The 52,615-nt window shown below is 39.9% G+C and overlaps 2 protein-coding genes across 2 annotated transcripts; both read left to right on the top strand.

Annotated features, from left to right (window-relative positions):
- The first annotated feature begins 7,639 nt into the window (after positions 1–7,639).
- On the top strand, positions 7,640–22,439 carry VNN2 (vanin 2). Its single transcript, XM_008953014.4, has 7 exons — positions 7,640–8,532; positions 8,657–8,787; positions 10,174–10,366; positions 13,461–13,749; positions 14,692–15,065; positions 16,356–16,526; positions 21,730–22,439. The coding sequence occupies exons 1-7, from the start codon at positions 8,320–8,322 to the stop codon at positions 21,919–21,921; spliced, it is 1,563 nt and encodes a 520-aa protein (XP_008951262.4). The 5' UTR covers positions 7,640–8,319; the 3' UTR covers positions 21,922–22,439.
- A 9,709-nt stretch (positions 22,440–32,148) lies between these two features.
- On the top strand, positions 32,149–44,127 carry VNN3P (vascular non-inflammatory molecule 3). The gene is made up of 7 exons (XM_063605081.1): positions 32,149–32,434; positions 32,531–32,661; positions 37,980–38,172; positions 39,901–40,192; positions 41,936–42,309; positions 43,007–43,180; positions 43,860–44,127. The coding sequence occupies exons 1-7, from the start codon at positions 32,222–32,224 to the stop codon at positions 43,986–43,988; spliced, it is 1,506 nt and encodes a 501-aa protein (XP_063461151.1). The 5' UTR covers positions 32,149–32,221; the 3' UTR covers positions 43,989–44,127.
- The last annotated feature ends 8,488 nt before the right edge of the window (positions 44,128–52,615 follow it).

Below are 52,615 nucleotides of genomic sequence, written 5' to 3'. Positions count from 1 at the left end.
TTTACTTATTTGTTTAATGATCAAGATTTAAAACGTCACAGATACCCTCTCTAACCTAGCTGGAAAAGATGTGGATAATAAATTCTTATATAGCCGATCAACTTTCATTAAGTGCAATTAATAATTGAGAAGTATCTCTACACATTCATATCAGAAGGAAATTACCCACAGGGTAGTCCCATGATACTCACCATTTGGGGAGGCTCAGACACAACATATTTACATGGAGAAGCTAAAATGTTATTTAAAGTATTAACGAAGGAAACTAAAGTCTGCATAGCCAATCTTCATTAAGAGCAGCTTGCAACTCCTAAATATTTGCAGTAGTTTCTTTCAGAAAACCTACAGCTGGACTTCTAATCCCAGCTTACTTATAGTTGAGTATTACAAGGGACCACCTAGGAAAGCACGATGTCATAACAAATTTTGACTTGTAGCTCAGTGCAATTTTATCATCAGTACTAAAACAATTCAGAGTGTATTTCATGTTGATGATAGGTCAACAATAGCATGCCAGACACAAAAAGCAGTATATTATATCATTTGTTTTTGTCAGTCAAGACAAAAATTGAATACCGAATCAATCAAGTAACATTATTGTATATTTCAAAAATGACAGCCATGAAATCAGTTATTGCATAAATACAGGTAGGTTTTTTTTTCTTTTAAGAGAATTAAAGCCAGTGTAGATAAATCTTTCATCTGAGAATAGTACTAATACCTTTTCTTCTCCCTATATTTTCAGAACTTTTGGCTATGATTATTTCTTCTATTGTTTTCTGTTCTATCACCATATTTATTGGTTGGCTTTTGTCTCTTTCGTTTTAGTTATCTGATAAAAATGCGAATGGGTTGGTGGTTCGTGTCTTGGTTGTTAGTGAGCTGGGTCCAGCTTGTAGTTCTGGAACACGATTTAGTGAGGGAGACAGGGATGTGAATTAGGAAGTAGGCAATCATCTCATGCAGTAAGACAGCTATGGCATTGGATCGTATGCTTGCTACTGCATCTTCTGGAAAAACAGTATTATTGCAGTAAAGCAACATTATTAATTGGAAAGAACTGCATGGGAAAGGAGGATCTGCCCACAGATTCTTCATTCATATAGCTGTGAGAATTAAGAATTTGTCTTAATAATAAATTTATTAAATTTATCTTTAACATCTTAAATTATCTTAATTTATCTTAAGATCTGCCCACAGCTTCTTCCTTCATATAGCTGTAGGAATTTATCATGACACAGCACTGAAAACTTTGGTGAGATGATTCAGAAGAGTGAGAATTTCCAACTGATATTGTGCATGAATTGATCTTTCCATATAAACAAACTCCATTCAGTAGAACTATGGCATACGACTCACATTTTAAGGTGTTTAAAAAATGCAGACAAATGCCAGACTTCCATTTTTCTGTTTTTGCGTGTAGTCACTGTGGTTAATGTTTTAGCCTACAAGAAACTGAAGAAACAGCTCATAAAGAATTTCTTCCCCTACTGGAGCCTCTACATTCCTGTCCTGTCAGCCTTCCCCAGAGGAAGGATAAGGAGGGTAAAGGAGGTGCTATGATCCTGCCCTGCCTCCATGCCTGGCTGCCACCCAGACAGGGAAAGGAGTAGAGCCATGATTCACTTTTCAGAGAGCTGCCAAGCTGTTTTCTAGAGTGGCTGTACCATCCTACATTCCCAACAGCAATGTGTGAGTAATCCAGTTACACAGCAGGTTGTTTAGCATGTTTTTTAAAAAATAGAATGGTACATGAAATAGGTGGAGTGAAACTTTTTATCAGAAAGAGAATCTGTGGTACAAATGGAGGGAATGCCATCAAGATTAGCAAGTAGAAAGAGAATTTAAGTTCATAATTTTAGGAGAAACCATTCAGATTAGGTTGACCTGGAAGAGAGGAAACTTGAAAGACTTTGTGGAGACAGACAGAACAATGCAAACATAAAGAAGTAGACGCATTGACATTCTTTTAACAAGACAGTAACCAAGGACAGGCTGTTACGTCACCAAGGCCTGGGTAAAAGCTGCCTTGGGCATGGCTCTTGTAATAGGGCCTCCATCTTGTAGGAATGAAGCAATAGTAATAATAGCAAAAATTATTCAGCACGTATCACCATTGTGCAGATAGAGGAAACTGAGGCACAGAGAGGGCACAAAACTTGCTCATAGTCACATAGCTAGGAAGTGGCTCAATCCCAGGCATTCTGGCCCCAGAGTCCATGTCCATGTTAATTATTATTAGATACCACCATGACCCTTATAACTTACAGTGAGAAAAAAGCTCGCCATAACTAGATGCAGGACCATACACAATTTAGTTCTCTCTAATTTGAAGGACAGTCTGGAGTGGGATCTGTGTTACAGTAAAAGAATAATGTGCTAAAGAGAAAGACTATGACACGAATATGAGAGTCGACTTAGGCTTTGTAGGCTAGAGAATCTCCTGATTCTATTGCTGTGGTTCCTCTGCTGAGCTTGGTTCAGTAGAAATTGTGTCAATGCTCCTCGCCTGTGTCATCTGGTCCATACAACTCCTTGAAAGAAAAGCTCAGGAATCAGAATTGCCAGGCTAGAATAAAATAGACACTCCTTCTCCTGGTGTCTGACTGAAGATGCAGCATCCTTGAACCAGCAGCTGCTAGGACTCCTCTCTGTCATCTCAAAGGGTACGGCCCACCCAGAAAGTGAAATCAAAACAGGAAGTCACCAGGGGTGACTGGAGGAGCAGGGGCCTTGGAAAGGAAAGCAGCTGAGATCCAGAGGAGTGGAAGGCTCCCCCTTGACTAAAGCTGTACGTAGTTATCTTGGGCTGCAAACATTATTTTTTCTTTGCTTCCTTGCTCACTGAAAATAAACAAGTGGCATTATTGGTGAATTGCTGTGACATTCTCATATTGCTCAATAAGACATAAACTTTTCTATTTTTAATCTATCTTTTTATTTTTTTCATGTCTGAGATTTCCATGATATTTTCTTACCATACCCTCTCAAACGCATGTCTCTCCAACTGCCTACATAAATCAACGAGTGACTTGGATCCAGTTCCTGTGGATTTATTTCTGTGGTGACAGTCATCCCGACTTTACCAAAAGCTTTTAATTCAATCAAGAGAATTTTGAATTTTTTTAAAAGGACCAGCTGGTGAATGCAAGAAACTTTTGGCAGGGTTAATAGACTGGCATAGTGGGTGGAACTATGAGATTAATATTGTTAATATTTTATTTTAAGGAAGCAGGAGCTGTCGGAAAGTAGGGAAGGATGCTACTAACTCAAAGGGACTTCTGCAACTTCAACCCTAAGTTTCTGAGACAGGAAAACAGACATGTTGGTTGAACCATGTGAAATTACTTTTGCTAGGTCAAAAACAGTGATGATTGGCAATTTCATGTTGCACAAGCATTTCCATCTAGCAGTTCTTTCAGAGAATCCAAGGCTGTGATATATCATTACCTTCTCAGATTTGCTCTGATTTCAGCTGTGTTCATTAGCTATCTGAAGCATTGAACACCCATCCAACTCTAAAGCTGGAAGATTACCTCATCTGAATGAGACCTGGCCCCAAAAGATGGTTAAAGTTCAAGCTGGTTCTCTTCAAGGCAACCTTGCCTTTTACAGGGCCTGACTCAGTCTCGCTAAAGCCATATGTAATACTCCAATGGTGTAGAGACAGAAACGTTTTTCTTTGCCATTAAGTACTTTTTTTGGATACAGCATTGTACTTTTTTGGTATACAGTATTAAGAGAAACAGTTTTAACACTGGAGCCTGACTTTTCTGTTTATTGTTGCTTCTTATTCTTATTTTGACGTGTCACCCTTGCTGCCTGTGAGAATGTCATTGATAATAATACATGATATTTCCCATTCTTTGTTTCTCAGTTCACTTGTCATTTTGCATTCAGGAGAAGGGACAGAACAGGAAGTCCAGCAGCCAGTGTCAGAGCCTGGAGCAGCTCCTCTCCTTCCTGGGGTTGAGTTCCTTGGTTTTCTTGTTTCGCCTTTGTTACCCCACTGCAGTTTTTCTACCACGCTGGGTTTAGCATGAATCAGGAGTTGATGCCCAGGTACTCTGTCAACCCCATTTCATTCCATCAGTTCTTCAGCACGGTCATCCAAATAGACTAGAATTTTAATTGAACAACAGTAGTTCTGTGGGCCTAACAATGAAATAATATTAAGCAGTCAGGATATTATATTACTAAATAGTCACTCACTTTTGTTAATTATTGTCATCTGCATTGTAGTCTTACAGAGGACTTTCACATATCTTTAGGAGATAGAGCAGGTATGATTACCTAAACTTTTAGATGAGAAATAGAGGTCCAAAGAAGTGGTGCAAAGCAGAAACCACACCCCTATGCTTACTCTTGAGAAAGTGGGAAAAAAATGAGGTTTTTAAAATTAAAGACCTAAAACCTAGTCCAATTGAACATTATTCTAACAGATGATCAGATTCACAATTAGAAACAAATATTTGAGCTATTACTGTTTTTCGTTTATTTGTTTGTTTTTTATTTTTGAGACAGAGTCTCACTCTGTCACCCAGGCTGTAGTGCAATGGTGCGATCTCGGCTCACTGCAACCTCCGCCTCCTGGGTTCAAGCAATTCTCCCACCTCAGCCTCCTGAGTAGCTGGGATTACAGGCGTCTGCCACCATGCCCAGCTAGTTTTTGTATTTTTAGTAGAGACTGGGTTTCACTATGTCGGCCAGGCTGAGCTCGAACTCCTGACCTCAAATAATTCGCCCGCCTCGGCCTCCCAAAGTGCAGGGATTACAACCATGAGTCACTGCGCCCACCCAAATACGTTTTTTTTTTATGGTGACTCTTTGACCAAATAATTTTTAATTGATTTTAACTTTTTACCCCTTTAGCTAAGTTCATTAATCCCAAAATGGCAAATTAGGAAGTAGGCTCTTTTAGCAGTGAATTACAATTAATCAATGTTCCCTGTGGCAAAATAACCTTACTTTATTTTATAACTCAGTTAAACTAAAAATTTTAATCTTTACCTGATCAATCATCTTTATGAAAAGTCAACTATTGAAACTGTATGTGCTGAATTTGGTTTTTTACTTCTGAAGATTTAAAACAATATCAATGAACTCTACAGCAAATATTTTCTTTACATCTCAGGGATTTTCCTATATTTAAATTGCTCCTTCATTTACTAACTTCTAATTCTTTTTTGCAATTACCTTTGTTACTCAAATTCTCAGTTTCAGTGAGACAATTTTTAGATGCTGCAAATAAAAAAACAAAGGAGGGAATTTAGTCACCTTGATTTTGTATCAGAAGTGATTTTCCCTTTCCCTGTTAGCCAAACAAAAAATCCAAAACTCTAATCAACATCATTTCTATCTTTTACAGCCAAGGACAGAGAAAAACATCCAGATTTGGGAACACAATAACAGATATGATTGTCCCCACTTCTACTGCCAAAATTTTAAAACTGTTAACTCCTCCTCATCAGCTTACCTGACTACTTAAAAGCAAAAGAGTTAATTAAGTATTACTAATTGGTGATACTAGATCAATGAAGGTAGGTCATGGCCCAAATTGTACTTACAAAGATGGAAGAGCTTAGTTGTTTTTATTAGGCATCAACTGCATCAGAAATTTCATTAGCACTTAGCAAATTTGCCTATGGTCTTCTTAAGGTGATCATTTTGAATTGGGTTCTTTAAAAGACATGAATGACTGGCTGCGGTGACTGACACCTATAATCTCAGCACTTTCGGAAGCCAAGGTGGGTGGATTGCTTGAGCTCGGGAGTTTGAAACAAGCCTGGGCAACATGGTGAAACTTCCTCTCTACAAAAAATAGCTAAAATTAGCCTGACATGTTGGTGCGTACCTGGTGTTCCAGCTACTAGCGAGGCTGAGGTGGAAGGATCACTTGAGCCTGGGAGGTGGAGGCTGAAGTGAGCCATGATCATACCACTGCACTCCAGCCACAGCAATAGAGCAAGACTCTGTCTCAAAACAAAAAAACAAAAAACAAAAAAATCCCAAAAGACACGAGTGTTCAGACACTCAGTTGCAGACATTAAAAGAGAGCACAGACACATGTGCTGTTTTGGGTATAAAGGAAAGACTCTGGAATCAGGAATGAGAAGCGAACATCCTGCTCTGTCGCTCTAGCTGTCTATGCCTCAGATTCCTATCCTGTAATAAGTGGGCATTTGGGTTACATGATTTTTAAACTCTAACAGCACTCATAATCTATTATATACCAATCACCTATGCTAATTTACTAATTATACACTATATAGTATGGTTATATACTAACAGTCTATTATACAATCTGCTAAAAATTCATAAAAATATCTATCCCTTTACATTTTCCACAAAAGGGCTTGACCATTTTTCCTGAATTATTTTTAGTTTTCTGCTCTATAGAGATAAGAAAAGTTACTCCTTTAATAGAAACTTCTATTCAAAGCAGAAAATATGAGCAGATCTTATTTATAGCCCCTAGGCCCCATTCTTAACAAAACATTTATCTCAGTATGAAGGAAAGCACAGAATAAACTTTGTTTATTCGTACCTACTCTTCTATGCTGTTTAAAGCATTTCCCTGACTTTCACCAAAGGGCTGGATAAAAATAAAACAAATCCTTTATTTGGTAGGATTGAGCCTGGGGAAGGGAGAATATGAATGTCCTAAGAAGGCATCTGAGATCACATCCTGTATTTGTTATTATTATTATTATTTATTATTATTTTTCTTTGAGACGGAGTTTCACTCTGTCGCCCAGCCTGGAGCGCAATGGTGTGATCTCAGCTCACTGCAACCTCTGCCTCCTGGGTTCCAGCGATTCTCCTGCCTCAGCCTCCCGAGTAGCTGGGATTACAGGAGCCCACCACCACTACCGGCTACTTTTTGTGTTTTTAGTAGAGACAGTGTTTCACTATGTTGGCCAGGCTGGTCTTGAACTCCTGACCTCAGGTGATCTGCCTGCCTCGGCCTCCCAAAGTGCTAGGATTACAGGCATGAGCCACTGCACCTGGCCTGTTAGCATTGTTTTTAAACTCATTGTTGTTATTTGTGGCTAACAAAAATGTGAGTTACATCTTCTCCTTATTACAACACAGATAATCTTTATCACCAATCCTGGACTCTTCCCCTTCCCTGGCATCTTCCTCCAAAGCAAGGGGTGGGGAGGGAGGAAAAAGAAGGAGGAGAAGGAGTAGGAGGAGAAGGAGAAGTAGGGGGAGGAGGGGGAGGGAAGGGTGTAAGAGAGAAAGAAGGAAAGAAGCGGAGTCTCCTGAGGCCTGGGGCCCCTGAGCTGAGATTCCTCCTCTGGCCTAGGTGCCTCGGGGTATTGGTGCTGTAGGCACTAACTATACAGCAGTGAACAAACCAGACACAAAATCCTGCTTTTCTGGAGCACATGTTTTCAGTCCTTAATAGCAATAAGTAAGTCAGAGTGTAGATTTGGGTAAATTTTGTTCTCAATATTGTTCTGTGTTACATTTTCTTAGTAGCAAGTATTTAATTTCCCCCCCCATCTAAAAATAAACACAATGTAAGTGACTCAACAGAACCAAAAAAATTGTTGTCAATTTTTAAATTTAATAAATGAGATATTTGTTGGGATGTGATTTTTTTACATGAGAGTTAGTTATGAGTTTCTATTAACAAAAGCTGGAATTGTTCTATATTTGAATTCGGGTGTCTTTTGGAAATTCAACATTAAATCTTAATAGTACATGCTGTTCAATCCCTGTAATACTTTCTGATTGTCTTAAATGGACTGCAACTTTTCTTTCTTTAAGAGTGGTCAGATATATTGCATTCTTAAGATTATAAAGTAGGCCAAGTGCAGTGGCTCACGCCTGTAATCCCAGCACTTTGAGAGGCTGAGGTGGATGGATCACAAGATCAGGAGTTCAAGACCAGCCTGGCCAATATTGTGAAACCCCGTCTCTACTAAAAATACAAAAATTAGCTGGACGTGGTGGCGTGCACCTGTAGTCCTAGCTGTTTCAGAGGCTGAAGAAGGACAATCGCTTGAACCTGGGAGGTGGAAGTTGTAGTGAGCTGAGCTTGCGCCACTGCATTCCAGCCTGGGTGACAGAGCAAACTCCGCCTCAAAAAAAAAAAAAAAAAAAGAAGAAGAAGAAGAAGAAGAAGAAGAAGAAGAAGAAGAAGAAGAAGAAGAAGAAGAAGAAGAAGAAGAAGAAGAAGAAGAAGAAGAAAAAAGATGATAAAGCAAAAGGTCAGTAACTGACAGCCACATGTTATGCAAACATTCTCCCCTCTGTAAATACTACATAAATGTTATTTTTGCTTTCAGAAATCACTAAACCTTGGCCATGGTCACTTCCTCTTTTCCAACCTCTGTGGCAGTTTTTGCCCTAATAACCCTGCAGGTTGGTACTCAGGACAGTTTTATAGCTGCAGTGTATGAACATGCTGTCATTTTGCCAAATAAAACAGAAACACCAGTTTCTCAGGAGGATGCCTTGAATCTCATGAACGAGAATATAGACATTCTGGAGACAGCGATCAAGCAGGCAGCTGAGCAGGTATTCTCTTATTTCTGTTAATCATAATGTATACGAGGGGCATGGGAGCTGGTGGAAGACGAGAGAGCTGAATTGTCTGTGTTGTACATGGAAAAATCATTTTTATTTCGCTTGTTTTGAACAGGGTGCTCGAATCATTGTGACTCCAGAAGATGCACTTTATGGATGGAAATTTACCAGGGAAACTGTTTTCCCTTATCTGGAGGATATCCCAGACCCTCAGGTGAACTGGATTCCGTGTCAAGACCCCCACAGGTATTTTAACTATCTTAGTCTTTTGTGCAAAAGTAACTCTCTAAAATGTGCACGTTCACCAAAGCAAAATGATTGCTCTTGAATTATCATATATCATATATGTGGTATATGTTATGGTTATATTTATCTCAACATTTGTCAGATTTTAAAAAATTGTACTTAGATACTATTTAACAATCTTTTGTGATTGAAAATCTTTATTAAATTTTGAGAAAATGTGTAAATAGGGTATTCCTGCAAGAAAAACTAAGGGAAGAGATCTCATAGATACAAGTAGTAACTTAATTTCTGAAGTAGACAGTGGATTGTGTTAGGAATACATTCCAAAGCCTCTGCTGAAGGGACACCCTTTCAATGTTATAGAGTCTCTCCATCCCAGAGTTGCTTCTTAGGCAGAAAGACTTCACCATGTATTTTCAAGTGAATCATAAGACCTTATGCTTTGAAACTGCATTTTCCTAGGCTCACAAAGCTAATTTTCCTGGGAAAAGTTTATCTAGAAACCTTCTAATTATATTAAAAATCTGGGTCCTACTGTCATCCTGGAGGTGTCAACATGGCAGTTGCATGGACAAGTCTGGCATGAAAAGACAAAATTATATCTGGAGATAGAAAATCAAATGTCAGCATATAGATGGTGTTAAACACCATGATGAGTTCACCTGTGGAGTGAGTTAGAGAAGAGTTTAGGTATAAGGCTTGAGCCCTAGGAAATTCTAGTGTTTAGACTCGGAAGAAAATGAGGAATCAGCAGAAGAGTCGAAGAAGAGCAACCAATAAATAGGAAAATGAGAGGGTGGGTCCAATAAAGAAGTGAGGTGTTTCCAGAAGGAGGTGTAATTAACTGTGCCAACTGCTGTTGAAAAGTTAAGATGAGATCAGGTAAAATGTGGGGGTCACTGCTGGCATTAGTAAGAGTTTGGGTGATAGAGATAAAAGTCGGAGTGCTCTGAAAGAGAATGGGAGAGGAGGAACTGGCAATAGCAAGAGGGACTGATCTTTTGAGGAGTTTTGCTTTAAGAGAGAGATGAGGATTAAAGCAATATTTGGAAGGGCATGTTTGGAAGGGTCAAAAGAGGTTTCAATTTTATTTTTTAAAGATGGGAGGTACTAGAGGATATTTCATTGCTGATGGGATGTTTCAGTAGAGAGGAGACCCTTGATGAGGCAGGAGACCGAATAATGAATTTCTGGAGCAATAGAAACGGTGTGGGAAGTATTCATCAAGTGTATAATCATCTGTGGCTTTTAAATTATGATATTTTTAGGCATAGTTTTTGTATTGACTTAAGTTCCACTTAAGTGGTTACAGTTGCTATCGTTTCCATATAAAGTGACTAAAATATTTTTTTAAAATTGAAATTTCTTAATTATAATTTGGTTTAGATTTGGTCACACACCAGTACAAGCAAGACTCAGCTGCCTGGCCAAGGACAACTCTATCTATGTCTTGGCAAATTTGGGGGACAAAAAGCCATGTAATTCCCGTGACTCCACATGTCCTCCTAATGGCTACTTTCAATACAATACCAATGTGGTGTATAATACAGAAGGAAAACTCGTGGCACGTTACCATAAGGTAAGAGAGAGGGACGGACGTGTAAAATGGAGCGTGTTGTGAGTGGTCAATGCTGGGTTTAGGAGTTTGAATTTCATTCCCTATATGATACAATATTACTAGAGGGTTTTTTTTTGTTTTGTTTTGTTTTTTGTTTTTTGAAAGTGGGCAATAAAGAAAATGACACTTTGGGCTGGGCGTGGAGGCTTATGCCTGTAAGCCCAGCACTTTGGGAGGCTGAGGCAGGTGGATCACTTGAGGCCAGGAATTTGAGACCAGTCTGGCCAACATTGTGAAACCCCGTCTCTACTAAAAAATACAAAAATTAGCTGGGCGTGATGGCACATGCCTGTAGTCCCAGCTATGTGGGAGGCTGAAGCAGGAGACTTGCTTGAACCCAGGAGGTGGAGGCTGCAGTGAGCCGAGATTGTGTCACTGCACTCCAGCCTGGGTGACAGAGGGAGACTCTCAAAAAAAAAAAAAAAGAAAGAAAGAAAAAGAAAAAAGAAAATGACACTTTGGAAAAAACTACTCAGAAAATCATGTAGGCAGAGAACTGTTAAAAAAAAAAAAAGTGTCATGATGGTCCAGGATTGAGATAAACCTTTTGCACATATAAAACAAATAATTTTAACATAAAAAAAGATACTAAGGTGACTATAATCTGGGCACTGTTTCAATAATTTTATATTTTTTTAGAGACAGGGTCTCACTGTTGCCCAGACTGGAGTGCAGTGGAGCCATCATGGCTCACTGTTAACCTCAAACTCCTGGGCTCTAGCGATCCTCCTGCCTCAGCCTCCCAAGTAGCTGAGACTGTAGGCATGTGCCACCATGCTAATTTTTAAATATTTTTTGGAGACAGAGTCTCACTATATTGCCCAGGCTGTCTTTGAACTGTTCACCTCAAGCAGTCATCCCACCTTGGCCTCCCAAAATGCTGAGATTAGAGGCATGAGCCACTGAGCACAGCCATAATCTACATACTATTTAATATCGAAATGGTATAAAGATGTTTCAAAATTGTATGAATCAGCTTCGCATAAGTTAATTTGCTATCAAACCACAAAATACCTTATTTTCTACACCAGCTAATTTAATTACCACCTTATAGATTTAAGATCAAACCATAAAATGTTTACTTTAAATTCTGAATTGAAAAAAGGAATCAAATAACCTTTAAGTCATAATTTTATACTAAACTAGCTAGAGAAAGAAGGCTGGCCTTTTAAATGGATATGTGTGATGTACAGGCAGTATGAATGTCCCTTCTCCACACCCAGATATTTTCTAAGCATCTTAAACTGTAGCCTCAGAATCTTTGGAGTGGAGAAATTATCTCCTGGCAGTCTCAGTTAAAATATAAATATTAATTAAGAGGAGGGATGTTAAACCAATGGTTTTCAAATGATTTCGATCATGGACCCCTATTGGAAAAAATCGTTAATGTAAGTCCTCAATATTTGTATTTTTGTGTGTGTATTTATAAAGTGCAACAATTTCAAAATGCTTTCTTCATAATTTTGTGGATTTTGACAGCTTCTTTTCATATATATCACTGCACTTCACTTTCTTCTTAAAATGTGTCTCATAGTAAAAATAGAAAGGTCAGTGCTTCCATTTTCTTGCTTGGGAGATTGTTTGCATTATTTGTATTATCTTTCAATGCAGTTTATTTGCAGTAATCATTTGAAGCTATTCTGCCATTCTGTAAATGTGCAGGATGGCACAGTGCACTGAATGTGGACAAACTAGCAAGGAACCTGCAGTCACCCTGTCTAAGTTGAGAGGCTCTCACTCTTCCCTGAGGGTACCTCAGGGACCGTTTGTAACCCATGACCTCTGACATATGTGAACCTAATGAGAATACCTTGTCGATCAATTCCTTTTTTTTTTTTTTTTTTTTTAGGCAGAGTCTGGCTCTGTCATCCAGGCTGGAGTGCAGTGGCACGATCTCAGCTCACTGCAACCTCTGACTCCCAGGTTCAACCCATTCTCCTGCCTCAGCCTCCTGAGTAGCTGGGATTACAGGTACATACCATCACACCTGGCTAATTTTTGGATTTTTTAGTAGAGATGGGGTTTCTCCATGTTGGCCAGGCTGGTCTTGAGCTCCTGGCCTCAAGTTATCCGCCTGCCTTGGCCTCCCAAGGTGCTGGGATTACAGGCATGAGCCATCTTGCCTGGCCTGTCAATTCTTAAAATAATAGTAAAGCTCAATTTCTTTTCTATTTTTTAGATATTTTTTCTACACTGCAGACCATTTTATTAACTGTTGATTCCATTTATTATATTAGACTAAGTTTTTTTTGAGTTTACCTAGAAGGAATCGGGGAATTAAATACATTTCTTTCTATGGTAATTTTGAAAGGTGGGCAAGAGTCACTGAGATTATTTTGGATGGGACACTAAAGAGAGAGATGACATCTCTCACCTGACTCACAGGTATTTATTATGCATCTATTAATATTACGTTTCTAGGCACCAAGGATTCAAAGAAGAATAATGCATGTTTTTTAACTTTTAAGAAGCTTATAGGGCCAGGTGCTGTGGTTCATTCCTGTAATCCCAGCACTTTGGGAGGCCCAGGTGGGTGGATCATGAGGTCAGGAGATTGAGATCATCCTGGCTGACACGGTGAAACCCCGTCTCTACTAAAAATATGAAAAAATTAGCCGGGCATAGTGGCACGTGCCTGTAATCCCAGCTACTCGCTTGAACTCAGGAGGTGGAGGTTGCAGTGAGCCGAAATCATGCCACTGCACTCCAGCCTGGGTGATAGAGCGAGGCTCCGTCTCAGAAAAATAAAATAAAATTAAATTTAAAAAAAACTTACAGACTTTGGGGTTTATGGGGGGGTATTTGGCTCTTAACTGAGAGAGAGGGAAAGAGAGAGAAGGGAGAGAGAGGAGATGAGAGAGATGCTATGGACGTATGTTACATATTCCTCCACATTTTCCTTAGAAATTTACTTCCAATTGCCAGATTTATCCGCTTCCTAGGAGATTCCCTGCAGTTGACCATAGCCAAATCTGTTACCAACTTGGAGGGTTTTTATGAGTCATTTCTTCAACAAACAAGGTTTTACTGGTTTTCTCCTATCCATTTGTTGTAGTACCACCTGTACTCTGAGCCTCAGTGTAACGTCCCTGAAAAGCCGGAGTTGGTGACCTTCAACACTGCATTTGGAAGGTTTGGCATTTTCACGTGCTTTGATATATTCTTCTATGATCCTGGTGTTACCCTGGTGAAAGATTTCCATGTGGACACCATACTGTTTCCCACAGCTTGGATGAATGTTTTGCCCCTTTTGACAGCTATTGAATTCCATTCAGCTTGGGCAATGGGAATGGGAGTTAATCTTCTTGTGGCCAACACACATCATGTCAGCCTAAATATGACAGGTAATTCATGACCAGGTTAGATTTCATCTTATATTTTTAAGTGCAGAGAAATGAATGCCTCAGTTATGACTTGTATTAATTTTTTGCTTGTTGGAAATTCTTACTGTGTTTGTCATAGTTTCACAATAGAAAAAAAAAGCTAGCACTTGATTATAAGCTATGGTTATACTAAGACCTTTATGTGTATTATTCATTTAATTATTACAATAATTATATGAGATAGATAGTGTCATCCCAATTTTGCAGATGAGAAAATTGACATACAGAGAGTGCAAGTAATTTGCCAAACGCTACCCAGCTACTACTTTCCTCAGTGGCCATGGAAGCCTCTATATCTTGCCCTTTGTCTCCTCATACGGCTGCATGGCATATCCTCATGACATGGCTGCTGTCTTCCTCTAGAGCAATTAATGAGAGGGGACAAGAGAGAAAAGGGAAGAAGCCACATTGCTATTTATGACTAGTTACCCACCATCACTTCTGCCATGTTCTATTCATTGGAAGTGAGTCACTAAGTCCAGCCCCTCTTCAAGGGGAAAGGAATTAGATCCTCCCACCAGAAAGAAGAATTTTAAGGAATTTTTGGATATATTTGAAAACCACCACAATGAGGAATAGGGGAGAATTTTTATTCCCTTTCCCCACCTTTCAGGAACTCCTGACTACAAAGATTTTTGTAGTTGGTTTAATTTTCCATAATGCTAATAAATAATGCTATTATATTTAAGGTTTAATTGAAATGAGACCAAGGAATGTTTATTTTAATCTCTTCCATTAGAGAATAGAAGTAGTTAGGTGTTCAGTGCAATTAGAAACATGTATCCTCTCTCATCGTGACTAATATGGTGGCGTGATAACATGCCCAATTCTGATGGGGAAATTGGCAGTTTTGGTTTTTTTGTGTGTGTTGTTGTTTTTAGAAGACTTGTCTTTTATTCACAGGAAGTGGTATTTATGCACCAAATGGTCCCAAAGTGTATCATTATGACATGAAGACAGAGTTGGGAAAACTTCTCCTTTCGGAGGTGGATTCACATCCCCTATCCTCGCTTGCCTACCCAACAGCTGTGAATTGGAATGCCTACGCCACCACCATCAAACCATTTCCAGTACAGGAAAACACTTTCAGGGGATTTATTTCCAGGGATGGGTTCAACTTCACAGAACTTTTTGAAAATGCAGGAAATCTTACAGTCTGTCAAAAGGAGCTTTGCTGTCATTTAAGCTACAGAATGTTACAAAAAGAAGAGAATGAAGTGTACGTTCTAGGAGCTTTTACAGGATTACATGGCCGAAGGAGAAGAGAGTACTGGCAGGTAATTTCAGTTCAAATGAAAGGGCGTTCAAGTGAAAGGTAAATTCCAGGTTAACTTTTTATATTTGTTCCAGAAAACCAGGTGCTTTTCCTTGGCTTGACTCCATGCATTGATGGCAACACACACACACACGTGCATTTATACACGTACATACACTGGGATAAAATATTTACAATGGGAATTAAGTATAATCTTATTGCTTGCTTTAAGCATATTTAAAAAATTATTAACCTAACCATGATGAGTTTCGATTTGACTAATAAACCAGCCTACTGTGGAGAACATCAAGAAGACTTCCTTAAGTGGGTTTGCCAACATATCTAAATTATAAACAGTCTTATTTTCACTTGCAAAACTAACAGTAAATAGAGATACTACTTTTATTTTAGTTTCTCTTCTAATCAGGTGTCCTGGTTTTTGTATAGCTTTCTTTTTCTTTTCTTTTCTTTTCTTTTCTTTTTCTTTTTTTTTTTTTGAGACAGAGTTTCACTCTGTCACCCTGGCTAGAGTGCAGTAGCATGATCTCGGCTCACTACAACCTCTGCCTCCCAGGTTCAAGCGATTCTCACGCCTCAGCCTCCTGAGTAGCTGGGACTACAGGCGTGTGCCACCACACCTGGAAAAAAAAAATATATATATATATATATACACACACACACACATATACAAAATATTTTTAGTAGAGACAGGGTTTCACCATGTTGGCTAGGCTGGTCTCCAACTCCTCACCTCTGCTGATCCGACTGCCTCGGCCTCCCACATTGCTGGGATAACATGTGTGAACCACCACACCTGGCCTTGTATTGCTTTCAAATGACAAATTTTAAAGATGAAACTTTTTATAGAATGTTGGCTCTGAATTTGTATTTTCCTATTATACTCCATGTCCCACTGCCTTCTTCTAAAGAAAAGGATTGGGAAGAGAGGTGAGATTAAAGGGTGGAAAAAATTTTAATATCCTTTCAGCTTCAGTACTCTTCAGTACTATTGTTGCCCAAAGATCTCCACTTCATTGAGCTCAATGCCATCATCTGACATAGCAAACTAATGGTTTAACTCTAATTCTAAACTGACTTCTTTCTCTTAATCCACTTGTTATTTAGGAAGTGGGTTGATTCTCAAGTCACTGGCCATTTTTAATAAAGCAGTTAATTATAAGAAACATGATCCAAATCCTTTTCCAGAGAAAGATAATGTTTGCTTCGCTGTGGTTATAAACTAAGGCAACATTTCTGGTACGAGTAACTTCAATGTAAGGCATTGCGTTTTATCTGCGGTTGTTCCACATAGGTCTGCACAATGCTGAAGTGCAAAACTACTAATTTGACAACTTGTGGACGGCCAGTAGAAACTGCTTCTACAAGATTTGAAATGTTCTCCCTCAGTGGCACATTTGGAACAGAGTATGTTTTTCCTGAAGTGCTACTTACCGAAATTCATCTGTCACCTGGAAAATTTGAGGTAAGAGGACTTTTATAAGAGTATTTTCATTTTATATGTTCTCTGAAGTCAAGTAAAACAAGCTATAGCCACTCTGCCAGTTAACTTCTGCTGTGTAACAAATTTCCTCAAAACCATTTCTTTATCCCTGGTTCTGTGGGTTGGCAATTTGAACTTGGTGTAGGTAGGCTGTTTTTCTGGTCTGAGATAGGCTCAGTTGACGTTGGCTGGGCTCATTGTGTCTGCCATTGGCTAGTGGGTTGATTAGGACTGACCAGTTTGTGATTGCCTTGTCCTGGACAGCTGGGATTATTAAGGCCATCTCTCCCCATGGTCTCTCATCTTTCAGCAAACCTGAGCTTGTTCACATGTTAGCTGAATGAGTCCAGGAGCATCAAGAGAAAAAAAAATCTTTGCAAGTTCTTTGCAAATCTCTGCTTGCACCGTGTTTGCAAATGTTGCATCAACACAGGAAGTTACATGAGCAGTGGTGATTCAAGTGGCAGAGAAATAAAGAACTCAGACCTCTCAATGGGAAGAGCTATAAAATCGCACGGCAAAAGGACATGGGTCAAGGAGGGGAAAATATTGTGATCATTTTTTCAATTTATAACAACTAATTATAAAATGATGATACTTCATTGGAAGAACATAATAAAGAACATACCTAGAACTGTGAATCTGAGATACCATTCATTGAAGAATGTTTATAGATTTTTAATTTCCTTTTGTCACTAGTGAAGACAAACAGAAAATCAGATGTTTATTTCACATTTTTTTTTTTTAAACAGAGTCTTGCTCTGTCACCCAGGTTAGAGTGCAGTGGCATGATCATAGCTCACTGAAGCCTCAAACTCCTGGGCTCAAGCAATCCTCCTGCCTCAGCCTCCTGAGTAGCTAGGATTTAAAGGCATGCGCCACTGCACCCAGCATTTGTTCATAAATTACAGTGGCTGTAGCTAATTAATTCACAAATTAAGCTGGCTTCAAATTAGAATTATGACTCTGCAGGCTTATATCTGCTAATATACAACATTTGCACACATGCACATACACGCATACATACACATATTCCAGTGGTTTGAATATTAATGTCTTCTCTGAATTGTGGCAAACAGTGGCAGGGTTTCAGTAACTAGGGTGAAATCATTGCATATCCTATAAAATAGGGTCCAAGTTAATTCAATCAAGGCATCAAGTAAGGAAGTCTTTAAAATTGCAGATTGCTTATGGTCACGTATCTGTATCTGCTGTGTTATCAGAGTGGAATATATCATACTTATAAAAATACTTAATTCTGTGAAACCAACAATTTAACATACAGTGTAACCTTAAGGCCATAAAATCCAAAGATCAGGAATCCTTTGCTGCCATAGAACCTGTTTAGGTAGAATCTCATGAGCAAATTGAGGCTGGAATAAAAGCTGAAGTGCCAACTACAGAAAATCATGATTAAATCTACAGCAAGGAGTCTGGGGCTAAAATCCAGTAGCTAAAAGTGGCTGGACTGACATAAATATCTATCTGAGATCACTTCAAGGAAGTGAGAGAGAGAAATCAGGGTCACCAAGGTAAACTTAGGAGGACATAGGGTCTAGCCATATTGATGCATTATATTCTGTAAGCCTGAAGATTTAAACTGAGCACACAATCTAATTTTCTGGTACTACTTTGCCACTTTTTCCATGTCTTGTACTCATAGAAATCTATCTCTTTGAGGAATTGTCCCAAAGTAGGACTGAACATTTACCTGATGAAACTACTTCATCCATGGGAGAAGGACAAAAAAATGCTAGAGTTTTCCAAACTAGGTTAAAGGTCCAAAGCCAGAAATACCATTTCATTCTTACTCTGAACCACATAAGTGTTTGAAGGTGGATGGTGATAGTGCATGAAGAGTTGGAGAACGTAAATAATTTATTCTATTACTACTTCCTTTCTTTGTTTTAAAAATATCATCCCAAATGGCTTCAGGCAGTTAAGAAGAGTTAGAGAATGATTCAAGAGAATACATGTTTAAATGCTTAACTCCATAGTATTTGTACATCTCAACTCTTAAACATTCTTTTAAATTATTTTTAATTATTATTATTATTTGAGATGGCGTCTCGCTGTGTTGCCCAGACTGGAGTGCAGTGGTGCGATCTCAGCTCACTGCAAACTCTGCCTCTTGAGTTCAAGCGATTCTCCTGCCTCAGCCTCATAAGTAGCTGGGACTACAGGTGCATGCCACCACGCCCAGCTACTTTTTGTATTTTTAGTGGAGATGGGGTTTCACCATATTGGCCAGGCTGGTCTCGAACTCCTAACATCTAGTGATCTGCCACCTCGACCTCCCAAAGTTCTGGAATTACAGGCATGAGCCACCATGCCCGGCCTTGTTTTTAATTTTTGTGGGTACATAGTAGGTGTATATATTTATGGGTTACAGGAGATATTTTGATACAGACATGCAATGTGTAATAATCACATTAGGGTAAATGTGGTATCAGTAGGTCTCAACTTTTAATGATTCTGTGAACTTGTCATGCTGTATCCCATCTCTGGTTCCTTCTTAGATGGAAGGAAGGAGGGAAGGGGGCATAGCACCTACCATTTAAATTGGGCACCTGTAGTCATCATTTGGATCTTGTCTTACCTGCTCCAGACCATTTGCAGAAGAAGGAAATGAGATATAGATTGTATTACACCAAAAAAGATATGAAAGAGCCATGTGACAGCTGGCAGGGAGGGTCTTTGGAATTGTAGTCCCTTGGAGGGAACATCATGGTGAGGGTGAGGCAGGTCTTTATTTTATAAGTGTAGATTCTCTGTGGCATGACTTTCACTGAAGTTCATCAGGTTCTAAGGAACAGATACTAATCAAATTTGCAAGATAGATAAGCAAGAACACCAACTTGTTATTTTAAAAAATAGGTTCCCTTAGCTGGGAACAATGAACTGTATGTCAAGGAGACTCTTCATTGGCAAATCCTCTCAAAAGTACAAATGATAGATCAGTTTGTTTTGTGAGTGCAGAATTAAAACAAAAGGAGTTGGGCATTCTTGGAAAAGATTTCCAAGAACCCACGGAAGCCTGAGGCAATGTGATTCTTCTCTTTAGGGCTGGTGATCTAAAGACCATGTAGGATCAAGGTGCCCACTTTCCTCAAAAAGAGCCAAAAAAAAGTCCAATAACCCATTCTTGGTTTTTTTAGTGCTTCTTTTCTCTAGAGACCTTGCAGGGCATGGCTCTTCTGTGAATATGTTGTTTCTAGAGAGAGCAGTCAGAATATTGAAGATGACAAATGTTTTACATCAGTCACGTTCATTATGGCTTCTTGAGTAGTTTCTCAGTTCTGTTGATGGATGCACACTCTCTCCGTAGATATTTACACGTTATCTTAGAGGATCACTATTGCAGAGATTTCAACACACTTATTGTGTATCCTCAACCCCCACCACCACTTTAGTTTTATGTTAAAAGGGTGGTGTTACCCACCATGCCCACAAATGTGGAAACATCTTGCTTTAGCACCTTAGGCAACTCTGGTGTATTGTCAGAAGCACTGGCAGAGTCTGTTCTCTGTAACTAACTAGTTAGATAACCTTGGGAAAGTCACTTAACCTCTGAATTTCCTACTCATAGAAGAGAATATTTTCCTCACTGATTTGGTGAGGATCAAATATGATAATGCATGTGAAGGCACTTTGTGAATGGTGAAGTACAATCATTATCTTCTGGGATATTTAGTCATTTTTCTCCTTCCAGTTGTAAAGCATCTATTTTCCTAATTTTCAATTTCTTCTCCACTCCAACTAATTTCCCAATTTTCAATTTCTTCTCCATTCCAACTCCATTTCCACAACTAATGGGTTCATTTTATTTTATTCTTGTTCTGTTTATTGACTGTCTATGCATGTTTCCTTCTGTTCTTGTTCAATTGCTTTGTACGCATTCCTCTCTTAGGAAAACTCCACTGTGGCTTCAGGCTAGATCTAGGCATTAATGCCTTTCACAGTCTGATCTCCACCTTCCTCTGATCATATTCCTTCTTCTCTTCTTCACCAATCTTCAGCGCTAGCCAGTGGTGTGATGTAACTTTAAACAATTCCTTCTCTGAGGTAGAAAACAAAAAGCCCTGACTTATGGAATTTGCCAATTTTCATTGTGTCAATATTCCCACCATGATCCCACCAGCTTCAAGAATGGATCTGTTGGCAGAGTTTGATAGCTCACGCCTGTAATCCCAGCACTTTGGGAGGTTGAATTGGGAGGACCATTTGAGGCCAGGAGTTCGAGAACAGCCTGGGCAACATGGTGAAGCCCTGTCTCTACTAAAAATACAAAAATTAGCTGGGCTTGGTGGCACGCCCCTGTAATCCCAGCTACTGGGGAGCTTGAGGCAGGAGAATCACTTGAACCCAGCAGGCGGAGGTTGCAGTGAGCCAAGATCATGCCACTGCACTCCAGCCTGGGTGACAGAGCGAGACTCCATCTCAAAAAAGGCGGGAAAAAAAAAGAATGGCTGTGTTTAACAGCCAGCTGTCCAATTTCCTGGAAATTTAACAATCTGTTCTCATGAGCCTGTGCACCACTAGCTCCAGCACACCACTGGTTTTAACCAATCTAGAATGAGAACTCACATTGCCTTGATCTGTCACACACACTTCTGTCTCAGAATGAGCCTTTGCTGTTTCAATGTCCACTTCCCACAATGTCTTCCGCCATACAGCCCTTGAAAGAAATTCCTAACAGCTTGAGTTTTTGGCAGCTTGTGTCCCACTCCGTGAAACAGACCAGTTCAGTTTTTTTTTCTCAGACCTCCTAGCACTTACCTGTTCTCTTCTCTGATACACTGATAAACTGATTTCTCTCTTTATGTTTAGAATCCGCTCCATTTCACCATTAGCTCTTTAGCTTCTTGAGGGAAGGATGTGATGTATACCTCTCTGGTTCCTGATTGTCTTGCACATAATCGAACTCAATGAATTGCTGCTGCTGATTTTGACTTTCCATTAATGGTTACATTTGATTGTTGAAACTAAAATCTTGGGCCCTCTTGAATTGCTCTAGTCTTCATTATATAGCAAATGGCTGTCCCCTGCCTGGCCTACTTGCTGCATCCTCCTAAATCAGAAATGATTTGACTATACATTATATCTAGGATGGTTTCAAAATGATTAATTTGCTTTTAACTTGTATGTTAAGAAAGCTGACTGTACTTTTCCCACCTTTCTTTAGGTGCTGAAAGATGGGCGTTTGGTAAACAAGAATGGATCATCTGGGCCTATACTAACAGTGTCACTCTTTGGAAGGTGGTACACAAAGGACTCACTTTACAGCTCATGTGGGACCAGCAATTTAGCAATAACCTACCTGCTAATATTCATATTATTAATGATCGTAGCTTTGCAAAATATTGTAATGTTATAGGGCGTCTCTTTATCACTCAGCTTCTGCATCATATACTTGGCTGAATGTGTTTATCGGCTTCCCAAGTTTACTAAGAAACTTTGAAGGGCTATTTCAGTAGTATAGACCAGTGAGTCCTAAATATTTTTTCTCATCAATAATTATTTTTTAAGTATTATGATAATGTTGTCCATTTTTTTGGCTACTCTGAAATGTTGCAGCGTGGAACAATGGAAAGAGCCTGGGTGTTTGGGTCAGATAAATGAAGATCAAACTCCAGCTCCAGCCTCATTTGCTTGAGACTTTGTGTGTATGGGGGACTTGTATGTATGGGAGTGAGGAGTTTCAGGGCCATTGCAAACATAGCTGTGCCCTTGAAGAGAATAGTAATGATGGGAATTTAGAGGTTTATGACTGAATTCCCTTTGACATTAAAGACAATTTGAATTCACCTAGTTTTCTGTGCTAATGTTTATCAGGAGATTTACTTTCCAATCAAAAGGCAATGTCGACATTTATTTCTACAGTGAACGTAGTTTTGAGTGCTAGAAGAATTGACGGCTATTCCAAGTTCATATCAAAGGAGACCTGACCCAGGGCACTCATAGCCCCAACTGTTCCACCTTAAGGCTATGGCATAATTTAACAGGCAGAAATCTCATAACACAAAGACCATGACAGTTAAAAGTTACACTATTTTCAGCATTTGGTTGACTTTTTACAAAATACACATATTCCATGCTACTTGAAGTAAACTAGTATATTTGTTATTGATCATTTAATTCAGATACTCTTAAAATTAAAGAACTGATTTTGAATTTTCAGATTTATTTTCTGATTTTTATCTCCCAAAGTATTTTTAAGTTCAATACTTTTACATAAAAAACACAATTGAAGCATTTATCTTTTGTTTTTACATATTGTCATAAACCTACTTATGGATTTGATTTTAAAATTCTACTAAAATACACTAGAAAAGTAAGATTTCTTTTATAATCTCGTGGTTAGTATTAAGAGAAGAAATATGGAAGTTAAGCCACACTTTGTATTTAATTTTGAGAAGAGCATACAAATTCCCTATGTTCAGCATTGGGACATCAAAGATGGCAATTTTAAAGCTGTAATGAACGTGCATTTGTGTATATAGTCCAAATCATATAATCATCAAAGTTTTATGTTCTTTTTTTCTTTTTCTTTTCTTTTTTTTTTTGAGACAGAGTCTCACTCTGTCACCCAAGCTGGAGTGCAATGGTGGGAGTTCAGCTCATTGCAACCTCCGCCTCCTGGGTTCAAGTGCTTCTCCTGCCTCAACCTCCCAAGTAGCTGGAATTACAGGCACCCACCACCATGCCAGGCTAATTTTTGTATTTTTAGTAGAGATGGAGTTTCGCCATGTTGGCCAGGCTGGTCTCGAACTCCTGACCAGGTGATCCACCCACTTTGGCCTCCCGATGTGCTGGGATTACAGGCATGAGCCACCATGCCTGGCTTCTTTTTCCTTTTCATAAAGTATGGGACATTTAAAATTTGCCAAGTTTTGCTTGAGGAAGTTAGATGTTGTGCAGTGGTTTTGCAGCATGTATTTTGGCTCTTGGGCAATGACGTTTCATTTGCAGAAGTTTAGATGTTGATTGAAAATCAACAGCTGACCTTAAACAAACTGGTTTGAGTAAGATACAAGCAAGGAGCTCCTTTCACAGAAAGGGACAGTTCTGATTCAAGCTTGGAGCTCTCAGCTGTACCTCAGTTTGTTAAAAATAAAAACAAAAAACAAAAGCACCAAGTGCCAAGGAAATTAAAGAGCACTTAATGTTCTACTGTAAAATTGCCTGCACCACATTTTAACCCATCTCCACCGTGGTTTCTCACATACATTTTATTTTATCAAACAACCCAAGCATAGTTTCATTTGGCCTTAATATTTCTTTGATAACTATCTTTCATCCCATTTTATTTTATATTTATTTATTTATTTATTTATTTATTTATTTATTTATTTATTTATTTTTTGAGACAGAGTCTTGCTCTGTCGCCCAGGCTGGAGTGCAGTGGTGCGATCTCGGCTCACTTCAAGCTCCGCCTCCCGGGTTCACGCCATTCTCCTGCCTCAGCCTCCTGAGTAGCTGGGACTACAGGCGCCCGCCACCACGCCTGGCTAAGTTTTTGTATTTTTAGTAGAGACGGGGTTTCACCATGTTAGCCAGGATGGTCTCGATCTCCTGACCTCATGATCCGCCCACCTCGGCCTCCCAAAGTGCTGGAATTACAGGTGTGAGCCACCGCGCCCAGCCTCATCCCATTCTAAAATTTCATGTTAGTTCTTGAGTCCCTTGTGGTTCTGGAGATAGTAAACAAAGCTCTTATTTTCTCCTATTTGGCTTTCATTAGGCTTTTTTCCTGAAATGCTCTTTTACAACTTCCTGGTTACAGCCCCCTGTATTACAAAGTCACATGCTCAGCAGCAGCCTTCTCTCAGGGCTCACTACCTAGCCTTCCTTCATTCATTCAGGAAGCATTGATCACCTACTATATCCCAAGCACTAAGTACTGAGACAGTGGTCTATGCATTCTCTTTGCTCCCTTTGCCACTCTGTGACATTGCCCCCTTTGATATGATCTATTTCCATAATTTCTATGATATGCTCACAACCTGCTTTGCAATTACACTGCCCCTACTTTCTACTTTCTTTGCATTTTGACCTGTCCTCATAATGTTGGCTCATTGCTCTGTACAGGTGATTTCTGTCAGCATTCTTTCTGTTTTGGCCTCTTTCCTAAATTCTTTTTACATTTCTAACTCCATTCTGACCATCATTCCAAGATAGTCCATGGGTGATAATGTTCTAAAAGATATCTGAGGCTGGATGCCTGCTTAGGTCAATATGGTTATTATACCCACACGCACACTCACATGCTTACACTGAGCCACACGCAGCTACTTCCAAGGAAAGCATTCCTGAGAAGACATTTGGACAAAGAAACAGGGACAACTGTGAAGAGGATTTCTTGAGTATGCAAATAAGACAGAAAGTACTTGGAATGGGAAAGAAAACATGCCTGTAATCCCGGTACTTTGGGAAGCTGAGGAAGGAGGATTGCTTGAGCTCAGGAGTTCAAGACCAGCCTGAGCAACATGGTAAAACCCTGTCTGTACCAAAAATACAAAAAGCCAGCCAGGTGTGGTGGTGTGTGTCTGTGTTCTCAGCTACTCGGGAGGCTGAAGTGGGAGGATCACTTGAGCCTCTGAGGTCAAGACTGCAGTGAGCTGTGATCACGCTGCTACACTCCAGCCTAGACAAAAGAGCAAGATCTTGTGTCCAAAAAAAAAAAAATCAACAATTTATTTGAGAATTTCTAGACCACGTGAAGCTAAGTCAAAGGAGAAAAATAATGAGAGTGAACTGACTAATTTCAATTTACCTGTCTTCAAGAATTCTGTGACATCTTATTTTGTTTGAATATGGATTGAACAACCCTGCTAAAAGCTTTGATCAGTTATGTTATAAACCTTTGCTTCCCTGTTCTGTTTCATTTTGCATTTCAGAAATTAATTTTAAAAATACTGCACATCTACTACCATCTGATCTTTGACAAACTGGACAAAAACAAGCAATGGGGAAAGTATTCCCTATTTAATAAATGGTGCTGGGAAAACTGGCTAGCCACAGGCAGATAATGGAAACTGGCCCCCTTCCTTACACCTTATACAAAAATTAACTGAAGAATGGATTAACGACTTAGATGTAAAACCCAAAACTATAAAAACCTTAGAAGAAAATCTAGACAATATCCTTCAGGACATAGTCACGAACAAAGATTTCATGACAAAAACACCAAAAGCAATTGCAACAAAAGCAAAAAATGACAAGTGGAATCTAATTAAACTGAAGAGCTTCTGCACAGCAAATGAAACTATCATCAGAGTGAACAGACAAACTACAGAAAGGGAGAAAATTTTTGCAATCTATCCTTCTGACAAAGGCTCAATATCCAAGAATCTACAAGGAACTTAAACAAAAATTTTGCAATCTATCCACCTGACAAAGGCCCAATATCCAGAATCTACAAGGAACTTTTTTTCTACAAGAAAAAAAAACAAACAACCCCATTAAAAAGTGGGCAAAGGGCATGAACAGACACTTCTCGAAAGAAGACATTTATGCAACTAACAATCACATAAAAAAAAAAAAAAAAACTTAGCCGGGCATGGTGGCTCATGCCTGTAATCCCAGCACTTTGGAGGCTGAGGCGTGCTAGTGCTATGATCAATACAAGGACCAGAAATGGACTAATTCTACCTTGGAAGACCAGAAGGATGTCACAGACAAGCAGAATAAGATAATCAGGGCATTCTCAATAGAGTTAGTCATGCATGCAAAGACATGGAAGTATGCTTCAAGCAGTGTTTAATGTATTATGGAGGAAGAGGATGCAAGGAGGAAGGATAAGGACAGACGATGTAAAAAATAAGACTGGAGAGATAGTCCAGAGTCAGTGTTGAAACACAAATGAAGTCTAGACTTTATCCAGAAGCTGAGAGAAAGACACATTGAAGAGTTTTAGAGTCAAGTAGCCATGAGGGACTAAACAGTTTAAAAACTAGATAAATTTGATGGCTTTTTGAAGGATGGAGTGGAGAAAGAAGTTCTAAAGGCAGAGTGGCCAGGAAGCAGCCAATTGCAGCAGTCCCCTCAGGGTAGTGGAGACAGTACAGGGACATGTTTGAGGAACAGCAAAGAAGTCAATGCAACTGGAGCCGAGTGAACATGGGAAAAGTAGTAGGAATTGTTAGAAGTGACAGCTTATAGTGTTTTTTTTAGGCATTGTAAGAACTTGGCCTTTTACTCTGAGTAAAATCGAACGCCACTGATAGGTTTTTTTGTTTGTTTATTTGTTTGTTTGTTTTTTGAGATGGAGTTTCACTCTTGTTGCCCAGGCTGGAGTGCAATGGTGCAATCTTGGCTCACTGCAACCTCTGACTCCCGGGTTCAAGTGATTCTCCTGCCTCAGCCTCCTGAGTAGCTGGGATTACAGGTGCATGCCACTGTGCTCAGCTAATTTTGTATTTTTAGTAGAGACGGGGTTTCTCCATGTTGGTCAGGCTGGTTTCAAACTCCTGACCTCAGGTGATCCGCCCGCCTTGGCTTCCCAAAGTGCTGGGATTACAGGTGTGAGTCACTGCACCCAGGCCATTGATAGGTTTTGAGCAGAGGAATGATATGATTAGTCTTATATTTTAATAGAATGGCTCTGATTGTTGTTGTGCAAAAGTAGAAGTAGTGGTACAAAAACCAGGTGCAAGGGTTTGGGAATAATCCAGACTAGTGATGATGGCTTGGACCACAGCTGGTGTAGTAAAAGACCACTTGCTTGAACGTGTGTAGAGTGAGAGAGACAGAAAGAAGTAAGGGTGACTCCAAGGGTTTTGGCCTGAACAAAAGGGAGATGAGAGAAGCCGTTAATTGAGATCTGAAAGACTGCTGGTGAAAGAGCATCAGGAGGAGAAGGTCAGGAGCTCAGTTTTGTTCATGTTGATCAGATAAGCCTTCATACAGCCAAGTGGAGATTTTGAGTAGACTGTTGCCAGATATAAGAGTCTAGAGTTCTCAAGAGAGGTTTGAGGTAGATATATAAATCTGTCAGTCACTAATATTAAATATATAGATGGTATTTAAAGAGATGAAATGGATGTAATCACCTAGGAGGTGAGTGTAGATAGGAACAGAAGACTTCCAAAGGTTGGGCTCCAGGGTGCACCAGTGTTGCCAAGTCAGGTATGATGAGTAGAAACCAGAAGAAAAAGTCCAAAGAAACAAAACAAAGTAAACAAATACAAAAACTAAGAAGAAAGAAAGAGGAAAACTAAAAGAGTGTAAAGAAGAAAGTACATTAAGAATGGGATAATGGCAGCTTTGTCAAGTACTACCAAGACGTTGAGTAAGATGACATTGAGAATTGACCATCGGACTTAGTAATAGGGAGATTAATGGGAACTGGACAAGGCAGTGAAGTCATGGGGGTAAAATCCTGTCCATTGGGAGGACAGGAATTGAGGCAAGGAGTACATACAATCATGGAAAGGAATTTTGTTGTAAAATAAAGCTGAGAAATGGAGCAGGAATTGGAAGGGGATGTCAGATCAAAAGGCTTTTTTTTTAAGATAGAAAATGTTACAGGATAGTTGTAGAATATATAATAGGATATTTGTGTTTTCTTTATTGTATCCAATAGAGAAAGAAAAACTGATGATAAACAGTAACGGGGCCGGGCACGGTGGCTCATGCCTATAATCCCAGCACTTTGGGAGGCTGAGGTGGGTGGATCACTTGAGGTCAGGAGTTCGAGACTAGACTGGCTAACATGGTGAAACCCCATTTCTACTGAAAATACAAAAATCAGCCAGGCATGGTGATGTGCGCCTGAAAGCCCAGCTACTCGGGAGGCTGAGGGAGGAGAATTGCTTGAACCTGGGAGACGGAGGTTGCAGTGAGCCAAGATTGGGCCACTGCACTCCAGCCTGGGTGATGGAGCAAGATTCCATCTCAAAAAAAAAAAAAAGGCCGAGCGTTGGTGGTTCACGCCTATAATCCCAGCACTTTGAGAGGCTGAGGTGAGCAGATCACTTGAGGCCAGGAGTTTGAGACCACCTGGCCAACATGATAAAACTCCATCTCTGCTAAAAATACAAAAATTAGCCAGGTGTGGGGGGCAGATGCCTGTAATCCCAGATACTTGGGAGGCTGAGGCAGCAGAATCTTTTGAACCTGGGAAGTGGAGGTTGCAGTGAGCCAAGATTATACCACTACACTCCAGCCTGGGTGGCAGAGTGAGACCCTGTCTCAAAAACAAACAAACAAAAAAATAAACAAAGTCAGAGAGAAGAACTTCTAGAGCAATGTCCTTGGGATCCAGTGCTCAAGGATAGGGGCTAGGCTTAAGTAGGGTCAAGAGGAGTCATTTATAGTAAGGATGGGGGGAGGCAGAATTTACAGGTACAAATGGCTGGCAGGTGGGTTGATACTTGGTGGGAGCTTGTGAAAGGGAGCTCTTTTGAGTTGGATAAATAGGCCTGAAGTTCAGAACGGAAGTTTGAGCTAAAGATAGAGACACAGTCATTATCCTTTTGTAGAAGATAGTTGAAGGTATGAAGTAGAAAAAAACCTGGGGCCACGGGAGAGGGTAGAGTAAGGGACTGAAAGACAGTGAACAACAATGTGGCTACTGGCCATAAATGCATTAAGAGTTTAGAGAAGGGAATAGCAACAAGACTGGAGAGGCAATGGATTTGAGCTCGAAAGGCAGGATTTGGTCAGGATCATTCCAGGATCAGAGCAACAGTGATCATGTTATAATAAGAAGAGTACTTTTAGCTAAGAACACAAAATATAAAATGGAACCAAGAGAAAGAAGGCTCTTACTGTCTGCTTTGATTCAATATATGCATGGGAAGTATCTTAATTAATGACAGCAATGGTCAAGGGAACTCTAATGGATTACAGTATTGAGGGTTAGGGTGGGAGGAGTGGGATCAGAGAGGCTGATGCAGAGCCTGAAAGAATTCTTATTCATGGGGTCAGAAACTTGATAAGGAGAATGGAGAGGAGGTTTTACAATGAGTTTAGAAATAAAGATTTGGGGAAAGCCAGTAAACTCTTAGATATTTTATTACAGCACCTCTTCTTTCCTTTAAGATGCGTCCCTTACATATTTAAAAGAAGAATTATATTTATTGTAATACAAAACTTCTGACTCTAAACTTCTTAATCCTACAGTAATGCCAGACTGTCATAAGGATTATGTACCAATACAGTGTTTCAAATAACTCATAGCTGCATGCCTTATACACCTAGGAAGCAAAGACATTACTAACAACATTGGGTAATAAAATATTTAACTCAAGTTTCTATTGATTTCAACACACAAAAAAAGCTGGTACATTTCCTGGAACTAGGGGCTGGGAGAATGAAGGGGAATTCCCATATGTTTCCTTTTGATTCTATTCAGAAAGTCAGGTGAACCAAGAAAAGAGTTAGAATTTCAACTTGAAATATGAAAATTATTTTCTTCTCATCCCAGATCAATCCATCTGTTTTACATAGTTTCCCTCTTCTCCTCAGAAATTTTTTTGGAAAAGAACTTATGTCTGATGTCTGATGAAAATAATTTATGTCAGACATAAATTCAGAATTTAGGGCTGAATTTATGTTCATATGTCCTTATTCCCTGAAATGGTATCAGGGCATAAGGACATATGGAAACACTGTGGGGTATCTGGGAGCAGAAATATTTGGATAATGGAAAAGTTTATTGAAACCAAGGGACTTTGAATTATAGAACCAAACCAAACCCAAAATAGACACAAATCTCCATAACTTACAATTTTCCTTAGATCTTAGAAAGAATCTCAAGAGGGAGAAGCAGTGTTAATTGTTCTAGAATCAGAGATTTAAACCTTAAAAAAAATTCTACATTTTAAATTAACTGATATTCAAACAAGGAGATTCAATCCAAAATTAGGCGAGGGAAGTGAATTTAACTAATCAAAAAACATTTACAGAGCTTAGCACAGTATACAATTCTATAGAAGCAGCAGAGAATTATAATGTGACCCTGCCCTTAAGGGACTTATAAAGATGATATGTTTAAAAAATAAAAGAATTAAAGGAGAACTTAACACTTTTTGAATTATTGATTAGTCTTCATATGGAAGCGGGTTTAAACTGTAGAAGACAGGTGAAGTAAATTGCATCTCTCTTTTTTTTTTTTAAATTTATTTTTTTATTGATAATTCTTGGGTGTTTCTCACAGAGGGGGATTTGGCAGGGTCATGGGACAATAGTGGAGGGAAGGTCAGCAGATAAACAAGTGAACAAAGGTCTCTGGTTTTCCTAGGCAGAGGACCCTGCGGCCCTCCGCAGTGTTTGTGTCCCTGGTTACTTGAGATTAGGGAGTGGTGATGACTCTTAACGAGCATGCTGCCTTCAAGCATCTGTTTAACAAAGCACATCTTGCACCGCCCTTAATCCATTTAACCCTGAGTGGACACAGCACATGTTTCAGAGAGCACAGGGTTGGGGGTAAGGTCACAGATCAACAGGATCCCAAGGCAGAAGAATTTTTCTTAGTACAGAACAAAATGAAAAGTCTCCTATGTCTACTTCTTTCTACACAGACACGGCAACCATCCGATTTCTCAATCTTTTCCCCACCTTTCCCGCCTTTCTATTCCACAAAGCCGCCATTGTCATCCTGGCCCGTTCTCAATGAGCTGTTGGGCACACCTCCCAGACGGGGTGGTGGCCGGGCAGAGGGGCTCTTCACTTCCCAGTAGGGGCGGCCGGGCAGAGGCGCCCCTCACCTCCCGGATGGGGTGGCTGGCCGGGCGGGGGGCTGACCCCCCCACCAGTAAATTGCATCTCAATAACAAGAAAGAATGTTCTTAAAATTGGCAATGTTCAAAGGTGGAATAGACTGGCCCATCAGGTAGTAGATTCCGTCATTCAACATTCATTCATATATTGAGCTTTCACCATCTGTCACACATGTGCTGGGGTGATGAGGTTCAACAGTGAGCAGGACACTTCCCTTACCCTCCAGGGGCCACATCCCAGGATACATCATCTCTATCTAGATGTTTATTGGACATGGATGTTCTGAAAGAAAACAGCAAGTTTCTTTTTAATCTCTTTAAGAAGACAAAACATACATATATAATATTAAGTATTGGTATAATATTTAAATTAAAGGTCAAGAAAACAGCAAGGAGTGAGAGACATTCAGCAGCACAGAAAAAAATGCTATAGGAGTTCAGAAATATCACTTAGGACTGGGGTGGATTTGGGAGGACTCTAGGGGGAGCTGGAACTTAGACAGATGGAGAACAAGGGCTTTTCAAATAGAAATGGCCATACAAATATGTAAGTAGAGTGCTCAACAAATTGTTGCTATGATGACTACCTTCCAATATTGGCCCTATTAATAGAAATATTGGCTTACCAGGAAAATTTTTTTTTATTAAAAGAAAAGACTTCAACTGCCAGTGTGTTTTGGACTGGGGTGAATCCATCTGGTTGGCTCAATCTTTTAGTGTTGTGTTGACTCTGAACAATGTCAGCAACTGCACTGTACACTTGAATCAATCCAATTACGTCCTGGCTGTCAGTTTTCTTGCACAACACCCTTTCTCAATGCTGTGTTGTGTAATATATGTGCAAGAAAATATAAACAGCTGATTGCCAGGAGGGATTTAATGTAAAGTTTTTCCAGTGAAACAAAACGTAAGAATCTGAGTTTGTTTTTCAAAGATCACTAAATTTTAGTTATGATTATATCACATTTTCCAAAATGTGTGGCAGTTTTTGCCCTCCTTGCCCTGAGTGTTGGTGCACTGGACACTTTTATTGCTGCAGTATATGAGCATGTGGTGATATTACCAAATAGAACAGAAACACCTGTTTCAAAAGAAGAAGCTTTGCTCCTGATGAACAAGAACATAGATGTTTTGGAGAAAGCAGTTAAGCTGGCAGCGAAGCAGGTATTACCCTTTTATACTTGTAAAGGAGACTTGCGGTTTGGTCAAAGAGTATTTGGAATTCATGACAAACTTTTTTGCCCCACTTGTTTCGAGCAGGGTGCACATATCATTGTGACCCCAGAAGATGGAATCTATGGTTGGATCTTCACCAGGGAGAGCATTTACCCCTATCTAGAGGATATACCAGACCCTGGAGTGAACTGGATTCCATGTAGAGACCCCTGGAGGTAATATCATATCATTAATTTCTAAACAAAAAGTTGTGATTTGGTAAAACACCAACAGTAAACTCACTGAACTTGACTGGTAATTGTGTTGATAAATAGTCAATCTGTGGCATAGGATGTAGGTGCTTTTTTTTCCCTGTAATTTCAACTTTTAGTTTAGATTGAGGGAGTACATGTGCAGGTTTGTTACATGGGCAAATTGCATGACGCTGAGGATTGGGGTACAATGATTGCACCACCCAGCATAGTATCCAACAGGAAGGTTTTCAGCCCTTGCCTTCCTCTCTCTCTCTCCCCTCTATTAGTTCCCAGTGTCTATTGCTGTCATCTTTATGGCCATGAGTTCCCAATGCTTAGCTCCCACTTATAAGTGAGAACATGCAGTATTTGGTTTTCTGTTCCTGTGTTAACTTGCTGAGGATAATGTCCTTTGTTGCTGCAAAAGACATGATTTTGTTCCTTCTTGTGGGCACCTAGGTTAATTCCATATCTTTGCTGTTGTGAAAAGTGCTGCGATGAACATACAAGTGCACGAGTCTTTTTGGTAGAATCATTTCCTTTCCTTTGGGTATATACCTAGTAATGGGATTGTGAGTCGAATGGTTGCTGTGTTTTAAGTTCTCTGAGAAATCTCCAAACTGCTTTCCACAATGGCTGAACTAATTTACATTTCCACCAATAGTGTGTAAGTGTTCCCTTTTCTCCATAGCATCTTTTATTATTTGACTTTTTGTTAACAGTCATTCTGACTGGTGTGAGATGATATCTCATTGTGGTTTTGCTTGGCATTTCTCTGATGATAAGTGATGTTGAGTGTTTGTTCACGTGTTTTTTGACCACTTGTATGTCCTCTTTTGAGAAGTGTCTGTTCATGTCTTTTGCCCACTTTTCAATGGAGTTATTTGTTTTGTTTTTGCTTATTGATTTAAGTTCCTTATGGATTCTGGATAGTAGACCTTTGTTAGATGCCTAGTTTGCAAATATTTTCTCCCATTCTGTAGGTTGTCTATTTACTCTGTTGATAGTTGCTTTTGCTGTACAGAGCTCTTTAGTTAAATTAGGTCCTATGTGTCAAGTTTTGTTTTTGTTGCAATTGCTTTTGAGGACTTAGTCATAAATTATTTTCCAAGGTTCATGTCCAGAATGGTGTTTCTTAGATTTTCTTCTAGGATTCTTATAGTTTGAGGTCATACATTTAAATCTTTAATCCATCTTGAGTTAATTTTTGTACATGGTGAAAGATAGGGGTCCAGTTTCAATCTTCTGCGTATGGCTAGCCAGATATTCCAGCACCTTTTGTTGAATAAGGAGTCCTTTCCCCATACTTATTTTTGTGAACTTTGTTTGAGCTACAGATGGCTGTAGGTGTGCGGCTTTGTTTCTAGGCTCTCTATTCTGTTCTATTGGTCTATGTGTCTGTTTTTCTAACAGTACCATGTTGTTTTGATTACTGTAGCCTTGGGTAATGTGATGCCTCAGGCTTTGTTCTTTTTGTTTAGGATTGGTTTGGCGATTCAGGCTCTTTTTTGGTTCCATATGAATTTTAGAAATTTGTTTCTAAATCTGTGAAAAAAATGACATTGGTAGTTTGTTAGAAATAGTGTTGAGGCTGGGTGCTGTGGGTCATGCCTATAATCCCAGCACTTTGGGAGGCCAAGGCAGGTGGATTACTTGAGATTAGGAGTTTGAGACCAGCCTGGCCGACGTTGTAAAACCCCATCTCTACTAAAATACAAAAATTAGCTGGGTGTGTTGGTGTGTGCCTGTAATCCCAGCTACTCGGGAGGCTAAGGCATGAGAATTGCTTGAACGATAGAGTGAGACTCTGTCTCAAAAAAAAAAAAAAAAACAAAAAAAGAAGAAAAGAAATAGTGTTGAATCTGCAGATACTGCTTATGTTTCATAGTGTATATCATCTGGCATATCTCCTGTTTGGTAAATGACTTGAGATACTGATGACTAGTTGGTTATTTATTGCAATTGTCTTTCAAGAATAGTAGGTGTGACCAGGCATGGTGGCTCACACTTGTAATCCCATCACTGTGGGAAGCCAAAGCAGGAGGACTGCTTGAAGCCAGAAGTTTGAGACCAGCTTGCGCAGCAAAGCCAGACCCTATTTCGGCAAATAAAAAAATTAGCCAGGTGTGGTGGCTCACACCTATAATCCCAGCTACTCAAGAGGCTGAAGCAGGAGGATCACTGGAGCCCAGGAGTTTGAGGCTGCAGTGAGCTATGATTGCACCACTGCACTCCAGCCTGGGTGACAGTAAGACCTTGTCTTAAAAAAATAGTAGGTATAGGCCGGGTGTGGTGGCTCACGCCTGTAATCCCAGAACTTTAGGAGGTGGAGGTGGGCAAATCACCTGAGATCAGGAGTTTGAGACCAGCCTGGCCAACATGGTGAAACCCCATCTCTACTAAAAAATACAAACATTAGCTGGGTGTGGTTGTGCATGCCTATAATCCCAGCTACTCAGGAGACTGAGGCAGGAGAACTACTTGAACCCAGGAGGCAGAGGTTGCAGTGAGCCGAGATCACGCCACTGCACTCCAGACTGGGCAACAGAGTGAGACTCCATCTCAAAAAAAAATAGTAGGTATATACACAATTTTTATAGTAAATGTGTTTAATTGGGTTTGAACAAAGTGAAAAAGTTGGAATATCTAGAACCTGTGTCCCAAATACAAGTAAGTTGGTTCATCCATGGACACCTGCCTCCTTCACAGGAAGAGTAAAAAGATGAATGAGCCTGTTTCCAAAGAGCTTTGCTATCACTATCATTTAGAATGCAATCAATATGGCCAATGGAAATTGTATAGGACTTGAAAAAGGAAGCCCTACTTCTGGGACCACATTTTACGACCACCTAGCTGAGTGATGTAAGCGTATAACCTAAATGCTTAACATTTCTGTTTCTTTATCTGTAAAACAGGGATAATAGAGTCCCTTAATTCTCTTACAGATCAGACGAGAGTAATGAAGTAATACACATGGAATTTGTACATTGTAATGCACTCTCTAATGCTAGCTGTCACTATTCCTTTTTTTTTTTTTTAACAGAAGGGACTGAGTCTGAACTTCTTTGTGTTCTTGTCCTTTGAGAGACTTTAGTAATTATTAGTAGATGTAATTTAGGCATAACTTTCTTAAAGAAAATATGCATAATAAATATGATATCTGTGAAATAGTTTATTTTAGTTGTATTAACTTTTAAAAATAGTTTAAGATTATTTCTTTAAATGGCAAAATTGATGGGTTAAGAAGTCATTTAACTTGCTAATTTTAAATTTACATGCACCTGTTTAGAACTACACCTATTGTGCAAAAAGAGAAACTTCTTTGATAATTTTACCTATGTGAAATTAAGTGGAAAGTCATGCTTAATGGTACAACATTCAGGCTCAGCTATGTGAGTCAAACCTCACTCTGGGATTTTGCCCTTTGGAAAAATATTCTCTAAACATTGCATGGTCTGTGTTTACAGAAACCATGTCACTATGACTCAACATCTACTTGCTTATGAGGCGTTTCCCAGAACAGGAAGGAATCATTATTTGCTGCAGTTGATGAGGCTTACACGAAAATGTACTGTATTTGACTGGGCTAATGAAACTGACTTTTCCAGGGAAAAGATATCCATAAATTTGATAATTAGCTATCGATAAATTATTTTAAGTTGGGAAAGTAGGTGACTGACGAAATGTCAACATTATGAACTCTTACACCTACTTATTCAAATGACAACCTTTCAGTTTTGTGTTACAAAAAGGAGAAATCCAGTATTTAATATAATGATAATATTGGAAAAGAAAGTCAGTTTTCTCCCTGATGATATTTATCCCTGAAGAGAATAGTAGAGAGGCATGCGGTCATCCTTGTGCATTTAAATATTTAGAATGCTGACATGTCAAACAGTTCCATGGGCTTTTTTCATGAGTAACTAGTAGGAAATATTAAATAACTCAAATTATTTAGTCAAGAAAAGAAAAATTAAACAAAGGACATGATAAACTTATTAAAGGTCTTAATGAATATGAATATTAATAGTATTTCTCTGTTTTTTAAGAAGAAAATAAAAAGAAAAGGTCTAAACCAGTAGGCCATTAATCTGTCCTTTTTATTCAAAGGTTAGTTTAACCTCAATTGCAGAGGGGCTGTGAGTTCATAGAGAGACATGGAATGGCCTCTAATCACACAATCCATAATAGCAATTTTCATTTACTGAGCACTTACTTGGTCCCAAGAACTGTACCTGGTATACTATACCCATTATCACATTCAATTTATGTAGTTGGCATTACTATTTGCGTTACAAATATGTGAAAAAAGGAAGGCTTATGATCTCATGATTGATCATTAGATTGGCTAGAATTAAAACAGCTATGTCCTTTAACTGTGCTAACGGAATGGACTCTAAGGGCCTAGATGAACCATATTATAATAAAATTTTTAGTGACTAGCAAATCCACTTATTTGACAGAGTGAGCTGGTTGCTAAACATTTTTTGTCTTATTTTCTGCTGAAATCTGCCTCACTTTAACTTCCTTTCGTCTTTTTCCTGCATTCTATGCTATGTTCACACATATGACCCATCTCCTATAAATTAAGCCTTTCAAATATTTGAAGCCAGCTATCACCATGCTACATTCTCTTCTTATACCAAGGATAAATATCTTTAATATGGATGGACTTGGTAAAACAATTTCATGTCTGTACTTATCTCAGGATTTCTCATGTGGATCCACTAAGGCAGAAAGGAAGCTATTGTTTTACATTTGACAGATGAAGAAACTGAGTCAGTACAGTGAAGTGCTTTTTATTTTTTATTTTAATTTTTAACATTTCCACTACTTACAGCTATATTTGTTTTTTATAGAGACAATCTGGAGGGTACAAACTATTTACTGTCACCTGGCATTTCTGTTTCCAACCACATCTCATATCAGCAAACTTGTACAAATTATGGCTTGGATTATAGAAAAGGTCCTCTCCATTAGCAGAATCTGCTAAATTTCAAGTGCTTCATATATCTTCCTGGGAGCACTTCATAAGAGAATGTGCTGCTTCTTTTCATCCTCCTCTTCCTCTTCCATCTTTTCTTTCCTTCAGTCTTGTACTGTAATCTGGAGTTTGGCATAGTAAATTAGGTTAGCTTTCAGGAAGATAAACACTGTATCACATGAGAGTTTTAAAATATTTTCTGTTGATTCTTGACCTAGAGCTGTTGTGTTATGGGCAATGGGCAAATAAAGTATCACTTTGGTATTTCAGAAATCACTAAAATATAGTAAGTTTGAGGAAATGTCTATTGAATTAGATTCGGCAACACACTAGTGCAACAAAGACTCAGCTGCCTGGCCAAGGACAACTCTATCTATGTCGTGGCTAATATTGGAGACAAGAAGCCATGCAATGCCAGTGACTCTCAGTGTCCGCCTGATGGCCGTTACCAGTACAACACTGATGTGGTGTTTGATTCTCAGGGAAAACTGGTGGCACGCTACCATAAGGTGAGCATCACTTGTGCCTTAGCTCAACTTGTTACTTCTTCTGTGTGCTTGTGGTATGTATGTGTGTTTGTTTGTTGAATGTTGGGGAGAGAACTGTTATAGATGCATCTTATAATTATTACGTCATAGTTGAAAAGGAGATTTAATTCAGTTCCATATAACCGTTCTGGGTTTGCATTTATCATAAAACAGAATATGGTAGAGTATTTAAATGGATGTGACAATAGCCACACAAAGCTTTTAATGTTCTCTGAAAAAGAAGTAAACATTCTGTTTCATTCATGATTTAATATCAGGTTCATTTTTTAGCCCAATTTGTTAGCATTTCATACTAAGCTACCATGTATTCCATTAGGACTTTTTTGATTGCAATGAAAACAAAACCTCAACTGAAAATGGCTTTAAAAAGATGGAAATTTCCTTGCTTATGCACATGTAAAAATGTGTATCATAGAAAGGACAGGTCTCATTTCAGTGCAGTCTGACACTCAGAGGCTCCAAAGTTATCATCCACCCCTCTAGCTCTCCTAGCCCTTTGTTACAGCTTCTTTCTCAGGGGAACTCTCCTTTTAGAAGCCACATTGCTGGAGCAACACGAAATTCACATCTTTATCAACAAAATCTACAGGAAGGGTGTATTTCTCCCTCCTAGAACCCTGCAAAGGCCTTATCACTCCTTGATTCAATTAGATGACGTGCCTTTCCTGAGCTAATCACCAAAGGATGAAGGATAGGCTGCCACATGGGAGGAGAAAGGAGGAGCAAGAGGCTACCATGGACCACAGAGGTGGGAAGTAGCTCTCCCCAGAGCACACACATGCACACAACAGGCCAAACAAAAACCTGAGCAAAACATATGCTGTACTCCTGAGCCCAGGTTAAGTAGAGTTTTGGAAAAAGAATCAGGCTGAAAAATAAAATAAAATTACGAATGGCTTACTAATTAATAATATGTAGCAACTGCATTGTCTAAATTAATTTTCAATGGACTTCACTTCTATAAACCTGGCAGTATCATTGGGACACATGACAAAGTTTATTTTATTAACATGGTAGTGCTGTTGAAATTTAAAGAATACAGTGGAAAACAATCTGAGAAGTGTAGGATTCAAGATTTCAACCTGTGATTTTAAGATACACATTTTCACATTTTAAATATCATTTGTACATGTGGTTTCATTCATTGGTTGTAAAAAAAATAAAGTTTTTTTATTAATGTCACAGTAAGCAAATTTATAGATGGTGGTATATTGGGGATGATTTTTACAAATGTATGTGTAACAGTTTTATTTTGTTGTTGTTGTTGATTTTGGAAATGGAATCTTGCTCTGTTGCCCAGGCTGGAGTGCAGTGGCGCGATCTCGGCTCACTGCAACCTCGGCCTCCTGGGTTCAGGGGCTCCTCCTGCCTCAGCCTATGAGTAGCTAGGATTACAGGCATATGCCATCATGCCTGGCTAATTTTTTTTTATATTTGTAGTACAGACAGGATTTTACCACATTGGCCAGGCTGGTCTTGAACTCCTGACCTCAAGTGATCCACCCGCTTCAGCCTCCTAACGTGCTGGGATTACAGGCGTAAGCCACCCCACCTGGCCTATGTGTAACACTTTTAAACCTGCATGTCAACATACATGAGAGGAAAGATTTAATGGGGAAAGACTTAATTGATCACATCTATTGGGCAGTTTTCTTATTAATTTTCTTCTTCTTTGCTTTTTATTAACAGTACAATCTTTTTGCACCTGAAATTCAGTTTGATTTCCCCAAGGATTCAGAACTTGTGACTTTTGACACTCCCTTTGGGAAGTTTGGCATTTTTACTTGCTTTGACATTTTTTCTCATGACCCAGCTGTGGTGGTGGTGGATGAGTTTCAAGTTGACAGCATTCTCTACCCCACAGCATGGTACAACACGCTGCCCCTCCTCTCGGCTGTTCCCTTCCATTCAGCATGGGCCAAGGCCATGGGAGTCAATCTACTTGCTGCAAATACCCACAACACCAGCATGCACATGACAGGTAACTCACGCGGGCCTGCACCAAGTGGGAGTGACAGTCTTAGGAAGGCTTCATTGATTTTCAAGCCACAAACTTTTGTTTAATAACTTAATTACCAATTTTAACATCACAAAATTAATAATAGCATTTGTTCCTACTTAAGGAACGTTCATTGTCCTTGTGAATAAAAGAGGCAAACATTATTATCTCAATTTTACTTGAAAGGAAATTGGAGCTGGAGGAAGTCACGTAAAAAAATCCAAGAGAGTTCTAAGAAACTTCCTAGCCAATGTGCATTAGTAATATCGAAATAAGTCTGGTTGTTTAAAGAGATAACCTACAGAGCAGAAGAAAATACTTGCAAACTATGCATTTCATAAAAATCTAATATCTAGAATCCACAAGGAACTTAAACAAATCAACAAACAAAAAACAAACTATCCCACTAAAAAATGGACAAAGGACATGAACAGACACTTCTCAAAAGAAGACATACATGTGGCCAACAAGCATGTAAAAATGCTCAACATCACTAATCATTACAGAAATGCAAATCAAAATCACAATGAGATACCACCTCGCTCCAGTCAGAATGGCTATGATTAAAAAATAAAAAACAAACAGATGCTGGCGAGGTTGTGAAGAAAAAGGAAACACTTATACACTGCTGGTGAAAATGTAAATTAGTTCAGCCACAGTGGAAAGCAGTTTGGTAATTTCTCAGAGAACTTAAAACAGAACTGCCATTCGACTCAGCAATCCCATTAATAGGTATATACCAGAAGGAATATAAATCATTCTACCATAAAGACACATGCACTTGTATATTAATTGCAGCACTTTTCGCGATAGCAATAACATGGAATCAACCCAGGTGCTCATCAACGGTGAAGTGGATAAAGAAAATGTGATACATATACACCATAGAATACTACATAGCCATAACAGAGAATGAAATAATGTCCTTTGCAACAAGATGGATGCAACTGGAGGTCATTATCCTCAGCGAATTAACACAGGAACAGAAAATCAAATACCGCGTGTTCTCATGAGTTGAAGTTAAACATTGAGTACACATGAACACAAAGAGGGGAACAATAGACACCAGGGTTTACTTGAGGGGGGATGGTGGGAGGAGGGTGAGGATGGAAAAACTACCTATTGGATACTGTGCTCACTACCTGGGTGACAAAATCGTTTGCACACCAAACCCCAGCAACATGCAATTTACCCATGTAACAAACCTTCACACGTTCCCCTTCTATACCTAAAATAACAGTTGGAAGAAAAAAATACAAATAAATAAAAATATTTCAAGCATTAAAAAAAACTTGTTGAAGTGATAAAAATCTCTTTTGACTTAATCAGGTTTTTAGAGTTTCTCCTTTATCATATCCATGTTCAAAGTAATGCAGGCTTCCTTTTTAACTGTTTTGTTATTTGTTGAATAACAAATCCCAAACACAAATAAACTAAATCGTCATTGGAGAGCTAAAATTATTCTTCACGTTGGGGGGATTTTCTAGTTTGTTGCTAAGTTAGCTTAAAACTATGCCCCGCATGTCAAATGATAATTTCAGTGCAAGTAGTACCTTATGGAGGACACAGAGTCAAATTGGAACTTAGGCCAATGTAACAGCTATCTCCTTAACTATCTTGAAAATATGCTTTAATAACTTTGTATTTAATTTCACATGGGAATATTCTATTAGTTGGTCACCATAACAAATCTGAAACCAATGTTTGTGTTTATGTTGCTTGTAGGGAGTGGAATCTACGCCCCAGAAGCAGTCAAGGTGTACCACTACGACATGGAAACAGAGAGTGGTCAGCTGTTGCTATCAGAACTGAAGTCTCGGCCCCGCCGTGAGCCCACCTACCCTGCAGCTGTTGACTGGCATGCATATGCCAGCAGTGTCAAGCCATTTTCCTCTGAACAGTCAGATTTTCCAGGGATGATTTATTTTGATGAGTTTACCTTCACCAAGCTTAAGAGAAATACAGGAAATTACACAGCTTGCCAGAAAGATCTGTGTTGTCACTTAACTTACAAGATGTCTGAGAAGCGAACAGACGAGGTCTATGCCCTAGGTGCTTTTGATGGACTGCACACAGTAGAAGGCCAATATTACTTACAGGTAGAAATGCTTTAATATGTTAAAGTGGCCTTATTATCAGTTTTTCTTCTAGGTTGTCATTGCCTTTCTTTGAAAATTGGGCTGGATTTAGCTAATTTTATAATTAGTAATGTTATATTTATCTCTGAATTTTGTCCCCAGAACACATTATTTGTTCAGTTTTAGCAAGAACAGAATTAGTTCTTTTAGTTGAAAGGCAAAAACATAAAGCAAATTGATTAGTTCTCAGCAGGCCAGGTTCAGGTTTCAAAAGCTGCAATTTCTGTGTATTCTCTTTTTCCATCAGGTTACTTTAGAGCAGTGTTTTTCAAATTGTCTTCAACTAAATCCAGAGAAAGAAGGATATTTTACCTCATAACCCAATGTAGCCAAGTGGATGTGTGACTGAATAAAAAGAAGATATTTAATTGAAATAGTTTATGAAATAATTTAAAATAGAATTTGAAATAGCTATTATTATGTGCGATGCACTCTGATTTTTAAAATCCTAGTCTATTCTATTTGACTTCAGTATAAAAAGTGTTAATCCTGACCCACTATATTGATTTTAGGATTCACTAATAAGTTGTTACCTGCAGTTTGAAAAATACTTCTTATGAGGCAATTTAAATATGCATTTATAGTTTGAAATTGCATTATTTAGCTGAGAAAATATTTGCAAGTTTTCTGACTCCTTCTCTTTTCTTTTCTTCCATAGATATGCACATTACTGAAGTGTCAAACCACTGACCTGGAAACGTGTGGAGAACCTGTGGGGTCAGCTTTTACCAAGTTTGAAGACTTCTCCCTCAGTGGCACATTTGGAACGCGTTATGTTTTCCCACAGATCATTCTAAGTGGGAGTCAGCTTGCCCCTGAAAGACATTATGAGGTAGGAGGTGTGCAGGATGATAAATTCCTTTGAGCAGAGTAGATGGGTAGAGCAGCATAATGAAAATCTTTGAAATAATGAGAGTATAGCAATATCGTGGTTCACATTCTACAAGAAACACCTTAAATATGTGGAAACTATGATATGGAATATAAATTGTGGTTTTAGATTGCCATTAGGCTGTGATGGAGAATTTGGGGTTCATTTTTTTAACATAAATGTGATGTTGATATTCAAGGCGACAGGAAATTCACAGAGAAGCTAAAATAAAAATGTTGACTGCTGATAATGGCAATAATGTTGTCATTTGCATGGTGTAGAAGGTGCAAATTAAATACATTAAATAATGCATCTACAACTTATTTTCTGGGTATACTATTTTGAGAAGTTGTTATAATTATAGTAATAACTAATATTTTGTATAGTGTTTCATGAGTTTGAAGAACATATTTTTATACATATTATTTGACCACCTGTGCAACAAATTTGTTGGCTGCACTTTCACACAAAGTCCCTCTACTTTCAGACTTGAAACATGAACCTGGGTCTTCCAACACCAAATCCTGTGTGATTTTTACCATTCTACACTGCTTTAGGAGGGAGTGATCTTGCCAGAGAAGAGCTCTAGGTTGTAACCTAAACTCTGCACTGAAGTTAACCCTTTGCTTTCTTTGACCAGATTTCAAGAGATGGACGCTTGAGGAGCCGAAGTGGAGCCCCTTTGCCTGTCTTAGTTATGGCCCTGTATGGAAGAGTGTTTGAGAAGGACCCTCCACGCTTAGGGCAGGGGTCTGGGAAATTCCAGTGATCTCCTTTAGCAGAGCCCTTTTAGGATTAGCCTGGCTAAGAGAGGAAGAAAGAAAAGAGATCCGTTAGTGTCTGTTTAGAAAAGATGTCATAAACTTACAGAAACAAATATAATAAACTGAAGCAGATTTGAAAAGCAACAAGTGTGTGTGCAAATTTCACATTTTACATGTTTGGTATAGCACAGGTTCATTTATGGGAGCCGCATTCATCCTCCATGTATGTGAGTTCAAGTATATGTAAGTATGTATATGTATAGTGGAACGTATATTTAAATAGGAGGAGGTCCTAGAAAAATCCTTTTGCAGTAACTGCACTAATGTATGCAAGTGTTGTTTCCATCATATGATGGTTAATTTTATGTGTTGATTTGACTGGGTCATGAGATGCCCAGATAGCTGGTTAACCATTGTTTCTGGGTGTGTCTGTGAGGGTGTTTCAAGGAAGAGAACAGCATTTGAATTGGTGGACTGAGTAAAGCAGACGGTCCTCCCCAGTGTGGATGGTCATCGTCCAGTCCCTTGAGGGCCTGCAGAGAAAAACAAGAAGGAGGAGGTTTGAATTCATTTTCTGCCAGACTACTTGAGCTGGATAGAGATCTTCTCCTGCCTTCATGTGCTCCTGGTTCTCAGGCCTTCAGGCCTGGACTGGAATTGACACCATCAACTCTTCAGCTCTCAGGCCTTCGAATGACACCCCTGGCTTTCCTGCATCTCCAGCTTGCAAATGGCAGACCAGACCGTGGGATTTCTCAGCCTTCATAACTGTCTGAGCCAATACCTTATCATAAATCTCTTTCTCTCTCTCTCTCCTGTTGGTTCTGTTTCTCTGGAGAACCCTGACTAATGCACTTCATTTGTAAATACATAGGATGAACTTTGAATATGCAGAGGGTATTTGATTCCAGCCAATTAAGATACAGGAAATTAAAGAATAAGGACATCTTTTAAAGTAACTATGAACAACTTTTTAGCTAGTATTGTCCCTTTAGTCATGACTAATTTGACTCCTATGTTCTATTTATATGGAAATTGGATACTTGAAATGGATTTTTTTTTTTTAATTTTTTTGAGACCTAGTCTCACTCTGTCCCCCAGGCTGGAGTGCATGCAGTGGCACGACCTCGGCTCACTGCAGCCTCTGCCTCCCTGTGTAGGGAAAAGAAAGAGAGATCAGACTGTTACCGTGTCTGTGTAGAAAAGGAAGACATAAGAAACTCCATTTTGAACTGTATCCTGAACAATTGTTTTGCCTTGAGATGCTGTTAATCTGTAACTTTAGCCCCAACCTTGTGCTCACAGAAACATGTGTTGTATGGAATCAAGGTTTAAAGGATCTAGGGCTGTCCGGGGTGTGCCTTGTTAACAATATGTTTACAGGCAGTACGCTAGGTAAAAGTCACCGCCATTCTCCATTCTCGATTAACCAGGGGCACAATGCACTGCAAAAAGCTGCAGGGACCTCTGCCCAGGAAAGCCGGGTATTGTCCGAGGTTTCTCCCCACTGAGAGAGCCTGAGATATGGCCTCTTGGGACGGGAAAGACCTGACCGTCCCCCAGCCCGACACCCGTGAAGGGTCTGTGCTGAGGAAGATTAGTAAAAGAGGAAGGCCTCTTGCAGTTGAGATAAGAGGAAGGCCTCTGTCTCCTGCATGCCCCTGGGAATGGAATGTCTCGGTATAAAACCCGATTGTACATTTGTTCTATTCTGAGATAGGAGAAAACCACCCTGTGGCTGGAGGCGAGACATCTTGGCAACAATGCTGCTCTGTTACTCTTTATTACACTCTGGCCTACATGCACATCCAGGCATAGTACCTTCCCTTGAACTTATTTGTGACACGGATTCCTTCGCTCACATGTTTTCTTGCTGACCTTCTCCCCACTATCACCCTGTTCTCCTGCCGCATTCCCCTTGCTGAGATAATGAAAATAGTAATCAATAAATACTGAGGGAACTCAGAGACCGGTACCCATGCGGGTCCTCTGTATGCTGAGCGCCGGTCCCCTGGGCCCACTATCCTTTCTCTATACTTTGTCTCTGTGTCTTATTTCTTTTCTCAGTCTCTTATCCCATCTGACGAGAAATACCCATAGGCATGGAGGGGCTGGTCCCCTTCATCCCTGGTTCAAGTGATTCTCTTGCCTCAGCCTCCCAAGTAGCTGGGACTTCAGGCACACGCCACCACACCTGGCTAATTTTTTATATTTTTGGTAGAGATGGGGTTTCATCATGTTGGCCAGGCCAGGCTGGTCTTGAACTCCTGACCTCAAGTGATTTGCTATCCTTGGCCTCCCAAAGTGCTGAGATTACAGGTGTGAGCCACAGGGCCAGCCAAAACAGAAATTTTTAAAAAAATAAATTAGGTCAGCTGGGTGCAGTGGCTCACACCTGTAATTCCAGCACTTTGGGAAGCTGAGGTGGACAGATCACCTGAGGTCAGGAGTTTGAGACCAGCCTGGCCAACATTGTGAAACCCCATCTCTACTAAAAATACAAAAATTAGTTGGGGGTGGTGGTGTGTGCCTGTAATCCCAGCTACTCGGGAGGCTGAGACAGGAGAATCACTTGAATCCAGGAGGCGGAGGTTGCAGTGAGCTGAGACCGCATCATTGCACTCCAGCCTGGGGCAAGAAAAGCAAAACTCCGTCTCAAAAAATAAATAAATAAATAAAATAAAATAAAATAAAATAAAATAAATTATGTCGTTCAGATCACATCTCATTTCCTTCTGAAATTATTCTGTTCTGAAATCTACCCAATCTTGATTGAGCCCTTCTCAGTGGTCAGGGGTTTATTGCAGGCTGTGCCAGGCTGGGAGCTTCCTAGACAGGACCACCATGTCACCTTTTCCCCAGATACCTCTGGCCCACTGTCTTGGCTCTCTTAGTCATTTTTCTGGTTGGTCACTGATTAACTCTGGAAAGAGATATGCTGAAGAGCAGCTGGGTTCTCTGGGTTATGTAGGAGACACCTCTTATGTCCACAGAATGTTTGACAAACGCATTTCTGAACTTTTCCTAGGTGTTTATTTCCACCTGCTATAATTCAGTCCAGTACCAGTAAGTCAGAGATATTCTGGGTGGCAGAAAATGTACTCGGTTTCCCCCTCCCATTTTTCCTGGATTCTCTCTTCAGGGACTATCACTCTCGGATCTTAGGTTTGTGCCCCCGATTCCTCTGTGTGCAGTAGGTGGGCATCTTCCCTCTTTATCGCCTTACATTTGTTCCTTCTAGAATTCTTTCTTCTCTTTCCTAAGCCAGTTGTCTGGAGGCTGCATTATGCACTCTGGTTGCCCCAGCTTCCTTGGCACCTCTCACCTCATGGCATTTTTATGTAAGCTGACTCCTGCCCCCCTCTCTTTATTAAAAGGAACTTTAAAATCAAATCTCGGGGCAGGCTACCGTAACTCACACCTGTAATCTCAGCACTTTGGAAGGACAAAGCAGGCAGATGGCTTGAGCCAAGGAGTTTGAGACCAGCCTGGACAATATGGCAAAACCCTGTCTCTACAAACAATAACAACAACAGCAAATTAGCCAAGTATGCTAGTGTGATCCCAGCTACTGGAGAGGCTGGGGTGGGAGGATCACTTGAGCCCAGGAGCTGGAGGATTACTTGAGCCCAGGAGATAGAGGCTGCAGTGAGCCAAGATTGTACCACTGCCCTCCAGCCTGGGCAATAGAGTGAGACCTTGTCTAAAAAAAAAAAGTCAAATCTCATGGTCAGTTCTCAGCTCTTACTAAGCCTGTACTTCTTGGAGTAATTTTACCCCCCACACTTTAATGCCTTTCGCTTTTTATTTTCGTTGACCTTTTTGTCTCTTCTCCCTCCTCCAACCACATTTATTTTGTTTGTCATTGATATAAATGATGCACTCTGCTAGACTCAGCTCTCACAGCTGTATCTTCCTCATCTAAAATCTTTCTATGGATAGCGAAGCCACTCTTATGGCTTTAATTAATATTTCTGATACAGCAGAGTATAACTCACTGGTAAACAAAAAAATTTTTTCTTTCATGAGAGCAAGTTCAAGCCACATCATCATGTTTACAGGCTACATTAACAATGCAAAAATAGTTTTATTAAGTCCTATGCAGAGATATGTATTCTTGTAACATTAGCAATTTGTGATATTACAGTTCCTGGCTTATAACTCCCATATCCTTTGTTAGGGTTTTTTGTTTGTTTGTTTGTTTGTTTTAACATTAGGGGGTTTTAGGCCTCAGGAGCAGGCCTCATGAAACAGAATCTCCCTCTCTGACCTTACCCTGTCCCCCCTTTACCTACCTAAGGCAGGACTATAATCTGATTGTGGCTCAAAAGACCCTCATTTCAGAGAGGGTCCCACCCCATACCCTAGAGGAAGAAATGCTATAAAGAGATGTCAAGACAAACCTGAACAGACAAGCTTTACTGGGTTTCCCCACTCAAACTGTTAGTATGGGATCATAACCTTTTTGCCCAGTCGCATTTCTACATGGTTGTCAATCGTGACTATGTAATGAAGCTCCCATAAAAACACAAAAGGACAGGGTTCGGAGAGTTTCCTTACAGCTGAACACGTGGAGGGTTCCTGGAGGGTGGCACACCTAGGGGTGCGTAGAAGGCTCTCCAGTCCTTCCCCCATACCTTGCTCTATGCACCTCTTCATTTGTATCCTTTGTAATATCCTTTACAATAAGCCACTAAAGGTAAGTGTTTCCCTGAGTTCTGTGAGCCACTCTAGCAGACTAATTGAACTCAAAAAAAAGGGGTCATGGAAACCCCAACCCAGAGCCATTTGGTCGGAAGATCTGGAAGCCCAGACTTGTTATTGGTGGGAAGGAGGGGGCGGTTTTGTGGGACTGAGCCCTTAACATGCGGGATCTGATGCTATCTTTGGATAAATAGTATTTGGATTGAACTGGAAGATAGCCAGCTGATGTCTGATGTAGTCAATTGTTTGCTTTCTAGTGGGGAGAAATCTCCACCTACTTGGGAGTAACCAGTCTTTTGTGTTAGTTGTTGTGCTATGAGACCAGAGGAAAAATGGATTGTTTTTCCTAAAACCAGATTAATGTCAACAAAAGAATTGACATTGTGTTGTAGCCACTAAATATTAAAATATGGGCGTATATTTTGAGTAGCAATGCAGAGGCCGACTGCCAATCAATCTTTTATCAGACACAAGTATATGGACACACTTTTACATGCTGTGCACATGGCTTTTCAGAGTTCACCAGGTGAAGTGCAAGAGGCAGTGCCCACTCCACTCAGTCCTTGCTCTTCCCTCCTTTTCCCTTGTTTCTGGTTCTCTCTGCGTAAGCTGGGCAGGACTTGCTTCTGAGTTCCTCTGGGGACTTGCTGCCTGGGGTGGGGTGATCTCTGCTGTGCTAGCAAAATCCAGAATACTGTGGGTCTTGCCCTATTCTGGACAGTGCGATGTCATGTTTTCCTTGCAAAAGGCAATCTGCTCCATCTATGCAAGTTTGGTTGGAGGAGTCTGGAGGTATCAATTAGGGCTTTTGTCTACACTCAAAGTCATTTCCTTGGAGACAATTCTCCCAGTTTCTACTTTGTGTGAGCAGAAGGGCTGCATTTGGGGACCTTGGCTGGCTGTAGCAGTAAGGTTAAGGATCCAGAGAACCAGCCTAGGAGTTGTAGTAGAGGCTGCTGGTGCCTCCCAGGTCCATGTCCTGCTGATGATACTCTACTGCAAGAACTGCACTGTTTCTATTTCTATTTCTTTCTTTCTTTCTTTTTTTTTTTTTTTTTGAGACGGAGTCTCACTCTATCACCAAGCTAGAGTGCAATGGCGCAATCTCGGCTCGAGGCAACCTCCGCCTCCCGGGTTCAAGCAATTTTCCTGCTTCAGCCTCCCGAGTATCTGGGATTATAGGCGCCCCTGCCCCCCACACCGCTCCCTTCCATGCCCAGCTAATTTTTGTATTTTTAGTAGAGACAGGGTTTCTCCATGTTGGTCAGGCTCATCTCAAACTCCTGACCTTTGGTGATCCTCCCGTCTCGGCCTCGCAAAGTGCTGGGATTATAGGCATGAGCCACCGCGCCCGGCCGAACTGCATTATTTCATCTGAAGATTTGCTCTCAGCTAGTACATGCTAGGTAGGCCAGAAAGCGTAGATTCATGTGGCAGTGACATGCTGGAGGAGGGACAAGGTTATTGGTCCTATGATTTAGTCTCAGTCTTTTAGTGAGCCTGTACCCCTGGGTTTATGAACTTCACTTGGCTTTTTTCTTCTGCCATTAGTTGGCATAAAAACAAGCTAGAGATGAGATTTTCCCTTTCTCCAAGTTAAAGATTAGAGTGGCTGGGGTTGGCATTTTTCCTTCCCCTAGGTAGGTTAGGCTCTGGTAAAATACTTTACATTGAGGGCAGGCTTTTGTTAAGAAGAACAGACCAGAACTCTCAAGGTTGTCCACCCTGAGCCTCCACCAATTCGTCAATTACAGTTCAAGTGACCCCACGGTACTGGCGCCAGCCGCAGAGGACTCTGCTCCCAGTACACTCTTAACCTCTGTATCTGCCTATCTCTGCAGTTCTGAGGACCGCAGTTTATCCTGTGATCTCAATTCTCTGATGCATCCTAGAAAAGTTGTTGATTTTCATTTGTTTAGCTTTTTTCTTGGTGTGAGCATGGGAAAAATGACTGCCAAGCTCTTTATGAGTTGGACTAGAAACTCCATGGGAGGTTTAATATTTTTAATCTAAGAAGGTCAAGAAGTAATTTTTTAACCTCTTGGCAACTCATCTCAGTTTTAACTTTTATTTCAGTGCTTCCTTTTACAAATTGTTACATAATAATGACATCTTTTTGTGAAATATGTGGTATTCCCACCCACCTGGGCATGGAAAGGCCCTAAGAGGTCAGCAAGCAGTTAGAGAAGCTGGTGTTTACCGGAAACTCAGGAGAACCAGCCAACCACAACTCCTGGGTTACCTTGGCAATTGCAGAATAAATGCATTATAGTTACTAAAGTAAAAAATTAGATATGCCTGTTTGCAGATTGAACTATAAAAATACCATTCAAAGACAAATAGATCTAAAAATAAAATGGAAAAACATAAACACTAATTCTGTAAATATTATACTTAATGCACAACTGAAACAAAATTTGCCAGCTTACTCAATATCAAAATCTATGAACAGTTTTTCTATTTTATATCATTTCCCTCTCCTCTGTCTGGATCTCGCTCCCCAGCTCTCTTTTTTTTTTTTTTTTTTTTTTTTTGCTCTGATTCTTTATACACCTCTGTTGCCTCTGTGATAAGCAGCTTCAAAGATGGTTCCTAATGCTTTATTGGATAGAATACAACAAAAGTGATGAGGTGTTGCTTCCCCAATTACATTAGGAAGCATCCGTGGCTTCCATCTCCAGTGGGTTCACTTGCTGTCTGGCTCTAAGGGAATCCAGATACCATAATGCGGGCTGCCCTATGGTGAGGTTTGCATCACTAGGAACTCATGTCTCTGGGCAACAACCAATGAGGTCTTGATCCCTGCCGTCAGCCACATGAGGGAGCTTGGAGCTCGGAAGTGAATCCTTCTGGAGTCAAGCCTTGATATAACTAGCCCTGGCAGCTGCTTGACTGCAGCCTTGTGAAAGAGACCTTGGGCCAGAGGCACCAGCTAAACTGCCCCTGGATTCCTGACCCAGAGAAAGTGGGAGATGATGTATTTTTGCTTTTTGAAGCTGCTGAATTTGGGGATAATTTGTTATATAGCAATAGAAAATGAGTAACTCTTTTGTATTCCTCTTTGTCCTGGCTTCCCCATTTTGAGGAAAATAAAGTAAATCAAAGTGTAGAGCTGAAATATTCACATGAAAATAATAATAAAGTTTTAAAATTATTTGAATGTCTTGTGTTGACATTCCAAAATATATGAATTCCAAAAATTTATATGTTGAAGTCCTAACTGTCAGTATCTTAGAATGTAACCTTTTTTGGAAAAGGGGTCATTTCAGATCTAATTAGTTAAGATGAAGTTATACTGGAGTACAGTGGGCACTAAATCTAATTGGTCCTATGATTGAGTCTCAGTCTTTCAGTGAGCCTGTACCCCTGGGTTTATGACCTTCAGTTGGCTTTTTTCTTCTGCCCTTATTTGGCATAAAAACAAAGCAGGTGGATCACCTGAGGTCAGCAATTTGAGACCAGCCTGCCCAACATGGCGAAACCCTGTCTCTACTAAAAATACAAAAAATTAGCCTGGCGTGGTGGCGGGCGCCTGTAATCCCAGCTACTTGGGAGGCTGAGGCAGGAGAATCACATGAACCCGAGAGGCGGAGGTTGCAGTGAGCCGAGATTTCGCCACTGCACTCTAGCCTGGGTGACAAGAGTGAAACTCCATCTCAAACAACAACAACAATAAACAAACAACAATGATGACAAAAAAAGCTAGAGCTGGGATTTTCCCTTTCCCTGTGTTAAAGATTAGAGTGGTGTCCTCACGAAAAGGGAAAACTTGGACACAGGCACACACATGAGGAGAATAGCATATGAAGAGACACAGGGAGAAGGCAGCCATCTATGGGTCAAGGAGAGAGGCCTGGAACACATCTTTCCTTCACCGCCCTCAGGAGGAACCAACTCTGCTGACACCTTCATCTGGGACTCCCACCCT

Source organism: Pan paniscus, chromosome 5, assembly GCF_029289425.2.
Source record: "Pan paniscus chromosome 5, NHGRI_mPanPan1-v2.0_pri, whole genome shotgun sequence".
In the NCBI taxonomy this organism is placed as follows: domain Eukaryota; kingdom Metazoa; phylum Chordata; class Mammalia; order Primates; family Hominidae; genus Pan; species Pan paniscus.
The sequence above is the reverse complement of the archived record's forward strand: the minus strand, read 5'-3'. Positions and strand labels throughout refer to the sequence as shown.

What these genes read in the sequence shown, in the direction of transcription:
- VNN2 (XM_008953014.4), top strand. Translation starts at nt 8,320, where the DNA reads ATGGTCACTTCCTCTTTTCCAACCTCTGTGGCAGTTTTTGCCCTAATA. An exon ending in CCGTGTCAAGACCCCCACAG is followed by an intron (nt 8,788 to 10,173) that starts GTATTTTAACTA and finishes AATTTGGTTTAG; the next exon opens with ATTTGGTCACACACCAGTAC. An exon ending in TCGTGGCACGTTACCATAAG is followed by an intron (nt 10,367 to 13,460) that starts GTAAGAGAGAGG and finishes CATTTGTTGTAG; the next exon opens with TACCACCTGTACTCTGAGCC.
- VNN3P (XM_063605081.1), top strand. Translation starts at nt 32,222, where the DNA reads ATGATTATATCACATTTTCCAAAATGTGTGGCAGTTTTTGCCCTCCTT. An exon ending in TTAAGCTGGCAGCGAAGCAG is followed by an intron (nt 32,435 to 32,530) that starts GTATTACCCTTT and finishes TGTTTCGAGCAG; the next exon opens with GGTGCACATATCATTGTGAC. An exon ending in CCATGTAGAGACCCCTGGAG is followed by an intron (nt 32,662 to 37,979) that starts GTAATATCATAT and finishes CTATTGAATTAG; the next exon opens with ATTCGGCAACACACTAGTGC.